Source organism: Lepisma saccharinum, chromosome 16 (genome assembly GCF_977018435.1).
Source record: "Lepisma saccharinum chromosome 16, izLepSacc3.1, whole genome shotgun sequence".
Lineage (NCBI taxonomy): Eukaryota > Metazoa > Arthropoda > Insecta > Zygentoma > Lepismatidae > Lepisma > Lepisma saccharinum.
Window position 1 is genome coordinate 60,798,302 of NC_139244.1, and position 65,988 is coordinate 60,864,289.

General features: G+C 38.6%; 1 protein-coding gene across 2 annotated transcripts; it reads left to right on the forward strand.

Annotated features, from left to right (window-relative positions):
- Positions 1–17,935: 17,935 nt before the first annotated feature.
- On the forward strand, positions 17,936–53,547 carry LOC146000113 (uncharacterized). 2 transcript variants are annotated; one of them, XM_083137461.1, is made up of 6 exons: positions 17,936–17,969; positions 31,952–32,183; positions 35,204–35,383; positions 40,305–41,388; positions 45,433–45,610; positions 53,352–53,547. In XM_083137461.1, exons 2-6 carry the CDS (start codon positions 31,962–31,964, stop codon positions 53,431–53,433), a joined length of 1,746 nt encoding a protein of 581 aa, XP_082993587.1. In that variant the 5' UTR covers positions 17,936–17,969; positions 31,952–31,961; the 3' UTR covers positions 53,434–53,547. The 2 variants fall into 2 exon arrangements, with proteins under 2 accessions (XP_082993587.1, XP_082993586.1); XM_083137460.1 differs by having other exon boundaries at positions 17,946–18,073.
- Positions 53,548–65,988: the final 12,441 nt, after the last annotated feature.

Here is a 65,988-nt window from a genome sequence, read left to right on the forward strand (position 1 = left end):
AAGGTGCGAGATAGCCCGAAAGTGAACGTTTGGTGTGGCCTCATGTGCAACAAGATCAATGGACCGTTCTTCTTTGCTGAGGAGACTGTCACAGGAACGACGTACCTAGACATGCTGGAGTTGTTTTGTTTTCCCCAGGTTGAAGACCTGCAACAAAACCTTTAGCAAGATGGTGTTCCACCTCACTGGTCGCTGGATGTTCGGAAAACTCTGAATGAAACATTTCCAGGACGCTGGATTGGACGAGATGGACCAGTGCATTGGCCTCCACGTTCTCCGGACATCACACCATTAGATTTTTTTTCTCTGGGGCTACGTAAAGGACAGGTGTTCGCCACTGCAGTGCGCGACCTTGAAGATCTCCGTACTCGGATTTTGGAAGTGATTGGTACCATCCCTCCGGACATGTTGCAGCGGACCTGGATGGAAGTTGAATATAGACTAGGCATTCTTCGTGTCACAGCAGGGGATCACGTGGAAGTGTTTTGATTTGTTGTTGTAATTTTTTAAAAAAAACTTAACTTGACATACAACTTATTTTTGTGAAAAAAAAAATAATTAATTTCATTTCATTTTGTATATGGAGCAAATTGAAAATAGGGTATTTCGGTGTAGACACCCTGTATTGTAGTGATGGGTTATGGCCGTTCCTTTTCGGTAGTCAGTTCACCGGAGCTCGCTCACAGCAAGGAATCGTTCAAAGGAACGATGCAGCTCCTTTTTCGAGGCAGTTCACTGGAGCTTGCTTACTGAGGGAGTCGTTCAAAGGAACGACGGACAACGCTCGCCGTTTTTTTTTCGTGGAGTTGAGCGAAAGGGGTGGGGAGGATTGTTGCTGGAGTTATTCTAAGTGAAAAGGATTAGGGAGGGAGGGAACTTCGCTACTGAAGATGAAAAGAAGGGGAAGAGAACATACACAGCAAGAAGGAAACAATGTACCGGTCAAGATGCGAAATAATTTAAGACTGATGGGGAGGGGGAGGAAGATCTTAATGTATTTCAACTTATATATTTTTTTTTATGTTAGATAAGTTTGTCAGATTCTGCGTCTTCTTTGTTGGATTCAGGTACGGGGAGCGGCTCGGAAGGCTGAAATCCTACAAATGTGTAATTTAAATAGTGTATTATGGCAATTAATTTTACTCCCTTAGCAAGATTAAACATCTTGCACAATAACTTGTAATATAATGAGAAATTCATCTTCAGAGCTTCTACACCCTTTTTTCTCCTTTAGATGGCGGCTGCTGATAAGATATGAGCCTCTCCCCGAAATGAAATTTCTGGCTACGGGTCTCGTTGGATTCGTTGCTTACGTTTTCGTACCGTTAGATTAACTGGCAATTAAACATGAACGTACGCAGTATTCTTTTTCTGGAGGGAAGCAAACGAGTCATATTCCATGTAATAATGGGACAATCCTTCAGTTTGAAATTGTCATATTCCTTCTACACCATTCTAATAATTAACAAGTTACTGCGACTGAAATAAAATAATATATGTTGAATATATAATTGTGTTCCGCAAATCATTTTTCAGGGTGCCGTCGCCCCCTTGCCCCTCCACTTACGGAGGTCCATGCAATTGGATAAACGGCCAAACAAATACCCATAAGAGAATGGAGGAGACAACGCTAATACTTGGATTGCAAATAATAGCACTTTAATTCACACGCTCTCCCCAGTCCTTCCGCCCCCGCGTTTTCTTTACGATAGTAGTTCTGCCGATTGAAAGACATTTGAATAAAGAAGAGTACAGAACAGGAACCCTGTGTGTTTCATCGGAGCTTGTTTCCGAAGTTCCTTTTATAGTTATTCTCACGTTGCGAAAACATGTCACAGGAAGTGTTAAAAGTGAATAACCAGCCAATCCCTCCCTCCCTCCCTTTTTGTTCCGCTATTGTATTGTTTTTATAAATAGAGTTGCGCGCATTTCTCTGTGGATAACCGCCGCAACAATACGGCAAGCAGAAACAAAACACGGTCGCTCGTAGGTACTTGGGAGTGAACGACTGCGAGCGGGAACTGCCGGAGCGGCTGGCAACACACGCAAAGCTCACGACTCCGAGGAACGAAGAACGACCACAGAGGAACTGCTCGTTCACCCCGAAGGAGCGGGCAGTTCACAGCTCCCAAGAGGGAGTCGTTCAAAAGGAACGACTCGTTCACGAACGACCCATCACTATTATATTGGTGTAAGGATAGCAAAAATCTATGAGTGCCATCTCAAAGTGGCTAACAGAAATGGCGGACTCTCCAAGATGGTGGATGTTCACTTTTTGCTTTTTTAAAAAAATAAACAACTATATCTCTGTAACCAATGCTCCAACTTCAATGATCTTTCTATTTTTAAACAAAAATAATGATTAAGATGTGGGTGGTCTACATTTAAGGTTACCTTAGGCTATTCGATCACGGATTAGTGAAAAATGTTCGTACATTTTACTAACAATGTTATGTTTATCATTAATTTACTATTGATTGATTGATTGATTTGTAGTTTTAAGTCCACTTTATGCAAGAGTAAGGCTAATCGGGACTGGACCTATAGTTTAAAGTGTCATCCGAACCACTATATGCCTCCACCGGGTCTTGAACCCGGGACCCCTTGATTACAAGGCGACGACATTAATTTACTAATAACCTAGACATTTGAGGAGAAGTGGTCGAAACAAATATTGTAGCGCAAACGCTTATCTTTAATTTTACATATTGCAATTGTTGTTTTGGATCTCAAAATTCATATAAAATGAATGAATTATCTAGAGTGTGCAGCGATTTCCTCTAGCAGGATGTATCCTTAGTCTTATTTAATTACACATATTGTAACTGGTATTGATATATTATTGTTAATAATAATAATAGTTTATTTTAAAGTACTGAGAACAGTTAAAAAACACCTTATGCAGCACTGTCACAAAGAGTAATATCAAACTATTAATACATATGGGTTTTACAGTAAATCTCATCCTATACCTACCTATATATAATATCTTATAGGAAATCATAGTTAAAATCATCAATTAATATTCTTATAAATTCACCACGATTTTTCAATTTTACTGATACTATTGAATTTTTTCTTGTTTTGTATTTTGGAACATTATATAGTATTGTATTTATAATGTATTCACTATCAGTTATATTTGACAAAATGTTTTGTATCAATACATTAATTTCATATTTCCTTCTTGACCTCAAGGTTGTTAAATTAAGTATCTCCAGTCAATCCATATAATTTAGTGATACTTGTCTTCATTTTCATACACTGTAACATAATTATAACAATAATTAGTAGTAGTTTGTTTGAGTTGGTGTTCTAAGTCCACTTTATCCACGTAAGGCTATTCGGGACTGGGCCTACAGTTTAAAGTGAGATCCGAACCACCTTGTGCCTGCACCAGGTATCGAACCTGGGACACCTTGATTACAAGGCGACGACGCAACCACTGCGCCATCGGGGGAGGGCTAGTAGTAGTAGTAGTAGTAGTAGTAGTAGTAGCAGCAGCAGCAGCAGCAGCTAGAACTTTATATTTGGGTGTGCACAAAGAAAACAAAATGAGGTCTTGTACCTTTTTAATAGCATTTCTTGCAACACATTCACTTGGCTCTTTAACTGCACTGATATTTGTAAAGGAATATAAATTCAATAAATGACAGTGTTGAAAATTACATACACACACAATGTTCATAAATGTTGCAAACAAATACATCAAAATACACGTCATCCATAACAAGAGACGTCTGTCAAAGGGTACAATGTTCTTAAACTCATCAATAACTTCATTTACATCAATAGACGAAGCTTTTTCCTGTTCCACAAATAGCAAGAGCAGTGCTTCCAATCTATCCTGCTTCTGAGTTGCTCTTAATTTAGTCTTAACTTGGGTAAGCTTGGAGAAAGCTCTCTCTCACACTTGCAGCTTGTGACAGGCATAGAAGAAAAGCGCTGTAGTACAGAGTAGAATGCAGTAAATATCTTCTTTCTCCAATGACATCAAAAAATCGAAAAACTACAGACACTCGTTTCATCAACGATAATGCACACGTTTGTACCAAGTAATGACATTTTCAACTTCTTACAAACTGCCGCTTATTTACTCTCTTATTGAAATATCTGTCTTAAATTCTCTTTGATAAAGCAGACCATTAGGGTGTGCCTAGGCACACGCGACACACCCCGTAGTTACGCCTATGGTAGTAGTAGTAGTAACAACTAACCATCAATTTCGTGCATTTGCTACCGGTGACAATGGAAGAACGTTATTGATCAATTGAAATTAATATTTTGGGTGCGTCAGCACATACTATATGCACCCTTCACATTATACGGAGCCAAGCACCTTACTAAAGATAGAATATCAACATGTGTCTCTGGGAACTACAATCTCCTTACCCAGGTTGAAAACTGAGGCTGTAAAGGGGAGGGGCACTCAGCACATAAAGGACAAGACACAGGACAACACACTTGCTGCAGGTTCGGACGGCAGAGACTCGTTAGCCTACAAGACTGCAGTTTTGGGGTTTAGTGAGGTTAACATTTGGTAGTGTTCAGAAATGGTCACCTTACACCCCGGAAGAGCATTAGAACATACTCGTAGTGTTTATTAGTTATATTACATCCAAAATGTCTGCTTTCAAGAAGCATAAAAACAGAAGACGACCCAGAGAAGTATATTTATTATACGAGGGTTACAGCAAAAGTCATGGCAACAGTTTTTTTTCGCGAGAATGCGGGACCAGCACGAAAATCCTAAATATACAAATGGAAGGGAGCAGTGTATGGTATTGTGGAATGTATGAACAGTGCAGTGTAGGTGTAGGATAGGGAAGCCAGAAAACGTCCTTAAAGATAGCATCGTGCCACGTGTTTACAAGTCTGAAAGCACAGTAACATTACAGGAACAAAAGAGGCACATACTACGGTATGACACTGTTCTCCTACAGTTTCCACCACCTTCCTGTGGCATTTTCTGCAGTAGCGGATCGTGCCTAAAATAACAAGTGAAGAAGTACATTTATAGGCAATGAATAAACAAAAAAAACAAAAAAATGAAAAAACTTTGAATTGTAACTTACACTTTAACTGTTCCACCGAATCATTGTGTTTATGGAGAGAACGCGTTATATTGACAAAATCGTTATACCCTTCTTTATTCCACACATTGTATTTGTTGCTAAACAGTAAACAAGGCCAGCAGAATAACGATTGCAAATATCGACTACTACAAAACCAAGGAAAGTCGACAAACCAGGAACTTTTAAATTTAATGTTGTACGATTTCCCTGCCTTTTTGTTCTCTCGCTTAACTGATATTTGAAGAATGTCGGTGGGCAGCCCACAATGTAAAACGTCTTTTTTGTCTTCATCCGCCCATCTGGAAAATGGTGTCTGTAACAAATTACACACTAAGTCATTTACTGGGTTCAAACCACAGCTCAACACATGCACACAACACACGATAGGAAACGCGAAACACACACGCGGAACAAGATCTCGCGAGAACGCAACGATTTTGCCACAACCACTGGATGCAATGTTTTCTGTCGACGAGAGAACTGCTGCACCTACAAGGCGACACCCGTTCAAGGCCAACGCTAGGTGACGTCACCGTTGCCATGAGAACCGGCTAAGTCTTCCGCAACCTGGCGGCGTTTGCCCTTGGTTCCCTTACGCTAGGACGAACTCTTCACGTGCGTAGCGTCGAGCGGCGTATTATTTGAGTATTATCGTGTGCGTTCTGATGGGAAATAGTTTAATTTAACAACCAAATGAAAAATGTAAATATTCATTTGAAAATTTGGTGAAAACATCTGCACTTGTTGCACTTGGCCAGCCACCACTGATTTTCTGGCATTTGAGAAGAAACGAGCTACGAACATAGATATGTCGAGACTGCTTCACAGGTTCAACAACATGAAGAATCGCCGACTACAACTTTTTTAAAGGCAGAGGTATGTACTCTAGTCACTATTATTGAATATTGTGCATTTTTCATATGGGATACAAATATTTGTGTAATCAAAAGTGTATGAAGTGTTTAGTAAGGAATGAGGTCAGTAGCATTCAATTAACACTTCGAGAATGGCCTTGTTTTAGAAGATATTGAAAAAGAGGGTATTATTTGTATTATATTTCTATTTCTTTAATGTTTTATATTAACTTAATGACCCCTTAACACACACAAAATAGCTTACCTTTATTTAATGTGAAACGTCTTTTTAAAAGTCACTCATTTTATAAAGCCCCTCCCCCTGATAAACTGTGAGCCCCCCCTGACAAACCCTGAGCCCCCCCCCCCCTAGAGATCAATTCTAGCTACGGGCCTGCCCCGATGGCGCAGTGGTCACGTCATCGCCTCGTAATCAAGGGGTCCCTGGTTTGATACCCGTTGGAGACACATAGTGCTTCGGATCCCACTTTAAACTGTAGGTCCAGTCCCGATTTGCCTTTCTGTGCATATTCGGAAACAGTTATTTTCAAATCTTTCTCCACGGACCGTCATTATTCTGGACCAACAGCTGCAAGAATGAACAGCTTCCCACCAAGTCATGCATTCTTGTATGTTCCTGGTCAAAGCAAAACTATTGTAGGTGCCAGAACCCCTGTTGTGACCCCACGCTTTTGATGGGCAATTGTTCTCCCATACTTAAATATAAGGGGAATTTGATGCTGAACGTGCTGCTATTACATAAAATTGCAAGTTTAATTTAATCTTAACATCGGAAATTATGTCGGAACATGATAGATGAATAATCAGTGCTGTGGAACTAAGAATTTTAATAAGACGATCGTCAACAACAGAAAGATATCGGAACTAAAAAAAAGCCTTAAAATTTGCACAGCACTTGTTTACGTCACTTTGATTTTTCACAATTTAAATGCTTTATTCTTGTGAATCTGGTAAAGAATAATACATAATAATTCCATGCGACTGCACTTTTATTTTTATAGCTAGTTGTTATTAATATCCGACTCATTTTTTTTACGTGATATCATACTTTTCCTCATGGCTAGTAAATATGGTTCTCTATTTTATACATACACATTTATCGAGAAGAATAGTTATTACAAAAAATATGTTACATTCTGTTTCATATCTCGCAACCTCTAGGGCTTTCTTATTTACAGGAATTATAATTTTAAAGGGACTAAAATACGAGGGGGGAATATCTGCTTGATACAAAGAAAACATATGTTAATATTAAGTTATCGGTTAGGGCATAGTGTATAATAATAAATATTATGCGCTTATCCACTTAATACATTTTCTCTTTGTAATTTGGATAGTTTCCCCGATTGCTACTCCCGCCGTTGAATTGCACATACTCGCAAGTTGCAACAAGAGGAAACATGAAAGCGTAGTGCAAAAATCCATGGCAGCTAGGGACGATCAAAATAACGTCAAGTTTAGTGCTCTTTGTGCATAAATATACTATATTTAGCCCGTCTGAGCTACCCTGTCTTTGCGCTTTAATATATTCATTATTAGGTTCAGGAGAATGTAATTTTCAGAAACTTATGACTTGCTACATAATTCCTAAAGGTTTGCTAAACAATTTTTGTTATCGATTTACACGAGAAATTCTTACCTTCGTTGAAAATAACGTTTGAATAGCCATCCTATCGCGCTCCAATGTAAAGCTTAGGGCAACCAGATGACGAACGAAATTATTAAGGGACACAACAGGGCTGGCGCCTCTAGTGGAAAAGTTTGGCAGTGAACAGCTTTTGTTGCGGCGTGTACTACAGCAGACGCTCGATGTGCGCTGGAGCTTTCTTGTACTGCACACCATGCAGCAACACTGTTGCCATAAGCACCATACTAGACGCTGTAACCATACTGAACTCTTAAGTTGGGCTCACCACGGTCGTGGTTGCAGCGTAAAATTCAGGGACGTCGTTAGGGGGGGGGGGCACTGGCCCCCGAAACGTTCACGTGGCCCCGGCAAACTGTTCTATATTTGCTGAAAATTTTACTTTCATGACAAATATTGCAAAATAGTTTTTCAGTATTTTTTTCTTTCAGTTAGAAATACTGTTCTTAATTTGAGTGGCACGAGCCCAAAACCACATTTCTTTCTCGTTTTCCTGGTTCTAGCTATAGTGGATGTCAGTGTAGGAACCTAGAACTTCGTTGTTTCTCGAAATTTTGAGGGAGCGGTCTTTCCACCCCTAGCAGTCGCAGGTCAACAGCAGGCAGGGTTGGGCGTTTAGTGTTGCCGTTGCGTCCAAACAATGTTTTGAGCTTGGTAGATTGTGCAGCGGTAAACCACATATATGCAAACGGTTACAAGTGGTCCCGAATCAGAGCGCAATACACGCTAAATAAGTGGTAGGATACCTCATATCTCCGGGTAAGTAGTATTATTCGCACTAAATATCTATTCTACTATTGAAACAGTCTAAAACACGCAACGTGTTAAAAGTAATTATCACCACAAACAGTACGATTTCTCGAGTCGCATATTTTTCTCGATATCGTGAAGACCGATTTTGAGAATCATCCCTAACAAACGATGCCTCCCCGATTGCGCAGTGATAGCGTTGTTGCCTTGTAATCGGGGGTCCCGGGTTCGATACATGGGTGGAGGTACACAGTGGTCCGGATCTTACTTTAAACTGTAGGTCCAGTCCCGATTAGCCTTACTGTGCATAAATTGGACTAAAAACACAAACTCATCTCAACTCCTTAACAAACTTTTCGAAGAATCGAAAATTTAAACAAGAAGAAGTAAATACATTTTTGTAATTTTGAAGTAAATTATTATTATTATTGTTATTATTTTGGGTATTTTTGGTTCGTATGAATCTGCCTCACATAGTAAGCTTATTTTGTTGAGTCAAGTACAATAAAAACCCTTGCAATAAGTCACTGGAAACACATGTGAGGTTGCACATATATTTAAGCATCTATAAATATACAGGGATGTTATTGCAGCATGACACCGCAAGAGCGTCGGCCGCTTGCCGGCCCAGTCATGCAACAGGTGCCGGCAAATTGCGTAACAGATAGCCCGTTACACAAACCGCTTGTTTTGTAATGTTTCCACTTTTCACAATTATAGTTACAATTACAACTTAAATAAGCACGTACCTTGTCGTAAGGATGCTGGAAAAGGTGTCCTCTAAAATACAAATATTTCTGGCACTTTATTTTTGACATGTAATCTTTCTTAGACACCGCGAGAGCGTCGGCCGCTTACCGGCCTTGTCATGCATCAGGTGCCGCCAAATTGCGTAACAGATAGTCCGTAACAGAAACAGCATCGCGGCGCATAAAGCAAACCGAAAGTGTAAAATTATATTTAAAACTAATAATAATGATGATCACTAACCTTCTGTGTTATAAATGATGTTGAAAATGACCTCCTTCAACACCAATACATTTCCGGCATCTGCGTATGAAATTCCTCTGAACATCCATAAGCTCCTCAGGTGTGATTCTGGCAATTTCTCTTCTTATATTTTCTTTTAAATCCTCTATTGTACGCGGGTTATTCTGATACACTTTGTTTTTTAATGTTCCCCATAAATAATAATCACAAGGAGTAAGATCGGGGCTACGAGAGGGCCACAACTCAGTACTGATAATTCTGTCCTCAAAAATCTCGGCAATAAAATTAAGTGATTCATAAGCAGTGTGAGCAGTAGCAGAGTCCTGCTGAAAAAATGACTGCTGGCATTCAATGTCCGTTAATTGTTCAAAAAAAGGTTGTAGTATGTCTCTTCGATACCTTTCACCATTGATAGTACCTTCATAAAAAATAGGCCCTATTATTCTGTGGGCATTCAAACCACACCACACACCAATTTTTGCAGGATGGAGCGGAACTTCATGCACAAGGTCAGATTTTTCTGCGCTCCAATAGCGATTGTTTTGTGAAATAACTCGGCCATTCAATTCGAACCAAGCTTCGTCTGAAAATATGATTAATTCTGGATTTACTCTGCCAGCAACAATATTATCCAGCATCCAGTTACAGAATCGAACTCTAGTCGCGTGATCGCGCGGTTGCAATTCATGAACCACTGTAATTTTGTAGGGTTTTAATCTAAGTAATTTAGTGGCATTTCGTGCTGAGGATTTTGAAATGCCTGTTTCCTGAGCAAGCCGACGGAGGGATTTTTTTGGAGTATGTTCAAGTCGTTCACCAATTTCGTCTAGCTTTTCTTCCGTAAGAACACGTCGTCTGGAAACACGTTTCTTAGGTTCAAGAGATCCTGTCTCTCGTAATCTTTTAACGAGGTTGTAAACAGTATGTCTGTCCGGAACAGGATTGCCAGGAAATTTTCTTGCGAATCGCCTGACTACTTTTCTGCAAGAGTTCGTTTTCACGTAAGTATCGTACATAAAAACTCTTTGTTCAAGACTATATTTGTTTGGCGGCATAACTAATGAATGAATAACAATTAACACACGATAAAGCACTAGCACTGAACAACACGAGTACTGATAAACGCAAACCGAAGTGAACACGTCTAAACAACTGGTAGCCGACAGCTGTCGCATTCGCGTAGTATCGAGAGGCTTCTCGCGGCTTACCACTACTCCGATAAGCCGCTGACGCTCTTGCGACATCTGAGGAATTTCGCTTCTAGCGTCGGCTCTATAGACACTGGATGGACCAAATTTTTAGGGAAGCACAACAAAAGACTACTCTATGAGGATATGTAATGCTCCTGCCGCAACTTTGAAAAAAAAAAAAAATATGGAAATTACGACGTTCAGAAATTTTGCGTAATTACGGGGAAAATAGAACTTTGGGATTTGGCCCCCGTTTCCCCCTGGACTCACAATTGTCGGAATTTACATAAAATGTTGCTTTTTGTTCATTCTTACATTTAGAATTTAAATTTCTTAAAAAGATGCAGTTGTTGAGCAGTTATAGCCTTTTATATTCAGTTTATCCCATAGTAGCAAAAGGGGAAAAGTGCTTATTTCAAATGGCGCTCTCAGAAAGAAAAACGCACACAATGTATGATCGCTACTTTACTTCAAAAATATTCACACGTTAAAATTAAGTGACACTGTTAAATAATTCGTTTATCTGCGCTTTCGTTTTGCATAATAATGTATACGTAACCTCCCCCCTCGAAAATCTTGGGCACGCCACTGACTCTAGTGTTCAAAAGGATTAATCTTGTGTTATCTGCAAAATAAGAGTCACGGTTTTGTTTATTCGAAGGCAAGACAAGAATGAAAAATTGAATCCTTTATGTTGGATGAGTCATTGCTGTCAGAAGCGATATGGGCAGAAATAAAGTGCCAGAAATATTTGTATTTTAGAGGACACCTTTTCCAGCATCCTTGCGGCAAGGTACGTGCTTATTTAAGTTGTAATTGTAACTATAATTGTGAAAAGTGGAAACATTACAAAACAAGCGGTTTGTGTAACGGGCTATCTGTTACGCAATTTGCCGGCACCTGTTGCATGACTGGGCCGGCAAGCGGCCGACGCTCTTGCGGTGTCATGCTGCAATAACCTCCCTGTATAATAACCCGTGGTTCAACAGCCCTGGAAGGGCCTTGGTCTATCTCCCGACTGCCAGTCCTTCCCACAATCCTACCAAAAATTTTAGAGGTGTGGAGATCTTTAACCAGTAATGGGGTGACGTGGGGTCAGCACGTCGAACCCTCAACCGTTATAGGGGATATCCGTAAAGAATAATTATATTCTTGTGGTAAGGAGTCGTTGTCATTTAACAAACTTTATTAATTTTTTCCATCAGCATTATTTAAAATGTAGTGACATACTGAACTTACCAACTTAACAAAGGCACATTGATTGCTAAATGAGGCATTTTCCTTGTGTTGCAGAGCAGGTTCAGTTTTTGGAGTATTGCAATGTTTTACACAGTCCGTTCGAAGAATTTTTAGAATATTGATGTTTTGTCAAAGGGACCACCCCCGAATAAATATCTGTGGATGTTTTGCAGGTTTCATCGTATTTAAGAAGGTAATTTTTCCGGTGCAACTTTCCTCCGTACAACATGTCTTTTGCCACTCAAGCTGAAGAGCCGATTCATAGGTGCAACGACCTTGGCAGAAAGAAACTCTGATTGGCACCATGTTGACAAAAGACTCAAGAAGCCCCGCAACCAACAGAACTAGAAGCACTCGGATCCTACGGTGACATATACACTTTGGTTGAACAAAAACGGATGCATTGGTAGGAAACGCAGTGATTTTATGGGTCGTCCCTTTCTGGGAAGTCAGGGACCTTTTGAAAACACGCTTTCGCTTCATGCACACCAGGGGGCCTAAGCCAGGTCACCCCTTCCCACAAAATCTTCTCTTCATCTGGCTCTGGTTATCGGCCGCGCCGAAACGCACTGCAGGTAGCTAGGACTTTCTGGGTTAATTACTTTATGGTTCACCATGGACATATGCTTTTCAAATTGCAGCAGACAAAATTCTACTGTTTGTCCTTTTTCTGGCGGGAGATGAATGACAAAGATGTCGCGGTTCCTTCAGGTTCCCACACTCAACCCTTGTGCTCATAACCTGCAATGAAGGGAAAGGCCATAATAAGCCTTTGTAATGTACCAATTTTATATCCTTCCTTGGTAACTTTCCACTCATTTTCAAGAAACATCTGCTTCTTTTTGCCCTCCTGTGTTGATTGGTCGACAATTGATGACTGTCAGCTAGTTCGAAGAACAGTTTGATCCAAGCAGTTGTTACGTAGTTTCTGTTAACGTGAGATTCCGGTAGGATCACGGAATGCTTGAGATCTCATTTTCATGCATTGCGAGTGAAATTTCGATCGATTTGGATCATTTTACTTCGCTCTTCTGCCACATTTGGCTAATTGCGAAGATGGGGATGAGTGATGATATGATTAAATTGATCAATGGGCACAACAAACACCCATGCTCAGTCCGGAATTGGAACCCGGCACACGTGGCATCGTAGCACCATGTGCTAACCACTCCGCCACGGGGGTAGGCGAAGTGCAATTTCGAGTGTGAAGCTGCCAGCTTGTTTTCCTCTCGAGAAAGGTGAAGTAGGATCGACTGATCAACCAAATGTCCAACACATTAACTTTCTAAATTGGTGTCCGACTACCACACAGGAGACCGCGTTTGACTCCCAGGGCGGTTGATCTCACATGTGATGAAGAATAAGTCACATTTCAATTAAGGAAGGAAACGAGGTATGTAGTCAACATTTTATAGTAGTGTGCATGCTCTAGAAATAATACGTTTCAAAATTCTGCATATTTTGTGATTTTTCTTTATTTAGCCTCCACCAGGGTTGTCAAAGGTCCATCTACCCATACCTTCTATGGGTTTTATTTGGTTCCGTTGCAGGACCGGAACCTTTTTTCTCGCACAATTTAAATTCGGTCCTAGTAGTGTATTGTTCCATTAAAAAAAGTTACTGGATCGTATTTAAATTCATCCGGAAAAAAAATACTGCACCGAATTTTAATTGATCGTGGAAAAAAGGTTCCTGCACCGTATTTAAATTCATACGGAAAAAATGTTCCTGGACCGAATTGAGGCCTAGAACCCATTTACACTTGCTGATTTTCTCTCCCGGATGTGAAATGAATTTATTTACAATACCTGGACCATTAACAACACTGGGATTGTTAAAGATTAGGGAACGCATACATTCTAATCCCATTATAGGACCGGGGAACCTATTCTCTCGCACAATCTAAATTCGTACCAAGTTGCGAATTGTTTCATTTCAATACGGAACTTTGACCCTATTTAAACTGATCCGGAAAAAATGTTCCTTGACCGTATTTAAATTCATCAAGAAATAAGGTTCCTGGACCGAATTGAAAAATTTACAAATGAAAAGGTTCATTACGGTCCAGAACCCATTTACGCTTGCTGATTTTCTCTCCTGGATGGAATTGAATTTATTTAAAATTCCTGGACCTTTAACAACCCTGGCCTCCACCCGCAAATGCAGACGCTGTGGCTGCTGCTTAGGCGGAAAAGTTGACTAGACATACAAATAAAAGTTATCCAAAGGTATATAGCGAATAATAGTTGCTTACATAATAATATCATGAAATACGGAGAGTCAAATTACTTATCAAGCATTTTCTGTTATTTGCCTATCCTAGTGGGAGCGAAAATCATTTGCCCTTGCTGGTGAACTCGGTTCCTGCAAATTCAAGACGGCATTTTCTAATTCTCATTTTTATTTGGGCCGACAACTCCGTGGTGGAGGGGTTAGCAGGTTCCACTACGAAGCAGAATGTCCCGTGTTCGAATCCCGGCCTGAGAATGTGTCTTCTTTGTGATGGTCCTTTCATCAAGTTAATCTTAACTCATTCTCATCTTCACGATTAGCCAAAAAGTGTCAGAAAAGTGAAGTAAAATGAACCAAGTCAATCAATAATGTCTATTTCGTTATTTTACGCCTCTTTTCTACCTCTTGTGTTAAATGCGACGATGAGACTGAATGATGATCCGAAGGAATAGCGCTGCGAGACATGATGCATCCACACCTGTCCAAGGTCCGAACCTTGGACCTCTGGTTTCGTGGTGTGTCATGCTCATGCTTCGGGAGTGGAATCCTTTGAATTAAAAACTATAAAAGTAGGGCAGAGGCGAAGATATAGTACAAGCAATGCAAGCACTGCTTGCATAATTCGAATATCATTTAATGTACTTAATGTTCTAACCGTATTTAGTTTCCATCGCACTCGATTTCGCGAAAAAATGCGGCCGCAAACTCCCCCAGCAGCTCTGTAGCAAGCACCAGCCTCAATGCTTGCAGCCGTTCTGCGGGAAAATAAGGCCTCCGAAGGAGTCACATGGCGAAGCGTGAAATTCTGGTGGAACCCGTCCACAAAGCTTCTACAAAAAGCTGTGCTTTCCGAGCTTGCGTGATTCCCGAAAATAGCCGAGTTCAACCGAAAGCAGAAGGATTCATCTATGGGTACGTTGGCAGCAAAAACTAGTAACGAATATTTGTCTTCATGAACACGTAAACAAGATCGCAAATATAATAATAATTGTTAGTCATAAAATAACTAAAAGAAGTTATTATCACTGTTCTAAATTCCATATATATCATATTATATTACAAATTATTTTAGATTTCGCGAAATGTAAAACGCGTAAAAAAAGTTGACATTGGGAGTTGGGGCAGTGGAATTTCTGCACCCCCGTGAAGAGTTTTCTCAGGGAGGGAGGGAAGATTGGACGGACCTTGGTCCTGCACCCTGCTTCCTGGTTGGTCCAGCTCAAATTACGCCAGAAGTGTTGACCGCTACCAGTGTTTGCAACTGCCAAATTATTTACGCAGTAATTCAAGTGAGCTCTTTCACAAATTTTACAATCAATAAATTGACTGCTTTTGAATAAAACTTGGGGTGAAAATAAAGCTATCTGAGAAAGAACTATCTACTGATATTTGTACATGGCATAGAAGTAAATCGTATACATTCTGCATATTATGAGCACAAGAATATGTTTTAATGATTGATTGATTGATTTGTTGTTTTAAGTCCACTTTATGCACAGTAAGGCTAATCGGGACTGGACCTACAGTTTAAAATGGGATCTGAAACACTTGTACCTCCACCGGGTATCGAACCCGGAACCCCTTGATTACAAGGCGACGACACTACCACTGCGCCATCGGGGAGGCCCGAATATGTTTTAAGTTCTATTATTATGACGCAAGTGGTGTTCCCAGGGTCTTTTTACGGTCCCCATTTTGTCATCTTTTCCTTCCTTTGACGTTTTATCTTAGATATACTGGGCCAAAAGGGGGTTATGTCTACCATCCACCCCCCCCCTTCGCCCCGGGCACGCCATTGAATGACACTTTATTACTTAAATATTAATGTACATACTCGTTCTGCTGAAATGATTCTGATTCCTCCGCGTAATTTTTATCTCCAAACTGATATATCTTTCCTTTGTGACGGATAAAATTAAGGAAATAGGTTGGTATCACTTTCTGTTGTTTCAGAGATTTTCAAAGTGATCTTGTGTGGATGCTTGCAATTTGCAGTTGTGGAAAGCGCGTGGGATAGTGTGAGTGTTTGTTGCTTCGTGTTTTGTGCTGTGAATTTATCGGAATGAACGCGTATTTAGGAACGGTTGATGTGAAGTGCGGGTGTATTATTGAGCAATTGAAAATTGCTTCGTTTAGCTCGAGAGAGATAAGTGTTAAAATGAAAATCGTGGAAGGGGGTCGACCAACACCAAGAGTTTGAAATTTATTGTGGTGAGTACATCGTCTATGCATGTGTTTCTTTGCTTTGAAATGAATTTTTTATTGTTTGTGTTTAACTTTTTATTTAGTGTTTAAGTTACTCCAATGCGGTTTTTAGGGTGCCCAAAAATACTAAATTACATCATGCAGCGTAAAATAAACAAATGATTCCCATTTTTTTTTATCTAAATCGGTTTGGTCACCGTTTGACCATATTAAATAATAATGAACAAATAAAGGTACTAATAAGTAAGTAAGAAATTCCGTCTCCCTTTAGTCGTATGCGGAAAGTTCGCATATGCAAAACGTTTAATATCATATGAATAACGTTACCTGGATTTTTTTTAAAAAGTAAATGTGACGTTTGCGGATCATATGGTTTATTTTTAGTACAGTCACTTTATTACGATATTTTGACAAATCCAGTGACTGGGTAAATGAGGCTATAAACCTTGAATCTTTCCCCTCGGCATGTCGTTGTACTACATGTTTTGTTGTACTGAAACATTGCTTGCCTCCTTCGTAAGACTACGCTTCGCTACTGAAGTAGGGTGAAAGAAAACAACGTTGTACTGTGCAAAAAAGCCATATTTAGGTCCTCTAAAGAAAAGTACAGTTATTCAGTAAAATTAATTTTGAAGGACAAAGCCTCCGAAGTCTTTTTCCATTCGGTGACGCGTGGTCATCGCATTGAGTCCCATCTAGCTTTGAGAGTGGAATTCGCTTACATATTGATTTCAAGTAGCTTCTCAATTGTCCTCACGATGTTAGGCCATCACAGAAATTTTGGAGTTTCTACCAGGGATCGAACCTTGAAAGACTAAAGCGCAATAATTTGAGCGCACGAGAATTTTGTTGTTTCTATTGCCATCATATATTCAGTTTTGCACGCACAAAGATGATTACTTTTAAGAAACTAGATGTGAGCATAAAATTTCGTATATATCGTCATCATTCTCCAATGTGAACAGTACGACGCCACAAAAGACTCGGGCATGTCTCATAGAATAGTGGTTAAGGGTGTCGCCTTGCAATAAAGGACGCCGGATTCGATTCTGGTATAAACAATATACATGGGATGCCTATCTTGAACTCATTACACAAACATTTCATTTTCGCACCGTTGTCATAATTGTACACCTGATTCCAGCACCCTTTTATATCTAAACCCACGGAAGAGAGTTTTCTCTACTTCTCAATTTTCTTCGAGCAAATTTTGCAAATCTAAGGAGTAACGACTAATGCCATTGTTCTTGGTATCTCAAATCTGACATACGAGAAAATACATGGATTTTAAAAGACTGTCTAGATGCCATTAAGTTAATGCGTTCATTGTGCATTTAGATTCCCGAATAATGGCCGTGGATTTCGCGAGTCTATATTCGCAAATTTTAGGGGGCTACAGGAGAATATAATGTTATCTTTCAACAATATATATATATATATATATAAAGCACACACACATACTGTACATATATGTAGGCCTATGTGGTATATTAATAGTTTATTAGTTTTTAATGGTTTGACAGAAAAAAAATCTTAAGTTTTGGGCCCCCCCCCCCCCCCGAACTGATGAACCTAGCTACGTCCCTGGTAAAAATGAAATAGCGTCCACGTGAAGCGCATTGCTTCCGGTGTTGCTATGGTAACCACAGTAGTGCGGGAGTGATGCCGGTGGCGGCAGCACAAACTCTACTTCTTCCTGATTGGCCAATTTCGTTCAAATTTGTCATTCCGGATTGACCGTCAGCTGATGAAAAGTTTGTATTGTGTTGTGAGTAAAGGAACTTATTTATGTCTTGTAATCCTATTCTATTTGATATTCATATTGCATTTACACTGATTTACACAATCGTAAACTTTTGATGAGAAAACTTTGTAAGTTCACGAAAAAAAGACGTTCGTATTGTTATTCTAATTCCTTCTTAACCCAGGTATACATTTTTTTGGAGCTGAGAGGTCTTCCCCGATGGCGTAGTGGTAGCGTCTTCGCCTTGTAATCAAGGGGTCCAGGGTTTGATACCCGGTGGAGACACTAGTAGTTCGTATCACGCTTTATATTGTAGGTTATCCCGATTAACCTTACTGTGCATAAAGTGGACTTAAAACACCAAATCAATCAATCAGTTTTGGTTGGAGCTGAGCTGCAGTAACTATTAGCCAAATGATTTTCATTTTAATATTTAAAATGCATAAAGAAGATATTATAATGACCTGTTCTTGTGGAAGGTTAATTGTTAAGCTGGAAATGTGGGTTGGACTTGACGAATAGGTTAATGTTTGTATCTGAACGTGTACATCGTTCAATAACCGCGGTGGCCCATGATCCGGTTGTTTAATTACGATTTCATCATGGCACATACAATTTTTACATTTTTCATTTCTGTTACTGCCTGTTAATACATGCGTAGGAGTTTTGTTAACGGGTCAGATTGTTTTATGATTTTTTTCAAATTCCCCTAGCAGAAAGACTAATTATCGCAGAATTTTGGAAATTATTGTGACACAAAATTTGAACCGGTAACGGTTCAGATTGTGGGTCGGGTACCCTATTCTACACCCTCGAATTTTGAATTTTTTTTTTCATTATGAACATTATTTGATCCTATTTATGAATAAAAAAAATTGGAGCGCGGAAAGAAGTATTTACGACTGTACAGCCGGTTAAATTTGAAATTTTGTCGTTTGAAATGGTTCGCAATGATTTCCAATTTCTAGATCGTGATACTAACACGACACCAAATTTTTACTTCTGTTTGCCTAACCTAACCATGTGCCAATGGTTCGTGAGGCTAGCGTCAATGGTTTGCAATTATTTGCAGTTTCTAGATCCTGATACTACCACGACACCAAATTTTAACTATGTTTGCCTAACCTAACCGAAACTAACCTAACCACGCGCCAATGGTTAGTGGGGCTAGCGTCAATGGTTTGCAATTTCTAGACGATTCCGACAAATTTTAACTTAAGATTCGTGATTAGGAGGCCTCAATTAGTGAGTATGTCAAATATGAAGAAAATCTGAGAGGGGTCCGGTTATCTCAAGTCATACCATAAATATATTGTGAGGCCAAATGTAAATGATAGTACAAATAATTTATGAAAATACAGCACTTTTTCAGTCACATGGTATCATTGTTTTGAAGGCAGGAATAAGTTCTAGTGATAGCACAAAACTTTCTAGAGTTTAAGGAAGTCGTTTGTACATGACTGTAACTTCTACCAGTGTCAATAAGTCCATTATTTCAAATATTGTTTAATAGTATGTGTAAAATAGAAGAAAAATTGTCCTGTAGTCAATGCTTAGCACTTGTAGATAAGTTACTAGCAAGTGTCAACAAGTCCATTATTTGTAATGTGTTCTTCAAATGCTTCATAATGGAGCACTTGGGAATTCTTCTGCAAGACAAACTTAAATTGCATTTTTCACCAAGAAAGAAACATAATTTTAAATTAAGTGTCCATTACGGAAGCAGCGGGTGACAAGAACTTAATTCATTGGTGTCCATTACTAGCTCATTATGTACTTCAGTGCAATATGTTCCCAAACACATAAACAGCCTGGTCACTACCATAATAACTCATATGTTCTTATAGAGCATAGTCTTCTACATCAAGAAATATATAAGAGGTAAGTGAAATGCTAAATAATAATTTCTTATAGATATTACCGGTAACAATAATAATTTTGTCTTCGGTGTCCATTACTAGAGCATTTACCCTAATTGCTAAAACTTCGCAGTATGTGTTAAAAGACGTAAATCAAAATCGAACCATGTAAAAATTGCATTCATAGCATGATGAAATCGCAATCAAACAAAAGGAACTTAGGCTGGAGTTCTAGCGATTACTTACTGTGTTTGTTGGTTTTCTCCATCCATTCATTCCCAGATTCTTCCCTTGCCACCAACCATTTGTTTATTGTTGTCTTGTTACAGCCTGTTGCTGTCATCTAGGTCACGTGTGAGGTGCAAATGGTTTTCGTAGTTAGGGTAGATGAGTCAGTTTTAGGGTGTATTCGGATTCAAAAAATACCCGCAAATGCTTTTGTGGTTAGGTTAGGCAGGCTAGGTTTAGGGCTTTTGCATTACAATAATTTCTGTAAATGCTTTCAATATCTCATAATGTTGGAACTAGTTTCAAGCACAACAGTGCTTTGAGCCTCGTGTCGGCAGTAACCTATGGAATGCCTTTCGAATGGAAAGTGATAATATTTGGATAACATATCTTTTAATTTTCTTTTTGCCCATAAATTGGACTTTTCGGAACTGCAAATTGTCATACTTACTCTCAGAAAGAATGCCTTGTCAATGGAAAGAGCAGATGCTTGCAGAAGGTAAATTTTACATATATTTTTCACTGATAAATTGCACTTCTCGGAGTTATAAACGTTTACTTATAATTGCTTTTAGCAAGGTTAAACTTTACTGTAACACCCATGCCTGCAGTTCTGCAAAACTTTGACTTTTTCCTCTGAAACTTTGAAAAATCATGAAACATTCGGAACTGTTACCTTTTACAAATAAAATTGGTTCCATATGCATGGAAAACACAAGTAGCAGTGATATATGATCACAAAGTTGAGCCTTCGTAAGTAAAGAACCCGCCATCTCTCAGTATTTTTGCCGCTTTTTATTAGTAAACATTGTTTATATGGACACTTAAATAGTTAAGAAACGCATACAAAAGATCACCATCAAAGAAACTTAGAAGAAAAACATCTAAAATTGCCATCAGCCCCAAATGTAACAGTCCCAGCCTAAGGACGTAAAATTATAAGCACCAATATATCGAACACTCCTAACGATAATTTCACTTCTATTTTGGTTTCATAATTTTTCAGTCCTTGGTGTGTGATTTACTTTATTTTATAACACATTTATAAAACGGTAGGCAACGTTCAATCTGCTGCTGTTGTAGATTTTTGTGTTGAGTGCTTTATTCACTTGCGAGAAGCTTTCGTGCTAACAACAACTGAAAACGTAAAGAACATAATCTTCATTGAGCATTGAAAATATTTCATTTCCTTGAGGGGATACAAAGGGTGAAATGTACTGCAAAAATTATCACAAGATGAGAATGTGGCCCAAGTTTTGGTTATTTAATTCCAAATTATCATGGTAAACAAAATTTTGTTGCATGTTTAGGTTACTATTTGTGTCTGTTAACACATAATTCAAAGACTTAATGGTTACTTGATGTGTGTTTTCTTGAAAATTATTTTTCCCATCTCTATAGTCTATTATGGTTCATTGTTTGCAAGCAACTATTTGTTTCCTGTTGTCTTGGTTAAAGACAGCTGCTGCCATATTTGTTACATTTGGGGGGAGGGTGTTGTTGATGGTGTTTTCTTCTTTGGGACCTGTTACCACTCGATGAGAAATTCTTTCATTGCTAGGCAAGGTGGATTCATTTAAATCAAGATTTAAATCAGGTGATTTTCTTGACAAAAATCACTGAATTAATTAACTGTAAATAAATAATTTATTGAATAATGTACATAATGAGTTTGTAGATATCATTGAATGGTGTTTATTAGGCTCAAAGAAAGGAAACGAAATAAATGTAATGATAGGGTGAAGCACACACTAAAAGAAATGTAATATATAAACTGCAAACACACTTATATTTCTCTTGATTTAAAATTCAATAATTTTTATAGGCAGAAACAGCAAATATTTTGTGTACGTAGAATAATATATAAGATCTAATTTTAAACCGTAAATAGTGTAATTATCATTAAACTGTAAACAAACATGGCAGCTAATGTTTTGCAAACTGTCAATCAAAAAATTTCCAAACTTCAGCTAAAAAAGACTAAGAATATTTTTTAAGTTACGATTATATAGTACAGGGGTGGCCAACGCGTCAACCGCGGTCTACCAGTCGACCAGCATACCGCGAGAGGTAGCCCACGGTGCTCTGTCATATTATATGGATTTTATTATGTATAGTCACAAAACATTTTATTACTTACTTCTCAGTATTTTCAACTGTTGTATTAGGAAAAAAGCTTTGTTGTAACAGTCAATTTCTTTCTTTGTTGAATCGACTTGCAACATGATAAACTCATTGACGGAATGCAGTGTCAAGTGTTTGGAAACAGGTGAACTGCTGAAAAGTACAAAATAGTTGTATATTTTTTTTACTGATGTCCAGCAACAAGTGAAATACTTTTGTTAAAATGAGTGTTTATGAAAGAATAAAATTGTAGTAATTATGGTTAGGTATGTAAAAAAAAAAAAAGAAAGTTTTTTATCTTCTCATTAAAAGGATGAAAAGATGCTAATGACATGATGGCTACTCGAATTCCGGGAATTATGCGTGAATTATTGGTTTCGTGAATTATGTGTGAATTCTACTTGAATTTTTCTCCGTAGATGTGAAGAATTACAACTTTTATTAATCCAAATCCTATTCACATTTTATGCAAGTAAAAATCATTTTCATAAAATGTTCTTGCTCGATACGCTTACAATTCCTGCTTTTCTTAGTCTTATCAAGTTTATAACTTTATAACCGCTAGGGGTGGTGGGAGTCGGCCCTGGGTGCCGAACTATCTAAATGGGAAAAAGTTGTAAAATTGATTGATTGATTTGTGGTTTTAAGTCCATTTTACGCACAGAAAGGCTAATTGGGACTGAACCTACAGTTTAAAGTGGGTTCCGAACCACTGTGCCATGTGCTTCCATTGGGGAGGCACAAAAGTCCCCTGAAATTATTTGCACCCTATTAAATCAATATTGATTTCAGCCTGCAAAAAATTAGATCTAAAAATTTTCTTGCTCGTTTCGCTCGCATTATTTCATTGTTCTCCGTAATGCATTGTATTGTAAATTGCAATGGGGACACACAGTTTTTTGCACATGACACATATATTTGGTGTCTAATGTAAAATGTACGCTAAATTCAAATATGCACTCAGAATTTTTCTATCACTCACAGTTTTTGTACAGTGACATTTTTTAAGTATTGCTTGTTATGAATTTTAGGTATTTTTTCTTTGATAAGTAATGTATGTAAAACAGTTTTTAAATGATTTCGAACAGAATTGGGGCACAAACAATTTAACCTGTACGAATGCACAATGATGCATGCAGGGTTTTATTTCGGGGGAGGGCTGAATTGCATTGAAAGGGGGGGACAAACCTCGTAGATGATGCGACTTCAGTGGTAATGGAATGGTGTGGCTTGAACCACGAGATCATTCATCGGACTGTGATTTCTGTATTACAAAGATAAAAGGAATAACTAGTAAATTCAATTATACAGTCAAGTACACAAATTTGACATCGGCTATGAGGCCAGTACTTGTACCACACCCCCTGCATATCTAACTGTAGAGATGAATGGGAACATGAGGCAGCTACCGAAGTTCAAAATGAGGAGCAAGATCATTCTACTTTTGAGGCCTCTTCTTGTGAACCTCATCTGTTAACACAAAGTAAATTATACAGCCTTGTTCAGGATTTGAAGTTGGGAAAGAAAACAGGCCGAACTTTTCGATTTAAAAGTAATTGCATTGTTAAAGGGTTTGCAGCTTGGCTATACTAAATTTTGCTGTTTCGTGTGCGAATGGGACAGCAAGGACAAGAATAATCATTACATCAATAATGACTAAAGCGTGAATCACATATGCCTGGACAGAAAAATTTTGTGATTCTTGTTCCTCCACTTCATATCAAGTTAGGGAGGGCTTTTGAAAAACTTCATTAAGACGATGAACATAAATTGTGTTGATTTCATTATTTAAGGGAAAAATTTCCATGTGTAAGTCCACTAGAATAAGGGAAGGGATTTTTTGTGTGACCCAAATTAGAACTTTGATAACGAATAAAAAATTTGAAGGTCTGTTAGGCGAAATTGAAAGATCAGCGTGGAGTTAATTTAAAACCGTTCTGTATAATCGTATTATGAAACCAAAAAGCTTGGAAATATCATGAGACTGCGGGTGAACTGTGTGTAATATGTCCCTCAAAGTATATCTCTTGGAATCTCACCTGGATTTCTTCCCTGACAACCTTGGTGCCGTTTGTGACACATTGGGAGCGTTTCCACCAAGACATCTCTGTCATGGAAAATAGGTACCAGGGACAGTGGAGTGCAAGAATGTTTTCTCATTACTGTTGGATGCTGGAGAGAGATGTTCCAGATGCACAATACTGAAGGGATCAACAATGCCCACATTTTAATTAAGTTGAATAGCACCATGTATGTATGTATGCACAAAAATGTTTCACACTTAACTTAGGCTTCACAAAAAACTGTGGGTGATGGAGAAAACTACTTACATATTTGAATTCAGCGTGAAAAGTTCTATTAAGATCAGCTATTTTTCCTCGTGTGCCAAAAAAAAAGTTCAATTTTGTTCCCCAGTGTTATCAGACAGAGAAATAACACTTGTCTTAATTGATTTTGTTTTAAATGCACGAACAACTGTTTTGAGGAAAGGGAGCCTGCACATTTCAGAGACAATTTATGTAATTTTTGCTGTTGGCTTATTGTGAGATGGATGAATTGGTTCTGTAATATATTTAAGTAATGTATGTTGTTTATAATATGTATTAAAGAAACTTTGAATACGCACACAATTTAGTGTTCACGTCGCTCCATGTTGCATATATGTGAAACATATATCGTGTATGAAAGTGATACATGTTAATGTAAAAAAATAATTATATTTGGAATGCATATATCAAGCATTTTCTGTCTCAAAAATAGTTTGTGTGCTTGTTTTCCATTATTGATGTGAAATTGAACGTGTTAAAAAAATAATTCAGAACGTTTGTTCGAACACAAATGCTTTAGCACCAACTTCAACCCCCTTTTTAGCATAATTTACGAGGATAATAACATCTTTGATACTACTACTACTACTAATAATAATAACAACAACAGTGTTGGTACCAGCGGGTTTGAATCCTGGCTTGGGTATGGATGTTTGTGACTGTTCATTCATCAATTTCATCATATCACTCATCCCCATCTTCACAAATTAGCCAAACGTGGCTCAAGAAGCGAAGTAAAATAAAACAAATCAAAATGTTATAATAATAACATTATTATTAACACTATTATTATTAGTACGTTTATTCTGGCACTTTCTCCTTGGCCACCGAGTCAAAAATTCATGGTTGCACCTCTGATTGTAAATAGAAACTCAGCACCTTAAATTAAATATTTTAATTATATTACGTATACCGTTTAATTGAATTATAATTTTTGGATGTTGGAATCACATAGTCCCTTTATATTATTAAGATATTTGTGTCTGGATGTTGAGAGGCGGCAATACGTAAGGTTGAAATAGAGAAAACATCTGCTTGAATTTTTGGAAAGTTCGCCTTGAAAACCGGGAATTATACTTGAATTTTATCATGGTCCTAGATTAGCCACCCTATAATGATGAACTGGAGAGATACAGCCTAAAACAGGTGCCAGGCCCACAGTACTGAAGCCAGAACTTATTTAATAAATAAATAAATACATAAAATAAAATAATGTCAATTTTATGGTATTGGCCCTTTGCTTCCTTTTTTAGGCTCTCGTTGTTAGATCTAATGAGATAAGTAGACCGCCAGTGATTCTTGAAATGTGAATTAGCCTTTAAACCAAAAAAGGTCACCGCTGATATAGTACATACAGAATGTTATATTTTCACTACAATAGAAAATTTTCTTCATGGGCTAGGTCTTCTTCAACACAATATACACAACACAAGGAAGGACAAAAACCATGGTTACATTCTCTCCTCCTTTGAAAACTGTGAGGTCAGACCCTTGTTGAATCTCGTTCAGTCAGACTAGGAGTCGCTTTGTGCTTCCTCCAGGCATAAGACTCCGTGTGGAAGAAAACACCATGGGACATTGACCTTTTCAGTTGGAATCTGCTTTCCGAAGGGACCGTGACCGAGGCTGTTGAACTGTTTACAGATGTGATTCACACCTTAATTCAGGACTATGTGCCATAAAACAATAAAATGTAAGTTCCCTCCTTGGTTTGATAAAGAGTTGCAGCATCTATTACACAACAAAAAGAGAGCATGGCAACTGCGGAAAAGTTTCGCCAATACCCACACACAACATTTTCAAACCACTTCGTAAGTATAATAAAGACCTTATGAAACAGAAATACACTGAATATGTAAACACAGTCACAATCAAACTCCTTACTAATTCAAAGAGATTCTGAACATTAATAAATTCACGGACACAAGCCAAATGCATCCCTTTAGAAGTAACACACAATGACATTTCAGTTGTTGGTGAACTATTCAATCTAACATTTCAAAATAATTTTGTTTCAAATGATGTTTTAGATCACCGCCTATCAAATCTATCTGCCCTCACTCTCTTTCTACCATCTTTACAAAACCAGGTGGTCTTGCCCTTCCTTATGTCCTTTTCTTCTCATCTAGCATCTGGACCAGACAATATTCCTACTATTTTCCTTCAAATAACAGCTCACTCACTAGCTGCTACTCTAGCAATGTTATACAATAGGTGCTTCTCTGAAGGCTGCTTCCCCACTCAATGGAAGAAAGCAAATATCATTCCTATTTTTAAATCTGGCAATGCAAACGATACTACATGTTACAGGCCCATTTCTCTCCTTTCTGCACTTGCTATTATCTGTGAAAAAATTCTAAAAGATAGACTTCTGAAATTCACTTCCCCTTACATTAACCCAGCACAACACAGCTTTCTTACAAATTCTTCATGCCTTACCAATCTGTCTTCTATGCAATCCTATGCCATAAATGCAATTACTAATCGTAATCAGTTAGATGTTGTTTACTTTGATCTGTCCAAAGCTTTTGATTCAGTGGATCACCATTGTTTACTACATAAATTATCTAACAGATTTAACATCACTGGAAACACGTTAAAATTAGTGAAAGATTATCTAAGAAATAGATATTAACGCGTTATACTTCCTGAAACTCTTTCTAACTGGCTTCCTGTTATATCTGGTGTGTCGCAAGGAAGCATTCTTGGCCCTCTGATATTTGTATTATATCTGTATGATCTCACAGACCTCTTTAATTCCCCAATCTCAAGCACAATTCTAATGTTCGCTGATGATTGCAAGATTATGAGAGAAATAAAACAGCCATCAGACATGCAACTTCTCCAAAATGGCATAAACAGATTCTCTGAATGGTGTAAATGATGGAAACTGTCCACAAACCCTTCTAAATGCTCATACATAACAATTTCATTAAAACAAAACATTCTTGAAAGTAATTATACACTCACCGACCTCCCTCTAACAAAAGGAGCACAACACCGAGATCTAGGTATCCTCATATATTCAAAACTAAATTTCGATAATCACGTATCAACCATCATAAAGAAGGCAATGCGTATGCTAGGCCTACTTTAGAGATTCACCGAAATCAATAACCCGAAAACACTTTCCATTTACTTCAAAACATTTGTGTCTCCCATTCTAGAATACTGTTCACCAATCTGGAACATGACTGCTCATTCTCATACCTTCAAGATCGACAGTGTTCTCAGCTTTTTCCTCCATCGTTCGATATAGAGTGCCTGCCCTGAGACAACTACCTAAGAGAGATCTTCTTTGTAAATCTGAACATTAATACTCCAGAACCTTGTAGATACATTGCAGATATCAAATTGCTATACAATTATGGAAACTTAAGATGCAGCATCCCACTCCGCGAACTCTCGCTCAGATTGCCTAGACATAAAACATGGAGCATGGACACTTTCCACACTAAACTCCCAGGCTCTCACTCATACAACGTTTACTATTCCTTAGGCTACTTGGGCCTTCCCCGATGGCGCAGTGGTAGCATCGTTGCCTTGTAATCAAGGGGTCCTGGGTATGATACCCGGTGGAGGGACATATAGTGGTTCGGATCCCACTTTAAACTGTAGGTCCAGTCCCAATTAGCCTTACTGTGCATAAAGTGGACTTAAAACACCAAATCAATCAATCAATCAAATCCATAGACTACCAAATCAGTTCAATATCATCTCAAACCAAATAGATATATTCAGTTCATATTCATCTTTTATCATCAACATAGAAAAATTGTAGGCCTACATAAGTAATGATTTTGTGAAAGTGATCTGTTTACCTTAATACTGTTTTGGTTTGTTTATTTTATGTTATCCTTTTTTTGTGGTTTTTAATCTTAGTCTGGCTTCTGCTGTACTGGAAATTTTAATCTTCTATATATATAAAAATGGATGTATTTGTGGGTATGTAAATTTGTTTGTTCCGGCATAACTCTCGAATGCCTGAAGCAATTCAACCAAACTTGGTACACGTATCACTTGCAATCTGGATAGAATACTCTTTGGGGTAAGATACCCCTGGCACCCCTAGGGGTGGGGTGGGAAGGGGTGACATGTAAAAATAATCCAAACCGATATTAAATTCTGCCCAAACAGACATCCGTGACTCTATGCAATCCCGCACAATGATAGTGTTCCTCGGGTTGTCTAACATTCAGGCTGTGTTGCGAAAATGACCGATATTAGTGTGGAATCCATAGTTTTTGTGACACTCCCAATGTGGTTCAACTTCAAGTTCATCACCTATCGGCATGGGGGTGAGAGGGGGTGAAAAATAAAATGCCACAAATGACCTAGATTAGTGTTAAATCCATAGTTTTCGAAGTCTCTAAGCTAATTGGAGTCATTCACGATCACATTTAAAATTAGATACATTTTACACTATAGTTAGAATTCATTATTTTCCTGTCTAATACAAGATTGGGATAAATAAATAATTAGGCAATGCCGGGTAATCAGCTAGTAAATAAATAAACAAGGAAAATTACTGAAATTATTATAGTTTCAACAAACATTTCCATAGTAAATTCATGTATACAGTATCAGAAACAGAAAAATGTATTGAACTCTGATAAACTTACTTTTCATTTTTCCGCGTAAATTTCTTTCGCGATCGATTTCGCCACCCGTCTGGTGGCTTCCATAGGCGTGTTTATCAGAGTTAATTACCTATCTCCGCGAAACCGCCAAACAGATATCTTTAGATACAATGAGAAAAATGTATATTTACAGGTAGTTTTTTTTTATTTGCCTTAATCAAACTGTTCAAATATTTTACAGGGCCGTTAATCAGAAAAAAGAAACCTTTCTATAGAAAAGATGTACGATAGGTCACACTAAAAGTTTTTAGACACGCGCAAGTAAAACACTGGAGACCAAAAGTATGAATGCTATAATTTTTCAAAGTATTCTCCATGACAGTTGATACACTTGTTCATCCGCTCAAACCAAGTGTGAAAGCACTGGGACCACACATCTGAAGGCACCTCTTGAATGCACTGAACGAAGGCGGTGACTGCCTCCTCGGGAGTAGGAAATGAAGAACCTCGTAACGTATCCTTGATTTTAGGGAACAGGAAGAAATTACAAGGGGCGAGGTCGGGACTGTAAGGAGGATGAGTCATTTCTTCGATGTTGGAGGCTTTGAAGAATTCAATTGTTCGTACTGCTGTATGGCTGCACGCATTGTCTTGATGCACAATAATGCGACTTCGTGGGCATTTTTCATGAACTTTCCGTACGATCTCCGGTAAACAAACTGTAGTGTACCATTCAGCATTAATGGTCCGACGTCCCTGTAGCGGCACTGTTGCAATATGGCCCGTCCGATTGAAGAAAGTGGCAACCATTTGTTTGCCAACACTTCGTCCCTACCTGACTTTTGTTGGTGGGTCTTCATCTGGGAAGATCCACTGCGTCGACTGTCGTTTGCTCTCAGGTTCATAACAGTACACCCAAGTTTTGTCACCTGTTACGATGTCATACAGTGCATTTGATTGTCCTTGGTTAAATTTGTCCAGCATTTTCATGCATCATGTGACCCGTGCCTGCTTTTGCTCCTGAGTAAGATGGTGTGGGATCCATCTGGCACAGAGCTTCCTGACACCAAGGCGGTCATGCAGGATCGTTTGAACCTGACTCATACCAATACCCAGTGTTGCACTAATAACTGCATATGTCACCCGGTTATCCTCCTCTATCATGCGACGCACTCTGTCGACGTTTTCTTGAGAAGTTGCTGTCATAGGACGACCATCACGTAATTCATCACTGAGTTTCTGACGTCCACGTCGAAATTCTAAAACCCAATTAAACACAGTCACACGGCATGGGGCTTCCTCCTGAAATGCATTTCGGAGCCTTTCATAACATTGCTGCTGTGTTAAACCTGCTCGAAAATCGTAAAAAATCATTGCTCTGAAGTGCTCCCGTGTTAAATCCATTTTACTGTACACACACGACAATAATTGACTAATTTCTGGCACACAACAATTGACAACTATAAATTCTGCAGCATTATCACACTTCACAGACTACTAACTTCAACATATCCTAGAGACAATGTATTGCTGCAATCAGTGTTGCCGCATCTAAAAACTTTTAGTGTCACCCGTATGGTGCCAAAAAACATACAAGCAATTTTAAGCATGTATGTTTTTTTTTAAAAAAAATTGATTTAAATAAAAATATCATCAAAAATGATTTTCTTAATAAAAATCATGATTCTTATCCACCCTGTTGCTAGGTTAGGCAGTCCAGGTTTGAGCCTCTTAGCAGGAGGTTCTTTTAAATGCTTTCGTACATAGTCTCAGGCATGACATTTTTGAACATGAGGCTGCATGAAAACATGGCAGTAGTTTGTGTCCAAGATGACCTCAGTTCAATTAATGGAAAGTGGCGATGATTGCATAAGCTATACTTTTTATATCTTATTTCTCACCAATAAAGAAAAGAAAAAAAACTTGCACAACTCTTTAATTGAAGGCATACCTTGTAATTACTTGTATTAGTTTATTGACATTTATTAGGAAAAGGCCATATTTTGAAAAGTCCTACTATATCTCTTTAATACATGGAATGAAATTAATGAGAAATGTACCTTGTATTATAAGTTGCAGATTTTATCATATTTCATCAAAATCTTAGATCATGGGTTCCACCCCACCCTCCCTTTTATGATTGAATTGACATCCCTTAGTGGATTGTAACATACATGTCACGTGTGAGTAAATACATCAGTTGTAAGAGAATTCTATTTTCAGCAATTTTCATTAATCTCCATCAGGAGTATAAATAAGTCTTCATTGGCAGCAATATTAAGAAAACACAAGCAGTAAAATTATCTCCATAAATAACTTTCCTCTGTCTTATCAGTATCAACCGATACAGGCATGTCAGTTTCTTTGAAAATTAACTCACCAATAAACTTACTGATCCTATTTTTTTATAATTTATTGCATTTTTCAGTTTTTTTTTCATGCATATAAAAGTTTAAATTGTATAGCCTGGTTTCATAAAGTAAATGTCTAAATATGGAATATCCTTTTCTACTGTTAAATAAATTAAGTACAGAAGTGAATGAACCATTCAGATTCTCCATGAAACATTTGAACATCAGATTGGGAAGATATTGGTTGTATGTATCAGTAAATTTTATATTATTACTTCATCAGTTTTGTCAAACATTTCTTATCTGCCAATTTCTATATTATATTATTCTGAATAAGTTCTCTTATTCTTATTTTGTTACTGATTTGTCCTAAACCATTTGTAGTTATTTTTCACAGAATAAATTTTACTGTGACCAATTTCTGCACATAAACAAGATGGTAAAAATCTAATTTAACTTATAGTTCAGTACTGTTTTTTACACTTTCCTCTAAGATTGTGGAGATTTTTGTAAAACTATATCCATATTTTGTTTCAGTTTCTGAGTCATGGATTCTGTGAATTTGTCAGAACTTCTTGGCCTTGGAAATAAACCACAAGAGTTCCTGATGCTGTGGCAGGATCATCTCCTCGACCTCTCAGCTAGCCTGCGGGAATCTCTGGCTAGGGAGGATTTCAAGGATGTGACATTGGCCTGTGATGGTCAGTACATGCAGGCTCACAAACTGGTTCTTTCTATGTGCAGTCCGTACCTAAGGACTTTGTTCAAGGCGAGTAAGGTTTTTGCATTGAAGTAGAACCCAATTAATACTATTTTATGCTTACAGAATGTCGATCCTTGTATATGTGTCCGATTTTGAACCGTCACCCCTGCACACAGAATCGACCTATCCAAGCAGTTAAAAGCACGGGAGGACTGTTAGAACCTGTAGTATCGTGGCACTATCACGAGTGTGTGTTGTGTGCATCATGGCTCCTAAGGTGAACCGTTTTTGGGAAGGCTACATAGTTGCACGTTTCCGTGCCAAATATTCGGTGTCGAAAATTCAGAAACAGTACGAAGAACATGGATGCACCTTGGTTTCAACGACTATCAATCGCCATAAAAACTATGAGGTTCCAACTATTCAGTCGCTCACAAGGGGCCCTGAAGACGGAGGCAGATTCAGCCTCCGAAACGTAGGTAAATCTCTTTTAAAAAATAACAGTGGTTAAAAGTCCAAAAAACTAGAATTTGTTATTCTTGTTGCATTCTTAACTTCCGATTCTGTGACTTCACTGTAACCCACACTCAACTATATTATCACTCATCCTCATCTTCACAATTAGCAGAAATGTGAAGTAAAATAAACCAATAGAATCAAATCCAATTTATATTGCAACATTTTTTATTACTGGCTCCATGAAACACGTGAAGGTATAAATGATTTATTCATGTCAACATGATTTATTTTAAGTAGAGTAAGGTGAGCCACAAAAATAACATAATTTGACTTCTGAGTATTACACCTCTGATAAGACTAGCACGTATATCGCGTTTGTCACAACCTGTTAGGTTTCCCATACCAGCGATCGTTCGACAGTTCTGGTGCCAATGGGAAACGAGGAAAACATCGTGTGCTGAGCAGCGAGGAGCGAATGGAAGCCATAAGAGATGCACTTTTGCAATTGCTGTTGCCACATTGTAGTCTAACTCCGACGTGTTTTGTTTGTCTTTGTGCAAGAAGTTTGCTTTGTGAACATGGTGCTGATTAGTCTGGTGTTGAATTTGTGAATTCTCTCGTCCCAATGTGGGGTTCACTCTATCTACAGCGGCAATGCCACATGGTTCCTGCTAGAAATGTCAGCGACCGGCAAGTGCAGGAAACTGGACAGGATCTACCAAACGTGGTATAACTAAAACTAGGAAGTTGACATATCATCTATTTTTTTCTGAGCTCTTAAAACTTTGATGAACCTTATATCAGTCCGTTTTTTTCAGTTAGAACAAGAAACATTGTTTTTTTTTTAAATTTAAATTTTCCAGCCACTTTTGCTTTTAGGTCATTTTTCAGTATTTTTTGATGTTTTTTATTGCATTTTTCTTCATTTTTGAGGTTTATTTTTTCTTCCACCATTTAAATGCATTTGCTGACACAACTTACATATTTAAATTTCCTGGCATATCCCAGCCTGGGCATTGATGTTTGTGTGTCCATTTATCATTCTCATCATCACATCCCTCGTACCCATCTTCACAAATTAGCCAAAATTGAGACAAAAAGCAAAGTAAAATAATGCAAATCAATCAATCTTTTTAGCAAGTTTGCCATTAATAGAAAATATGGTCAGTGCAAAAGCTCAATATTATTTGTAACTAAAATGTTTTGCCTTGGAAAAAATAATTAATTATGGTTAATTTATTTTCTTCCACCAAACTTAGAATACTTTGGGTGAAGCTTACTATGAGGTTCCCTTGCTATTATCGCTTTCATCTGTGGTTTTAAAGTAAAATTAGTCACAATATAAACAAATTATTATCTGATGTACGCAAGACACAACTATATTTTCAGATGCTGACCAACTACTGTATGGTGCAAGGCCCACTCTGAAAGGAGGTGAATGACTTATGCAGAAAAACCTTGTGTTGTACTTTCAAGTAAAAATAGAAAACTTCATTAGCTCTTAATTGCTTTTCCACCTTTCTTCAGGAGTTGGAAATACCAAACAACGGGATTTATCGAATTATTATTCTATTACTCTTGTAATTTATGAAAAAATCAACCTTTGATTTTAAGAGCAAAAATTATTTGAAGGTCATTTTATAGGCTATTTTTGGACTTTTTTTGGGATATCGACTTCCGAGTCCTACACCTAACTAACTCACTTTCTATATCTCGCATATATAATGTGCAGTACAATTCAGGTTCAAGAAATGGCTTTCTTAGTTGTCAGTCGTAAAGCTGTTGCTATGCCTGTTGCTATGCTCTAGATAGGCCCTATCTAGAGCAAATGACACCATAGCACCTGCTGCTACGTAGACCAAGAGGAGAATATTGTCTTGTGTACACAATGAGTCACCAACCCATGCTCCCTCCACTGCGTTTAGAATCCGAAAGCTTTTCCTTCCGTAACCACTTGTTTATTCTGTAGTAGAAGAAAGTGAAATCAAAATTATGTTATGGATTTGCAGCACTCGGGGAGTTATTTTATCTTACTTCTCACCCAACAAATACCGCTGATACATATTCCGTGTGATGGGAGCTGCATGCTCGAATTCTGTGCTTTTCTCAGTGTGGCAAAACGTTCCGTTATAAAGTGAAAAATCTTGGGAATGTCCATTTCACTTTTATAGTGTTTTTTATTATTATTATTACTAAAGAAAGCTACCCCGAGGCCCACCCAGCATCGAATGACATGGGTACCTGGGGGAAACCCTGGGGGGTAAAGGCGGTCAGGGGTATGGTGCTGATTGCATCACCCCCACTTATGACCGGATCAAGAAAGTGTGGGGCATTACCCCCACACACCCTATACACCTTCATGGCGTGGTGCTAAGCACCGGGGAGCACTTTATCTTTTTTTTTTTACCTTTACTAAAGAAATCTAGCCTGATAATTTTTATTTGTGCCTCTTGATATATACATCTATGCAGCAACATAGTGAAAATATGCGTGGTTTCATGTTGGCTGTCCAAATTATTCTGTACAGCACAGTTTTGTGGGTCAAAAATTTTGGAAAAAGTGCATATTATACATGAGTAAGTATGGTAATTTGTGGATAATGACCTTTTCCAATTTATTGTTCTTAGGTGAATCCTTGCCAGCATCCTATCATCATGTTGAAGAATGTTCGCTACAAGGACTTGATGGCTATCCTCCAATTCATGTATCAAGGTGAAGTGAATCTGCAGCCAGAAGACTTGCATGGCTTTTTTGAGACTGCAGAGATGTTGCAGATTCCCAGCTTGTCACGACAAGATACAAGCAAAGTAAGTACAATTAATATAGACTTACTTCATTCAACACTATATAGTTTTGCCTACCTAATTTCAAAAACTAGACCATGGGCGTAGATCAAGTTATGAGGATGGATGGAATATGACACACTGGGAAATAATAATAATAATAATGATGTATAAGAGCACCAGTGTTGCCAGCTTAGAGAAACAATTTCCGGAATTTTGACTTTTAGCTTTGGTCTTATGGACGCTGGATGGACTAAATTTGGAAGATAGTGTGATGAAAGACTACTCTTTGAGGATATGTAGTGCCCAATCCCAAATTAATTTAAAAAAAAAACAACTGAAATTTTGCTATCATAATATAGTATTTGGGCAATTTTGAAAATTGTGTTTTTGCCCCTGGACTGCTTATAATTTCAGGCTTCGTTTCATGTGAAAATGTAAATTTGATGGTAGTGCTTCATCTGATAAAAATACATGCTGTAAAATCAACTAATCTCATTTGCTGTTCAAGTGCTATGATGCAACATAAAAAAATTGTGGACTTCGAAATGTTCTGAGATGCTCAGATACTTGGGAGAAGTGTACTCAGAGGTGACCACTGGACAGTATTCATATCACAAGATTATTAGGTATATTTGAGAGGAAAGTGCCGAGATAATATTTGGAGCAATGCAGGATAGTGGAATATGGTGAAAGACATAATCATGAACTGTAGGACCTATGTGATGTACCTGATATTGTTAAGATCAGAATTGATCATTGAGATGGACTGAATTGTATGTGAAAAGTATGGTTTGATTGACTGATTTGGTTTATTTTACTTTGCTTTTCTGTCACTTTTGACTAATTACAAAGATGAGGATGAGAAATGGGATGATGAAATTGGTCAAGGGACACTCACAAAGAACACCCATGCCCAGGCTGGGATTCGAACCCGGGACCCTTAGCATGATGGTGTGTTGTGCTTACCACTCTGCAAAAGGGACTGGCTTTTAATCTATTGCAGAATTTTTGAGGAAGTGTATGCCGTGAAAGCCATAGGAAGGATGAAAATTTGAAAATGAGATGGGAAGACAGCATCTTACAGAATCTGTTACTGCCAGAATTTAAGAACTGGAAAAGCACAGCAATGAATAGGGAGAACTGACAGGAACTTCTGAGTAAAAACAAGGCCCATGTGGGACGGTCAAGCAATGAATAATGATTTTGTACAAATGGGGTAAACAATGCTTTCAGCAGTAGTGGGCAGTCATCTCCCTAGGGTTACCAGAAGTCATCTTTTACCTGGACATGCCCTCTTTTTCGGGTCCTAAAGATTGTCCGGATGGGGTTTTACGAAAATGAGGAAATGTTCTCTTCTTTTAGGGTATAGATAACTGCTACAACTTCAAGATTCATCACAGTCTGCCCTGGTGGCAGATTGGTTAGTTAGCATATTGTGCTATGATGCCAGGAATCCTGGGTTAGAATCCCGGCATGGGCATGGATGCTTGTGGTGAGTGTCCATTCATCAATTTCATCATACCTTCACTCGTCACAATCTTCGAAAATAAGCAAAAAATTGGCACAAAAAGCAAAGTAAATAATGCAAATCAATCAATTCAAGATTCATAACAAAATTTTATATTTATAAATACTTGTTAATATTGTTTCTATGGTTCGGATCCCACTTTAAACTGTAGGTCCAGTCCCAATTATCCTTACTGTGCATAAAGTGGACTTAAAACAACAATTCAATCAATCAATGAAAGTAAAGAAATACAATATTCAGTTGCAAGCGCAGAGACAACAAACTTTTCTTCCAACAAAGAAAAATTGTTGGACATTTGTGTCTTCTTCTGTTGTCACCACCGCACCACAGAGATTTTGATTTCAAAGCATTTGCGACATCTGCTGAGGCTCGCAGCTTTCTTTGATTTCAGTTTTATGACATCAGAATTCAGAAATAAGCAGTAATTTTTAACTGCTCTGCTCTTAGTTGTTACATGATAGTGGAGAAGTTAAGTTGTGTCCATAAGCGATCTGAACCCTGCCAAAACACAAATGTGTTTTTAGTGATGACTTACAAAAATAGTTTCCCGACTTTAGGCCTGGAAGAAACAACTTTGAGGCAGAATGTCTTATCAGACCACCAATCACATCCATTTCATCTTTTGTGAAATCTAAAAGTCCTCTTTTTAAAAGTTTGCCATCTGGTAACCCTACGTCTGCTTCCAGTGTGTGACATTTGGTTTGCAGGCTGTATTTCACACAGGCAGAAGCAAATTATTACTATTGGTGATCTCAAGTAAGGCTACAGTGTTGCTGCATGGTGTGCAGCAGAAGGATACACTACACATTGAACATCTGCTTTAGTACGCACTGAAACAAAAGTTAGTGAACTACCATTGCCGTTTAATAATAACAATAATAATAACCCATTATGCAATAGCCCATGAGGGTCACGACCTACCTACTGCCTGCTGGCTTGACTCTCACCTGCTGAGGTGAAGAAATCATTCAACCAGTTACGGGATGACGTGTGGTGAGCACGTTGAACCCCCTGTCATTATTGTAGGTTTCCATGACTGGGTTACGCTACTCATTTGTAGCTTCTCAAATTCCTCACGATGGTGGGTGGCCACCGGTCCCATACATAGGCAGAATTCTCAGGAGAAAGGTTGTTAGTTTCCCCCAGGAGACTCGGAAGCTGTGCACGTCTCTTAGCCGAAGCCCAATGCATGACACCTTAGACTGCATGGCCACAGTGTGGGGCATTGGCATTTAATACAAGAGCAAAAGTTTAATGACATCCATGTTACTAGCAAGGGAGGTTATCTAAGTGTCCCACTCCGATTTCCATTAAACTTGGCAGGTGTATAGAGGGGCCCAAAAGAAGAAATATGTGTTTTTGTATTTCAGCTAAATAACTGTTTTAGGGGGGCAACCCCCCCTCTCAAATGTCAAGATGAGGAGAAATTGAAGTGGGGATCTGACCTCGAAACCACGTAAATATGGAATAGGAAGAACACACACATATAATTGGAACACACACAGCACAGAGCTTTGTTTGCCAGTGATGTGCCTTTATATCTCAAGTGTCCCACTTGTGTATCTGGCAGTACTCTTAGCTCAGAACTTCAACTGCCTACGTCCTTCACGATAGCACTTGCATTTTGTACCGACAATCCTACAGTTCTCTGCTGTGTGTGTTCCAATTATATGTGTGTTTTCTTCCTATGCCAGATTTATGTGGTTTCGAGATCAGATTCCCACTTCAATTTCTCCTCATTTTGAGAGGGGGTTTTGCCCCCTAAAACTGTTTTTTGGCTGAAACACAAAAACACGTATTTCTTCATTTGGGCCCGTCTATACACCTGCCAAGTTTCATGGAAATCTGAGGGGGACACAGGGGTCAGATTCCCACTTCAATTTCTCCTCATCTTGACATTTGCAGGGGGGGTTTTGCCCCCTAAAACCATTTTTTGACTGAAACACAAAACACGTATTTCTACCTTTGGGCCCCTCTATACACCTGCGAAGTTTCATGGAAATCGGAGGGGGACACTCAGATAACCTCCCTTGTAAGAGACACTATGTTAAAACATAAGAGGAATTAGTACAATATTCACATGTACAATTCCATTAAATTCTCATTTCAAAGGAACACCACCATCCATTGCCTTTTCACCAACACCCCAGAGTTAAAACTTATCTCTCTGGAATGGAAGCCATCGAGTTACCCAGTCAGAAAAAAAGAAGTTCATGGTTGCTGCATTTGACATGCCACGTTTTATGTCAATCTTTGACATGCAGGGTCATGTGCTACCAGTAACTACCATTCACATTCTCATCGTAAGCAGCAACTGGGTCAAAGGAGAAGCATGTTTATCATGTCTTCCTTGGAGAGGATACACATTTATGGGAAGTCATTTCCTTCCTTCCTAACTGTGCAGTCAGAACTTTGGAAAATGTGTATCTTTTATTGCCTTTTTCCTTATTTTTTGATTTGTATTTTCACATTAGCCTCTATCAACGTAACAGATGAATGCATTTTCTTTTTTTTTTCTTTTTTAAGGAACTGATAAAATGTTATTCAGGAAATATGCCAAAATTATTATTATAAATATATAATTATATATCTAAAATCAAACAAGGAGAAAGGAAACACTCACCAGACTGGAATTTTCGCTAGCTTAATCGTAGCATCCTCAGAGTAGGAAGAAAGAGACGGAACCCGTGAGTGTTTCCTTTCTCCTTCTTTGATTTTTATTTAGCCCTTTTGGCCCTCCTTGCTTTTATCCATAATTATATATATAAATTTATATACAGGGTGGAGCATTTTCGACTACCTATTTTATAATGAAGACAGATGATTTGCTGATTACATTTACTTTTATTTTTCATTTCTAGAACAAACATTTCATCTTTGGATTACAGAAAATATATACATGAATAATGTGCACACAATTATTTCTTGAAAATAACATCTTTCAAATAATGTCCCTTGCCGAACGCCGAGCACTGTGAACCAGAGCAACGTGCACACGTTCAATGTTCTCTGGTGTTCTGACTGTTCTTTTTCTCCCATGCGGTTTATTTTGAACACTTCCAACTTCATGCCATTGTTTCCACCATTCATTTATTGTTTTCCTGTTAGGAACTCGTCCACGGCATTGTTGATCACCATACTCCCTACAGAATGCACGCTGCACCGCTACAAGTGACTTCGTCAACACTTACTACTACACACAAAACATACGTTGCTGTAGAGGCCAACGCTCCATTTCTACTGAAATCCAAAGTCACAGTGTACACAAGCCAGGAGGAAACCGCCCTCCCAATTCATTACTTTTGCAGTGTTGCCAACCTCAAACTGTGTAGTCGAAAATGCTCCACCCTGTATAAATATATAAATTACGTTCAAACCATTATGCAAGTTGTTAATGCTGAATTTTTCTTTCAGGGTTCAAAAATCCAAGCATCACCTATAAAGCATGAACAAAGCAGTCACACAGTTAAAGAGGATAAATCTGTGACACCACAAACACCTCAAGCATCACCTTCAGTCACGCCATGCAAGAAAATGCGCACAGATAACCTACAGGAGTCTGAAGTGGATGAAAAGCAATTCACCAATGAGAATGTAGCAAGAGAATTTGCAATGCCTGTGGTAGTGGAACCTGTAGAAGATCTGCCTATATTAAGTGGTGAAAAGAAATTATTTGCTGTAAAGTATCCTTCAAGAGAATTCTCTGAAATTGAAGATACAGATGGGAACTCGGGGCTTCCCGAAACTCCAGTTCACAGAAAATTACCAAAGTTAGGTTCAGGTAATACACCACAGCTGCCTGCTGGTGGAACATTAAGCGTTGAAGGATTACCAGATTCAGATGAACATGGTATGGCTGGCATTTTTACAGCAGCAACTAGCAAAACTTCTCTCATGCAATCCAAATCTTACACAGTACCAAAAGTACCTGCTCAGAATTCTACAGCTAAAAATGATTCTTTGGATGAATCAGATGTGGAAAAAGGACGAAAGCTTGGAATTCCTGTAATTTCACGTGTGGTAAAACGAAATAAACCTCATACCCACTCCCTCTCCTCCGGCATGGAGCACAACAAGAAATCTTCAAAGCATGTCAATCAAGCTCCAAGTGCAGAAAATGACAGAGTCACAGAATCACGTGTATTGTCAGATTCACCCATCATCACTAATGCGGAAGACACACAATACACGACACCTCAACCATCTTCAGCAACTGTTGGTAAAAAAGCAACCTTATCAAAGAAGAGGCATGCCAACCATAGATTTCCTGGAGTGTACTCTTCAGTGTCTAGTGATCCAACAATAAAGAATGGGAATGAGGTAACAAAGCCACGTTGCATATCGGCTGCTGTGATGAAAGAATCAGAGGGCCCAGATGCAGAAAATATATCAAGGAATCAGCCTTCATCGATTGATCATTCAGATAACGTGTATAGTTTTCCTTCATATGCTTTAAGAAACAAGGAAGGCAGTAAACATCAAATAGAATTCTATGTAGGTATGTATATCACTGGAAGGGTGACAATACTTAATTGCAGAGCTAATATACAAGGGCTGGATAAGAAGTAGTGTTAACTATAATTTTTACCAGGCTTTATTGACAGAGGAAACACCAGTTACATTGCTTCAATGTACTGTAATCGCCCCATCACTTGTTCATACACCATCAATGTGCTTATATGTTGGTGTCCTGTAGTAACAACCCTATGGCACAGATGATGTTTTCTCTTGTGTCATAATTAGGGTGCGGATTTATAGGCACTAAAAACCCCACAAATAGACAACAATTATCATAATAGGCACTATAAAATAAGAGAAGGCAGTAAAATGTGCATTTAAAAGGAACCCTGAAATTTAAAAAATACATTGAAATAGACATTGAACATCCCTTGAGACCCTCAAATTTGACGAATTCCAGATTTCAGTCAGTTCAACATAAACAAAAAATTACAATTTTCAATGTAGAGAAAGCCAATGCAAGAAAGGTTAAGTAAGGAAAAATTACATAATAGGCATGTAGGCACGATGAAGCAAAATATGTGCTAACCCTCAAAATAGGCATTTATGGGCACTATAAAGATGCATTTTCAGACTAGAAACAACATGAAACGAACCTTAAACATCAAAGCCTACATTTTATTACAAAGGAAGCGAATAGATCACAATTCATATCAGGTGAATATGTAGGATGTCCCATCGCAAGTTATGCAGATCTCACAGCATTAGCAGTGTGACATCTTCCATCATCATGCAGGATCATGATGGGAATCTTTGGCAGCAAGTGCTGTCACTTACTTCTGAGTGCAGGACGAAGGTGGTGTTCCAAGAAATTTTAGTAGACTGCATCAACCGTCTGTCTGTGAGGTACAGCTAGGTGCACTATGACCCCAAGGATATCATACACCATAATGAACATCACCTTCACACCACCACCTTGTGCAGGGTGCACTTTGTTTGGTTGAGATAATCCCTGATGCTTCCATTCATTGGATTGCCGCTTCTAGCATTGTTCACAGACTCGCGACTCGTATGTGACAACAGTGTTGCCACTACTTTTATGCAGCCCTTGTATCTGAGGAATTTGCAAAGTGGTCCTGTTAACACTAAATGTTTCGAAGTAATGAAAGATGTCTTTAAAAGTAACTACTCCTTTATTCATGTTTCCACATCTAAAAAGTAAACTAAAGTACTTCCTTGGGCTTTGTGCCATGCCATGAAGGCAAATAGGGGGGGTGTGGAGTTAAGGCCCAATACTTTCTTGATCATGGCCTAAGGGGCTGCCTTTTACCCCCCCCCCATCCTCGAGTTTCCTCCAGGTACTCACTTTATATGATGCTGGGTGTGCGCCAGAGCTGCTTCAACAGGTTGGAAAAAATCCCTGTTCTCCACCGCCGGGGAACGAACCCAGGTCTCTTGTATGGTACTCAAGACACCCTAAGGACTGAGCTACTGTGGCTCATATGTTTTCACATCTTGATTTTCAATTTACAATCAATGTTGTTTCCTTTTTATATATCTACTTCATGTTTGTACTGACTTAGTATGGGTGCGAATGGACTATAAAGTTGAAAAATGGCGTCACTAGTGACGAAGATTCTCCATGCCTGGGTCCAGCATTCACAGCAGTCACAGAAGACAACGTTGCAGCCATGCAGAACGTGATACGGGAAAACCGGCATGTCACAGCCAAGGAAGTGGCATTACTCTTGGACATTAATGTTGGATCACCCCATGTTATCATTCAAGATGACTAAAAGTTCTGAAAAGTGTGGGCGTCTCCTCCACAACATGTAAGATCACGTACTGCCAGAGCAACATTGTCGACTATTGAAGAGCTGCAGTTTGAGTGCATTCCACACTCTCCATCCTCACCCAACCTCATGCTAAATTTCCTCGTCTTCAGTCCACTGAAGGATGTGCTGAATGGAAAGTATTTCTGAGATGATGATAAGAGCCCATCCACTGTGCATAACTGGCTTCGCACCTGTCCGAAATAATTCTTTTCCCGCATAGATGTATTGAGCTAGAAGGAGACTGTTGAACAGCAATAATAACAAAACGGGCCTCCCCGATGGCGCAGTGGTAGTGTAATCACCTTGTAATGAAGGGATCCCAGGTTTGATACCCGGTGGAGGCGCATAGTTGTTCGGATCCCACTCAGGCTTGGTTGTTTGTGAATGTCCATTCATCCATTTCACCACACCCCATCTTCGCAAATTAGCCAAGAGGCACAAAACGTGAAGTAAAATGAACTAAATCAATCAATCAACCATTAAATGCACCTTGTAAAAAATAATAACTGAGTACCTGATACTTGCTTAAGGAGGGGGAGAAAAAAACCTTTATCATGTAGGACTTGAGAATTTGAAGAGCCTTAGTAGTCCAGTCAGTAGGGTGTCTGACACTCATTTGGGAGATCCAGGTACAATACCTGGGATAGGTGATTTAAGATGGCAATTTTTCTAGACATGTCCCTTCAGAAAGTGACTGGATTTCACCCATCCTCTGATGAAATGATTACCTTGGAGAGTGACAGGAGCGTGACTAAGTATTATTATTGAAAACACTGTTTCAATTGATGCATTTGTACCAGGAAAATAGGCAAACTAAACTCTACAGTTATACATAAATTTTTAACAGAAGTTTTCTTTCTTGGAAATGTTTAACAATTTTCACCAATCTTAAATCTAATCTTGGCAGTAAACTTTCATTCGTCAATTTAATGGGTGGTCGTACGTGGGTTGGAGATTATTTAATAGTGGCAACACTGCTGTATAAACGCCATGAAATGGAACCGGGGCTTCTCACTTATACCACATGTCAGTTTGATACCTAACCTACCTCCCAATAAATGGACTCTTCCTTCCAACACTAGGTGCATGCACAGTGATGAGAGGAATAGAGTATTGTTGGAGTTAACGGTAAAGTTGTGTAGTCAGAACCCCACTAATGTGACAGTTCTGGTGATTCTATCCGTACCTCCAGGACAGACCGTCAATGTGCAGTATTACTGTTCATTTTTGGAACGTAACCTGTGATCTGTATTGCAGAAGAAGAGGGGACACTTTCTGCTGAATCCTCACATCATTGTGCAGGACAATGCTTACGCGCATGTAGCGCAACCTGTGGCTGATTTGTTAGTTCCATGGGGCTGGCAGATGCTCCACGAGCCCCAGTGACTTTGATTTTATCCCTAAGATGAAGGAGATTCGCTTCCGAACTGTTCCAGAGATTCTTCAGGCAGTAGACTGTTCCATTCAAACCATCAACAGAACAGGCACTGCTACAGGTATACTACAACTTTCACATTGCTGGCAACAAGTTGTACACAAAGCTGGTACACATAGTACACCCAATTGTCAAACTCACTTCCACATAGTACACCCTAGACTGCATTTCCAGACGAACGAGGTTCTGGCATCTGAACCTATGGCCAGTATAATCTTTGTAGGACTGTGTATGTGTTGTCCTGTGTCTTATCCTTACGTGTGCTGAGTGTGTCTTTACAGCCTCAGCTTTTAACTGAAGTCAGAATATTTTAATATTTTAGTTACGACATGACATTACAGTTATGTTGTTTGAGTTCTGGCAAGGGGCTGAACCCCGTATAGAGTGACGAGTGCAAAATAGCCGAAGTGCTGATGAACCCATAATTTTAAATTCAAATTCAAATTTAAACAAAGCTGGTGACTACATCGAAGGGCTGTAAAAGTTTCACAGAGGTATCTTTTTTGTATGATTTATAAATAAATAGTTGCCACAATTAAATCTCCAACCCACGTATGTGCCTAACGTCATCGAAATGATCCCTGTTAAATATTTTGTCTTCATTAGCAGCATGTTTTGCAGGGCATTTCACAAGACAGTCTTTAAGGAAAGAGCATATTTTGGCATTTTATAGCAGACCTCAAGACTTGACCCATGAAGAAATGAAATTGCCTTGTTAAAATCAGAATGCCTGGTCACCATAAGTCAAATGTAAACAGAAAACACCTAAACATAAGGCATATATATAATTCCTGGAAATCTATTCATTTTGCAGGTCCTCAAGCTGTAACTACTTTTTCGTGTGAGAAATGTGACCGAGTTTACACCAAACGGAAGACTCTTCAAACACATTTTAGAGAGTCTCATACTGGCCCTTACAAATGTACTTTTTGTGGATGCATCATGCAGAGACAAGGGAATTTTACATACCACTTAAAAATAAAACATAATGTGTAAGTATTTTTTTTCATATTCATGTTTTTTAATTATAATTTTATACAAAAGCTGCTATCAATATACTGTCATACAGTAAATACTGACACACATATTCAGTGACCCACCACTTGCGGAAACAAAATACGAGGGATAGTGGGAAAAAAGTTTCCGTAGTCTGCCATCTGCAGAAAGTTTTATTCTGGGAAAGAAACATGACATGAGCAGAAATAGGCTTCATTACACTATTTTTCTACATAGTTTCCAGCGACATTGAGGCGCTTCTCATACCACTTCACAAGTTTCAAGAAACCCTGTTTGTATAACTGTGTGCCCTCTATACGGATGAAGTTGCATGCAGCAACTTCCACTTCTGCTGTTGTGGTGAAATGATTCCCTCCCAGTACCTTCTTCAGAACAGGGGAAAGGTTAAAGTCAATGCATGCAAGGTCAGGACTGTAGGGCAGATGGTTCATGTTCTCCCAAACGATTGTGGCAAGAAGGTTGATCGTTGCTACCACCGTGTGGGGTGTCGCATTGTCGTCCAATAGGAGAACTCCTGGTGTCTGAAGGTTATGAATTTCCGTACCGGAAGTCCCATGTGCCCATGTCATGTTGAACAACAGTTCACTCACACTTCATCCTTTGTTTACGGTTGGAACACACTTCTGTTCTCCATGCTGGCCGAGCACACATTTCTCAACTCTCCCTGTCTTCAACACAGCAGCACACTATAGCCCTTTGCAAGTAAAGGTCGTGCATCAGACAACAAAAGATGAATGATGCCAGTAAAACAACCAGTATGCCAGTATTACCAACCCAAAATCTCCACGCTATCTGGAAATACACATGTGGTAAACTTTTTTTCTGACTATCCCTTGTAGATGGAAATTACCTTGATCCATCATCTCTGTGTAGAAAAACACATCTGACAAGGAGACACACTTCAAACAGCATTTTCATGGAAAGTTAATCTACGCTAAACAAATTTTCGTAAAAAAAAAAAAAAAAAATGAATCAAGTTTAAGCAATCTCTGGAAAACATTTTGTAATGATTACTAATGTTATCACTGTTGTAGAAAAAAATAAAACAAGGCTGGCAAGAAAATTATGAAACCAGGAACTTGTAATATTTCGGGTTGCTATGAAACCATGGTCTGCTTCCAGGAACTTTGTAATGTGGTTACTTGAGTTAAGGGTATATAAGGGAGGAAGCTAATGCTGAAGGCCATGGATCAAATCTGACCCCCCAAACTAACCACTTACAAGTCTCTAAGTTGACGGCTAATGCCACACTGTAGTATGGAGCCTTAAAACTCATTCGAGAATCAGCATAAAAGCAAGGTGACTAACTGAGTCTAACCCGAGGGTGGATTTAGCCAACCAATCATTCATAAAAATAATATAAGGCGATTAACCGTAAATGAGATATTTCTTCAAATGGGCGTCCAATGCTGTTCCAGAAGATGCAACCTTGTAACAAAAGTACAGTTACCTAAATATATCTAATTACACTTCTAAACTCTAGTAATCTGCAAACGAACTATTTTTATATGTTCAACCATTTGACAATTGACGTTCAAGAAAAAGGCACAATATATTGTCAAGTTTTAGTAATGTATTTTTATAATTATCTAGCAAATGATAACGAAGAGCTACGATTGAATAGAACAATGTTTATTATTCAGATGCTTTCATATAATTCACAAATCATCAACTATTTTGAGTAACAGACTGTTATTCTCCACAACAATTAAGAAATAGTATCTGGTACGAGATATTCAAACATGAACTCTTTTTGGCATTTCTACATTAATAATTCTTTAAAACATGTCCTTTATGTTCAACAATTAACTACCACACTATTATTGAGCGAATTACAGTTATAAATCAACTTTGAAATTTGGTGGTGTATAACAGGGGTTTTACTACTACTCATTAACCCAACTATTTCTACTAATATTTCATTTACTTTATTTGTGAACTATAGACATTACTGAAATTGTATGTGGGGAACATTTAATTTTACTGACTCTGATTAGGAGGAAAAACCATGTTTTAGTCGCACTTCGCCGTGCGCTAGCGATCTACTATCTGTCGACGAACGTACACTATGTTGCCATTCGTCACCGGACACCCCTCAAAAAGTGCTCGGGATTGTCTGTACACGTCATACAACCTATAAAAGGCGTTGCTGGTTGAGACAGACAGACAGACGATGCGAACTGAGTGAGGCGGAAAGAGGGATGATCATTGGAGCCCACAGATTTGGGCATTCGACCCGTGAGATTTCCAACAAATTTCAGCTACCCTGGTCGACAGTGAGTGATGTTATCGTGAAGTGGAAGCGAAAGGGGGTCATGACATGCCGACCCAGACCCAGTAAACCAAAAATATTAACAGATCGTGGCCATGGATGCTTGAAACGTGTGGCGAGTCAAACCAGAAGGTGTCATTACAGATGGTGGCACAGGAGTTCCGATCGGCTTCCAGTAGTGCTGCAAGTGATCATACTGTCTGCCGGGAGATCGTCACACTTGGTTTTCATGGTTGCGCAGCAGTTCACAAGCCGCATATCACAGCCCGCAATGCGACCCGTTGGTTACAGTGGTGCAAGGAACGCCGCCATTGGACTCTCGAACAATGGAAATTCATCCTATGGAGTGATGAATTGCGCTACCAGATGTGGCAGTCCGATGGACGTGTGTGGGTGTGGCGTATGCACGTTGAACGCTGTTTACAGGACTGTATCGTACCCACAGTGAAATTTGGCAGAGGTGACATCATGGTGTGGTCCTGCTTTTCGTGGTATGGTCCTCTTGTTTTAGTTCGGGGAAACATAAATGCTGATGCGTACCAAAAAGTTCTGGACAATTCTGCGCTACCGACATTGTGGAAACAATTCGGTATTGACCTATACCTGTTTGAGCACGACAATGCTCCATGTCATACGGCAGGCATTATCAACACGTGGTTCGAGGACATGAGTGTGCAAGAACTTGATTGGCCAGCCCAAAGTCCAGATATGAACCCCATTGAACAAATTTGGGACAAGTTGGAGCGCCGCTTGAGAGCCAGGCCATGCCGCCCAAAAAACACCACTGAGCTGTTTGCCGCTTTGCAGGAGGAATGGGGCAAGATTCCCGTCGACACGTATCGCAAATTGCTGGATAGTCTTCCTCAAAGGGTTGCAGACGTCATTGCGGCAAAAGGTTGCCCTACACGATACTGATGTGGTGCTGCGATCGGATTAACGTACTGGTATGGGGTGTCCGGTGACAAATGGCAACATAGTGTATATGGACACTGCTTACAAAAAGGTAACTTTGACCGATGTTAATTTCTACACGTGTCCGAAATGGTTCACATGCAATGTATTTGAAACTCGATTTCTCCACTAATTTAACACTACATACCTTAAGGTAAATTTGTGACCTTCGGATTGGAACAATGGAACCTCGTGGCAACTTCAGCATGCCACATCACAGTTTCTTTGCCTAACTTGTGTGCCCACAAGCATACTAGTACATTCTGAATTGTTCCATAACTACAATTCAGCCTCCACAATTCCAGTACTTGGACAGGTAGGAATATCCCTCCACCCGGGACATACTCGTGACATAACAAGTTCAGGAACATGCACAATGAGCAACCATGCCCACACGACGATTCTCACTCAGTCAAAAAAGGCATGCATTTGATGCATCAAACTTCGTTTGCATTTTTGAATGCCCTATTCTTACAAATTCTTTAGTGTCGGCAAAACACAAACTTCACAAGTTTATTCATGAATCTTAAGTTCCACAAAACCTGCAAGAATTAATATGTGTTCTATGTATTCTGCAAGTTTTTACACTGGCAAATTCTACATGTTAATTTGCATGTATTCTCGTTTCACTATGAGCACAAAACTTTCCTGAATCCATATGCTGTCACGCTTATACGAAAGCAACCAAAACTTCCTCGCAATTATATTGCAACGTGGTGAAGTACATGTCACACCAGACACCTATTTCACTGCATACATTAAGAGAGAAGCGAAGAGAGAAACCGTTGCCGTATTACTGGAGAACTCGCAGCGAAGTGTGTGACGCATAAGGCGGGGAAAACAGCGAAGAGAAAACTAGTGTTTCCCTCTAGCGGAGGAAAGAGTAACTCCCTCAATTACTTCACAAAGCGTCTGCAGCGCGCTGATGCGAAGCAAGAATTTGTAACTTATTTTCACTCGTAATTTTGCGCTCAGAAAATATGCTACAAAGTCATAGAGAACTTTGTACCACACTTGTTCTCCCAGGTAGAAATCAGCTAGTACTGTCATCGATCGCATTGACTACCCCAGCATAACCTTGTCGACCATGGGAATATTAAAACTGTGAAAGGCTGATGACGTTGACTACCAGGTACAAAAATCAAATTGAAAAGTCACACGGTGCTATTCCCCATGCCTCTGATGTTTCGTTACTTCTCTGACTACAGATAAACCATGTGGAAAGGTGGATTGCACATTATGTTTTGCAGAGCAGTCAATGACAACAATGTTCTGATGCGATACAGCACTGAACGGACAGAATATCAATCCCCGGCATTTTGTCTGAAACTGCAAAGTGTGTCATTAATTCCATGGAGTTGTGCATCCCTGGGTAGAGTACAAATCCAATTATGCTCTCAAGTAGAAGTCTGACATACTGAAAAATCTGCAAGTGGGCATCCAGTTTTACACCTACCAGTGCATGCCGAAACCATCATCGGGCAACAACTTTAAATTTGATGTGACCACGCAGTTCAACACCATACAATATGACATGCCTGAATTTGTAGCCGCACTCTTTCAGACGGGAGGGATAACGACCAAGAGAAAGATTCCATCCAATTCAATGACTGCAAAATCAAAAATGGTCAGAATGAAATCTTTTCATGTGAGAATTACCAGCTGAGCATCACAGAACACAGCCATCTGTGTATGCAGTGAAGCATTCACTGCATTAAAGAGGGCGATGGTCGGGAACATTAACATGTACTGCACTCGAAATGAGTTTATGATACACCGACCAATGTTTATAATCAACACCTCGAAGAAAAAACAAGTTGTCATCAACAACAGAACAAACATAAGATTGTCTGTGAAATTTCACGATGCCCTGCCTGATAAAGCAATATGTAGCATCATCTTGATAACAGAGAAAACATTTGTGCATGATGAAAAAATTGAACGTGTGCCTCAGCAGTTTTATAAAGCAGTTTTATAATTTTTTTTCTTCGCACTGTTTTAAAAAAATGTGTATATATTAATGATTACAATACAAGCTAAAATTTGAGGGTAATATTTGCATTATGATTTCATAAATAGAATGAGCTCATAAATAAATAGCCCATGCCACTGAAGAGAAGGGGGGTCAAAAAGACCCCACCCTCACCCTCCAGCTATCTCCAAGGCTCAGGCAAACATTCCTCTTCCACTTGCTAAGCATTTTTTTTCACTTTGAGCACTGGGGATAAGGTTAGCCTATGCCATCAAAGGATGTCATAAAGACCCAAACCCATTCTTGGTGCCGAGTTGGAGAATGCTCAAAACAAATATCCCTCACTTGCAGGGGGCCGACTTGTCAAAATTATTGGGGGGCTCTAACTCATTCCCTCCCTTTTTTAAAAATAAAAATTACGTCTTGGTATAGGAGTTTTTAAGCAGCTATTATATTCCTCATGCAAATGAAATGTAACATGAAAATTGTTTAGAAAATTTTTCAAAGTCTCTTTATGTTATTTGTGTCTGCTCATTTGTTTTTTAGATAATTATCATTTTTATTGAAAAGTATGTATTTACATTACCCCATTGTAGATCTCAAATATGTCTTTAGTTGGCGAATAGCACTGAATGACCTTTCGGCTGTGGCTGTCATCACTGGCACAGTGCGGAGGACCATCATGAATTTGGCAACTTCAGGCAGAAGCTCCTGGAGGGTGGTATCTTGCAAAAGAAACTTCCTTATGTTACGCATGGTAGTTAGAACCACTTTCTTCTGTTTGGCGATATCACCAAGCATGGACATGTGTAAGGAGAGCCTATCGGCATCCAAATCTTGGCGAAAGAATTCTCGCGTTTGCTGAAAGTTTGTTGTGCAACTGTTCACAGCTGAGATGCATTATTTGTCTACGGCTGTTACTTTTTGTAGTCCTGTAGATTCATGTCCTTGTTTAACACATGATTTTGCTGTGTCACAGACGTCAGTGTATATTGATTTATAATGCTATTTTGGAGTGTAGAACTTGTGAGTTTTGGCAGCATCAAGATTTTCAAGTCTCTTAGGGACGTGACGTTGCCGGGGCAATTCTGGCTCATCAACGAGGCTGGGTTTGCCCTTTGTGCATTTCTGCCAGAGCTGTTCAAAACCCATTCGCTTTTCTTGAAAAATGTCAGTCAAGTATTTTAGTTTTGATTCCACTTCTTTAGCACCAATGCGTAAAAACTGAATCTTACAGTTTACCTCTTCTATTGGACCCATCACATGGCAGTAGAGGGACAGAAAGGAAAGTGTCTTCAAGTGAGGTATTGTCTCCAGGTATCCAGCACATTTTGATGCTGCGTCAGTAGAATCTTCTTCAGAAAATTTCTTTAAAAAATTGAGAAGGTTTTCATAGTTCCTTAAGATCTGTTGCATTCTGGAGGCTCTCAACGTCCACCGACGAGGGTAAAGTGGTTGCAGTTCAGTATGGCCAGCCTTCTCATTCACATGAAAAATATTCCTAAATATTTGCATTCTCTTAGGGGATTCCCAAACAGTCTTTAACAAGTCGTTGGCTAAATTCATTATGTGTCTGATTAATATATGTATACTAGTAAATAATAATTATATATTTAGTATATAGTAATAAGTCATGTGTTTTGCTGTCTCCGGTCATAGCCCCCAAAGTTGATGGTTTAGCGGTCTCAGCCTCCCAACGTTGATGGTCTAGAACATTTCAAATGTGTATTTAAAGTTAAGTTCATGTGTCACAATTCAGAGTAAACTTTACAAGAGAAGCAAAATAATACATTAGATCCTTTTAAGCAAAATTATTTGGGGGGCTCTGCCCCCACATCGTTAACATTGGGGTGGGGGAGGGCTCAAGCCCCCCCAAGCCCCATGGAGTCGGTGCCTATGCTCACTTGGATATGCCCCAATTCCATTTGCTTGGGGTTGACCCTCTTTTGCAAGGATAAATAGTGCTGGTATTTGCATAAAATGCATTGCATTGTCTTGGTTGTAAAAAATGGAAGCAAAAGCAATCAAGCACCACGGTAAAAGGAAACAACATACAACATTTATCTTGTAAAAGATTGTGAAGTGGTCGTCATGACCTCAGAACAAGTGAGAGGGTACTGAAAATTGTGCCGATTAGCAGGAAAAAGGGTCGATTTCACAGGAAAATTGCACCCCGCAGGGAGAAATAGCTATGTTTTTGAGCTAGAATTACAGGATTCGGCTAGGTCAAATTTGGACCTGTTGCAGCTTCAGCTCCTGTACTTCTAAGTTAAAAACCAACTCAAACAAAACAAATGGACAATTAGCCATATTATATACTTTATTTAATACAATATGTACTCTCAACCCCATTTGGTCTGATGGTATGATGAGTTTGTGAAACATCACCTTCAGTATAACGAAAAAATGTGTGTTTGTTCATATTAATAGTAATGAATGAAATTTATTACAGAAGTTAAAACTATAAGAAAATATATCTAGGTAATGAGTCATCAGTAACATAGTTCTGCTTCTTTTTCAGGAAAGAATGTTTTTATAAACATCTGAATGAAGCAAAAGCTTTTGCAGCACAGGATGAAAATGCCCAGGAACAAGAATTTTGAGGAATGTCTGTAAATTGTTTTATTTTATCTGACAAACAAGAATTTTGCAACGTACATTTGTAAAATCAAAGGTTGTGAATCAATCGAGTAATATGAATTAATATCTGCTTGTGAATAAAGATGCAATTAGTATTTTTATTAATTTTATTTCATGATTTTGTAAGAGTAGAAAAATGTCAATATTTTCTTCCTGTTCAAAATTTGTGTCAAAAGTAAGAAGTCAAGTGAGGCACGTAATCAGTTCGTTGCAAGTTCAAAGCCCATAGCTTTTCATACTTGCAAGTTTTGGTTTTCTCTTGTTTCTCCAGACAAAATCTATGATGTGACCTCAAACACACTGGCACCTTCTATTTCCTTCCCTTTTGTTCATTGTTGTTTCACCTTGCATGTTGTAATTAACTTGATGATACATGTTATCATGTTTAGCATCTTGTATTTTACACATAACCACATTGCTGTAGTCTTCAACTTCTATTTGCAGCTTTCATCTTCAGTATTCAATTTCTCTTTCCATCATATCACCCAAAAATGGTTTCTTAACTTTCTCTTTGTTTTTACTTCACAAATACATCAATTACCATTCTCAGTATTTCTTATTTCTCTCTCAAAACATGTTCTATCTGGTACTTTTACCCTTCCCTACCAGATCCAATTTTTGCATCTGCTTGTCTGTCCTATCCTCCTTCCACATTGCTCATATATATATAATCTATACCTGGGGCATATATTCTAGATTATCTGGCCCGGGCTTAGAGACCAAAATACAGAAGAAAAATTGATCAGAAAATGTGCATAAAATTGTTTGTTTTGATAAGATTATGGTGGTGCCTCAACAGTTGGCAACCTGAATTCTTAGGATTTGGCAACCTTGCTTCAGTGCATGGGAGGGGCAAATGCATTGAATGGAACCAGTGTCTTCAACAGAAAAATCTTGATCAGTGTTGCAAACTCATTGTTCCCAGGAATTTTCACAGGATCAGGTAATTTTGGAGCAAACTATTATAGGAAAGGGAAAAAGGATTGCATATGACAAGGAAATATTCTCTCTAGGACAAGGACATCACTGTTCCAATGAACACTTGTAGATAAGTAGTGAATGAAGTCCTTCACCTCTTCAAACAGAGTAGATTACTGATCATGGTAAGGAGAAATTTTAGATTTTAAGTTTGGGAGACTTGATGGTTTATGACTGCAGCTAAATATAACAAAAGTGACAAAGTCTAGGACTTCTCTCTGAGAATGCCCTTCCTTAGTGTGATTTTTTTTAAAAAAGTAGGTCATGTGCGTAGTGATTGAGTGAATTATTTTTTTGTGACATGTTTGAAAGAATTTTCTATAGAGCTACCACAAACAAGAAAACCTTTGGCTAAAATCCTTCCCGCACCTTCCCCTCGATCTGTTCAGCTTGGGCCATAAGGAAGCATGCTCCACTCTGCCCTCCTCTCGTGGGAGTGCAGTGCACAGGAGTTGTGGGCCTGTGCAGGTTTATTTGCTGATGGTTCCAGTATAATAGGATTATATCACATCTCAGCAGTAGCATGCACTGAGGAGAGGTATAAATTTTCCCAAAGTTTTTGTAGAACTGTTAATGTACTTGTTGCTTTCTACATGCTTTGTGGAAAAATTTAGCATTTTCAAAATCTGAATCCATGGTTCCACCTTACTTAGAATGTTTGCATGCTCCCTTTTTTGACTTCGCTGGTTCTCCATCCAAGAAAAATTATATTTTCTGTTCATGTTTGCCCCTTGTCTATGCAAGCATAGACACCACCTTGTTGTTTTTCCGTATTTCGCCTGGTAACTTTTACACATAACTGGCCAGCTGCAAGTGGCAGAGAAATCGCTTTTACCTTCCCGACTGTGACTGGCCTCAAGAGTAGTTTATTTATCTTACTCGTTCATGGACACATTTTATTTTTGTTATTTAGCATCACTTTTCTGCCACTTTTGGCTAATTGCAATGATGAGGATGAGTGATGGATGATATGATGAAATTGATGAAGGGATACTCACAAAGAATATCCGTTTTCAGGCTGAGATTCGAACCTGGAACTCTTAACATTGTAGAGTGCTCTACTAACCACTCAACCATGAAGTTGGTATTCTGCCATGGTAGTGTAAGTAGATTTTGCTTTTCTTTTTTTTGGGTAACAAATAAAGCCGTGTATGTTGTTTTTTTACTTCCAGTGACAGGGCCTTACAGTATGCAACACTGTAGCAGGGTAGGGAGATCAGGAGTAGAACTGTTGCCTTGCACTGAATTTTGCTCACATAAATATAAAATACTGGCTATAATACTTAATAAAAGCTGATGGAGATCACTTAATGCAATTTTGGTGAATATCAAATTGGATCCAAGCCAGTATGTCAACTACAGATAATATACACTAATGTCCAAAATTAAAGCAACGAACAGAAATCCTTTCCTCGTGTGATTTTTTTTGTTGATAAATTTGCCAAGTTTAACCTGTTGCTATCGTGATTTTTTTGTTGATAAATCCTATATGTAAAAATTTTTGCACCTTAAATGCACCATATTTAATCCACTAGATGAAGAAATGAAAGGGTTTAGGGCATTATCGAAAGGGGGTGGGGGTATCGAACACCTATATATTAGGCCTTAATTGACACGTGGTTTCTGAGGGGGATTCTGAATTAAACTTTGGGGGGGGGGGACAGTATCCAACTCTAGGTCTTAGATTATGGCGAGCATTAGTTGGAGGGGGATTGAGCATTAAATTGAAGGGATATCCAATTATTGTGTATTACTATTGTCTTAGACTGTTGCGGAAATTGTGGTGTGGAGACTGAGAATTAATTTTTTGGAGGAGGCAATATCTACTCTTTAATATTAACAGTAAGTCTAAAATTGGCATGGAAATTTTGGTGGTAGTATTGAGCATGAAATTTAAAGGGGGAGATAGAAAGCTCTTGATAAAGTGTTAAATCTTAGATTGTCAAGGGATTTCTGTAGTGGAGAGAGAGTTCGAACATTACAGTTTGGAGACTGTATTTAGCGATAAGGCATCCACACGTTTTCGACCCGGAATGTGCCAAAGCAAAAGACTAAATATCTCGAGATCTTAAGAAAGTATTGACACCCCATTAAATTAATATTCTTCAAAACCTGCCAAAAAATGGATGTAAAACTTTTCTTGCTCGCTTCGCTCGCAATCATTTGTTGCTACGGTGTGTGTTTGGTGCTTTAATGAGATGAATACGAAGTTTTTATACTAAAGCTGCATTACAAAACAAGCAATATTCTCGATTAATTGATTTGTTTTTTTAAGTCCACTTTATGCACTCTAAGGCTAATTGGGACTGAACCTACAGTTTAAAGTGGGATCCTTAAGTGATGGTCTTGAGTCTTGAGTGATGGGCCCCCTGTTTAGGGAGGAGGGGCAGATCAATTATAATGTTCAGTAAAGCTAAGGAAAAGTTACTTTCGGTGGACACGCTGTCGTAATTAAATATTTTGTGGGGATTACGATATGGTTTAAGGGCGGGAATGATATGATTTGGGGGAAGAGCATGACATGATTTTGGGGGGGAAGCGCCATTCGCCTTGAGGGGGATGGGCAGCCCTGAATCCTGGCACATTAAGATTAGTTTATTTTCTATCTTAAACCAGTTGTCTATGACATCATAAATATTACTATCACCTGATTGTATTATGTGGTCAAATGGACACACGGGAAAGAATTTCCGTTTGTTGCTTTAATTTTGGACATTAGTATATTTATAGTAAGGCAAATCTTTGAGAAAACTTATGAATATACATCGTCAAAAAAAAATCCAGAGTTTCAAACACGAGTATATTATTTTTCTTGCACCACACAGTGGTGGTGATTGTGTTCCAAGACTGGGGGGTCAAAGTGCCAAAACTAGGGGGCAAACTAGGGGACTTTCCCTCAGCAGATATGGTTTAGCATAGTGTGGGAGCAAAAGTTGTGAAAAGTTCGGGGGCAACTGCCCCCCTAATTGCCGCCACTGGCACCACACAATGATGTTTTGAGCATAATCTTGAAGCAAAAACAAGCCAGTTTTACTTTGCATATTCCTCACCAGATTGCAGCTAAGGTGTTCATAAAAGCTGTGCAACCGATTCCAAGGAATTTGGATAACCAAAGCAAATCCCATTCCATTCCTTGGCCATTGCGAAGTCTCAATTTGATGCCAATAGATTGTTTCCTTGTGGTGTTATGTAAAAGACACTGAGTATCATGAAAAATCCAGTCACGTGACACCTGTGCTAATAATAACCTCAACAATAGTAATTCTGCAAGATGAATGCAGTGGGTGACCTCTCTTGAAGGAACCCAAAATTTTTAAGAAAGTGGAGTCTGTTATGCTCGCACACCATTGCAGCCATCGTAAGGGAGGTGAACATTAGTTAGAGGTGAGTATTTGACATAATACATAACATAATGCTAATGAAAGTAGTGCAGCTTCTCCAGACAAAGCCCCTCCAATTCTGTTCAGGAGACTGTGACTCATGCAGTCTCTTTGGGTTTCAAAATTCTCCCTCACCCTCTGTATTCCCCGATCCTCATACCCAGCAACATCCTACTCTTTCCAGAAATAAAGAAGCCCCTGCATGGGAGGCATTTTGATCACGATGATGATGTCATATCTGTGGTGAATGACAGACAGCCAGACACAGGACTTCAACAACAACAGCGTCCACAATTTGGTACATCAATTGGAGAAGTGTGTCATCTGTGTGGAGTTTATGTGAAGAAAGACTGATTCATTCACAAAAATACATGTGTGTTACTGTATTCTTTCTTGGCAATAATTATTACTTTATTAATGTCCCTCATACATAACATACATTACATACTCTTATGTTTCAGAATTAAATGTAACAATATAATTTGAAATAAAACACACAGTTCTTTCTCTGACATTCTGTGTATTGAACTGTACAACTTGCATGTAGATTTTACTCATAATTTTTGATTCAGTGTACAGGAGCAAAGTAATAGATACTTGAAAATTACATGAAATACCAACTAATTTAATAAGACTAATTACGTTAATCTTAAACAACAATAAAGCAAGTATTAAACACTGATCTTAGTGAAGAGTTTAAATTGGGGTCGAGTCAAACAAGGTGATTCTTGATCTGCAACATTGTTTAATACAGTGATAGAGTATGTATTGAAACAGACGATACTAAGAGGAAATAATGGTCTAGATTAAAATAATGTATCTCTCATGCTGAATATATCATTTAAACAGCAAGAATGAAAACACATTAATGAAACTTTTTAACAACTGAAAAATCATAATTTGGAAATAGGCTTCATAAATAACACACAGAAAATGAAATATCGCAGATGTATAATACTACATTAGATGACAATTGAAGAATAAATAAAAGAGGGAAATTATTTTGGAAAATATAGCATATGTTGCTGATTTATCTTTCTTCGGAAATAAATGAGTATCTTAATCAGCTATTTGATTTTTTTTTGTCTTGCATTTTTGCCACTTTTGGCTAATTGTGAAGATGAGGATGAGTGATGATATGAAATTGATGGAGGGACACTCGCAAGGAATGCCCATACCAGACAAGAGATTAAAACCTGTGACTCCCGGCTTCGTAGCATGCTGTGCTAGCCACTCTGCAATCGAGGTTGACCTAAATCAGCTAAATTGAACCCAACCATGCCCTCTTGTATTAAAAAATTGCAAATAAATAAGGAAATGTAACTTTTCAAATATGTGGCAACACAACTGTTTCTATTTTACTTCACACATATTAACAGTTACAGACAGCTCTCGAAATGAAGGATGTTTGTATCCCCCCTGCTAGCAAAATTTTCGCAAAGCATCCCCCCCCCCCCAGCTGTATCATGGTCACCATGTTAAACCATAAGAGCATTCCCCCAACTAACATCAAGGCTAGACCTTACGCCCCTCTAGCTAAGCTAACATTTTCCACTTCAAGTGCTGTGTATGGATATCGATGCCAATTGCTGAAAGGAAAATATTCAGCATGCGTTCTTCTGCAAAATTCATAAATCTAGGTTGAGTGATGAAACATCTCCAAGATGTGTTACTTATGATTTATGATCACCCACTACATATAACATGTGAGGGGTGATATGGGCATTCAAAGAATTTTGGAACAGAAATGGAGAAATCATTTCGAACCACTCTCGGTTAATATCAGCACTCATGAGGAAAGATGGTTTTCCCTCCAACTAGCAAAATTTTAGCAAAGCAAAAAAGACAAAGGGGGGTTTTTGTCTGGTTTTCGAGTGCTGGCTACTCCGTTTCTTGATAACCAAAAAGTAAAGAGATAACGTGCAGTACATTCATTAATACTTAGGTATTTATGCAAAGGGATGTACATGACATGTTCATCAAAAAGCTTGTTCGGTACGCATTGATTACCATATTTTTTTTGAGCCAATTTCTTGTCCATACTTTTCTTTTGTTCATTTTTAATAAAAGCACAAAGCAGTATTCTTCAAATTGCTCTGCGCAATGAATTATGGGAACAAAAGTCTATCGACAAGTATGGTAACAAAACAACTAACAAGTATCTTGTGATGCGAAAACAAGCAAATTGGTAGCCAGTCCAGCACCAACTAGGGCATTCCTACTGGAAATCCAGTTCAGTGTGATTTGGGTTTTAGATACTGTGCATTGACGTAAACAACATATCTTTCCTGAAGTCAAAGGAGTGAGAAGAATCATGAGACAGGCAACAAGCGGCTTGGAAATGAACACTCAGTAATAAATGCAACCTTCCATAGCGAAGCTACACGACGAGCAGCACGTGTCGCGTGTTGCTCAGACTTGACCATTTTCTAATAGCAATAGTGTATCGTGTCGCTTCTGTCTATTGGTAGCGCATGCACAGGGAATGCCCGCTTATAGACTAAATAAAATTGGGTTGCTTGTCGCTTCGGTGCGATACACCCGTATCGCTTGGGTATTCCACCAATTGAATGCAGAGTTGTGCAGCATCTTGTGCCGTTACAGTATGCAATGTTGCTGTTGATGGGCTCGTTCCCAAGCAGCATGTGTCACTTGTTGCTTGTCACTTCCATGTCAAATCTCCCTTACATGAAATCTTTTGAACCGATGAGACTCAACAAACTGCTCGTGTCGATTGATGCTTGCTTGTTGTACGGATTAGGCCATTTTATGATTATGGTGTGTGTGTAGTGTTCTCTCGGACTGTTGTTTGTGCATGTGTGGTTAAAGTTGCTTATGAACTGAAGAGGCCCGTGTCGCTTGTTGCTTCAGTGTGAAACTACCATGTCTCTTGTCACTTTGCTCTGAACACTCACGTTAAGAGAGCTTGCAGACCAAAGCAACCGGTTCTTGGAAACGAAACTTCAGTAATTGTACCTTCCATACCAAAGCAATACGAAAAGCTGCATGTGTAGCTGAAACTCGGTTGTTTTCTTAACATCATGCCGTGTGCCGCCTTGGTCTGTTGCTGGTGCATATGCTGTGAATACTTACCTATACAGAAGGGGTTCGTTTGTGTCGCTTGTAACTTTGTAAAATTTCAACCCCACCGTGCGAATTGTCTCCTGTCGTGTGTTTCTTCGGTGTAAAAGCTCCCTTAGTGTACGATGGATAAAGAGTGGATGGACATTAGAAATACAAGGCAGATTCCATAAACTATCTAGCTATTGGTAATCAAACAAACTTTATTTTAGACTAAATATTAATGTCTTTGTAGTTAACAAACCTTATTTTTTCTGACTGTACAGTGAACAAAATGTTTTAAAGGTTTAAGCCACTTTAGGGAATAATGTTTTTCCCACTCTTAACTTTTGTTGGCATTATATCCTACATTAATTTTACGAAACGGGATGGGACAAAGCTCGTAGAGACGAGACAGCATTTCCACGAGATGGGACGAGACAGTCCAAAGTCTCATCTTGTCTCGTGGGCAACACTAGTTCTACAATATGCATATATAAATATACATATAAGCATACATACATACATACATACATATAATATATACATATCTTGTTGGAAAGGAACATTTTTTTCTTCTGTAGCCCCCAAAAATCTACGGATATAGACTAGCGAAATCCACGGCCATTATTCAGGAATCTAAATGCAGAATGAACTCATTAACTTAATGGCATCTAGACAGTCTTGAAAAATCCATGTATTCTCTCTTACGTTATATTTGAGACACAAAGAACAATGCCACCATACTGCAGGAGGCCTTAGGAAGAGTGCTTCGCGGCCTAACAGCAGACGTCACTCGCACACTGTTGTCGATACTCTCGTGTCATATGCTCCTCAGCCGAACAAACAGGCAGAGGTAGCAAGAGACAGAGGTCACTCACCCTTCCAGAAGGGTGCAGTGAGCTAGCTGTGGCAACCGGGCTCGCTCATTCCCAGACCTGATTGGTTCTCACAGACATACCCCCCAGTGGCAGAGTGTGACCTTTCCAACAGTGTAAGCCTATCATGATGAAGGTTATTTCCCGTTGTGCTTATTTTTGGGCTGACATAGTTAGTTTTTCAGAACACTTCCCTGGAATTTTTTACCAAATTAAAAATTCTGGATAAATCCCTGGGATTGGTGTTTTCTTTGCTAGGTTGTGTATCTCCTACATTTCAACTGATAATTAAGTCAGTCTTATTCCTATCACAATGACTAACGTAACGATAAAAAATATGAAAAGTTAGATAAAATGAATAATAATAATAATAATAATAATAATAATAATATAGAAACGAAAACAGAAAAGTGCTGAATACTTTTTACAACCGCATAACCAAGTATCAGCTTCGTACCCTGAATCACAAAATCGGGGCACTTTATTTTTCGTTTCTGTTACTATGCCTGCTAGAGAAGCCTACCTACATCCACAAGTTTCTTCTTGGCAGCAAAATCATTTCTGGATAACGGCGTCTTCAACAAGTTATCCACCCCACCGCACAATCACACAAATTTTATTCCATAATGCACTTCACTATCACACCACAGCACAGGGCCGACAGTCCGCTTTCAATAGATGGAATTCGCAAAAGCAATACCTCGACAACAAGAACGGGGAAAGAAAAAGAAACAAGATCCAAAATTGGTCACTGCTCAAAGCGGTGATCTGTCGGACTGTGAGGGGAATATCCCTTTCAGATATAAATAAATTCCCTCTCTTGCCTTAAAATTCCCTATATGTATTTAGTAATATATATATATATATTATATATATATATAATATTAATTATAAAAGAAATGCTCACTAATTGTAGGGACATATTCAGAAATGTCTATCAAAGGACATGTAATTGCTTTCTTAGGATACTGTAAAAGCAAATCTAGCACCTAAAAGATCATAAACAGGCTTTTCGAACGCTGTTCGATGAGTGTTTGAATCACGGACTACGTAATTAATATACATTTGGTTCACATTTGACATGAGATTTGTAAAATTGGTTCAAACTTCAGCTTTCATTAACATTTATTTATTTATTTATTTTTGCACTTTTTAGCTCAATTATTACCAGTTGAGTTCATACATAAACGGAAAACAGAGATCTTAATATTTCTGATGTTTATGCTCTCCTACAAGCTAAAAATAGAAACAAGAATTTAGCACATCAATGTGTATCTAGTTTTGCCGTATCCCGCTCATTTTTAGGTTTCTACTTTTTTATTTAGATTTCTGCTTCAGAATTCCCTGTTCCTGAAAAAAAAAAAGAAAACTCCTTCAAGCACCACCGGCTTAAATTTCCTTTGCAGTCAACCATTCATACCCGACAACGCTGGAGCCCCTCCTCCTCTTGCAGGACCTGTGTCTCGCTGGTGCGTATTCAGTGAAGCCAACCCAAGCCTAATGGTGATAAATCTCACACAAGTTTAAAAAGTCGTTTGTAAGTTGGGGATATAAATAAAACAAGAGGGCCACTTTTCGTTGTGGTTGAATTTTCTCAAACTCTTCACGTATAACGCCGAACCCATGCCATTGGTTGAACCATTCGAATTTATATTTATGTGTTTGTTATAAATTAATATTAATAATATGAAAATCACAGAACAATTTAGTAGTATGTATCATAATTTCGGAGTTTAAACGACACCATGAATGTCCAGAAGGGGCAAGGCAAGGAGACACTTCCTGAAAAATGAATGTCAACCATTTTCACATACAATTTCATTTCAGTCACATCAAATTGTTAATTATTGTAAGGGCTTTGCAGAAAAATGTTAACTTCAAATTGAATTAGTAGTATATTTTGAGAAGGGAAATATATCTAGTTTACCCCAACCCCTGAAAAAAAAATACTTTGCTTAATCCTCCCTGGTGGAAATAAATACTGCGGACGTCCATGAACAACACTTTTTCTAAACATGAGGTTCGCCACACTGCTGTAAGCCTCTGGCCGTAGGTTTACAAACCTAGGGTTTGGCCCGCTCTTCTCCCTATATTCCTTGCTCTTCTCCATCAAGATATGGTAGGCACTGCTCCTTCGTGGTCAGAAATTTGTAAGGCAACATTCAGGCAGCTTACAACTTTCCGCAAGTAGAAGGCGGGAGTTTCCATGTGCCCCCTGGTGCTGAAGTGTTGCAATCTAACAAACAGCATCTCGAAGACTGGTATCGGGCCAAGTTGAACTTTGAAGTTTTTAGAAATTTTGCCATATAATTACATACATTTTACTACCACTAATAAAGTGTAAGCCTGGTATGATTGTGTTCAAAGATATGAGTGTGTCATTTAATAAGCATTTCATATTTAGTGGCTGATGAGATGAAATAGTTTTCCAAATGGAAGAAATTTGGCCATTTCTCACAAAGGTAAGCTATATTTTTAGTCATTGAAACTAAAATTTCAGGAACTAGAGCAATGTGAAAATCTTAAGCATAAGAGGAACAGTAAATATGCACGTAAAAATAAAACCGAATTTTGCCCTAAACCTTGAAAAATAACACCGAATTGCAGTGAAAAAATAACATTGAAATTTAGAGACAAATAAAACGAAAACTTCACGTCCCTATTAAATTTATATTATTGCCAGTTTGTGATGAAATAGAGCTAAACATTTTCTTCATAGCTTTGTTCACACTAATTTTTGCTGTGGATATTTAATGGGTAAGCGAGTTGCTTTCAAAGTTGCTTATAGTATTTGCACCCTCCCCCCAACTAGGTCATAGAGCCTATATTAGTTACCGCCACCTCCTTGTTGACAATGTCAAGCCTATTCCTTGAGTGATCTCCAACCTGACCCAGCCACCTTATCTGAGCCCCAAACTGCTGGCGTCCACAGGTCTCCAAGTGAAAGTGCAGTTCAACATCCACCAGCCCCATCCACCCTGGAAGTTCAGGAATGCAGTACGATCGGCGAAGCAAGTGGTCCTGCAGAAGTGGCCTCCGGCCTCTCTGAAGATGTGTGCAAATGCACTTGAAACTTAAAGCTGGACCTATTGACTATTAACATGTCACATTTCATTAATCTAATTTCAGGAGAAATGTTTGTTTCCATGTATATTTTCAAAGTTCAGATTTATTGATTTTACAAATTGTACCTTTACTTGCATCTATTCGTTATAAGTGCATTAATATGCCCTTACACTTTCTTGATCTTGATGTACCTTTCAATAACATTACATAATAATTACAATTTTGTAGTAAAGTGTTTATATCATGAAAGCACTCGCATATGTACTTTTTCTTTTCGTCTGAAAAACACATGACAACGTGGTGTTAAACTTTTGTTAAGGACTGTAATATACACGGACTTCTCAAAGGCCTTCGACACAGTACACCACGATACTTTAATTCAGAAACTAGCCTACATCTGCCTCTCCCCGCAACTTATAAAACTAGTTGCTTCATATTTACAGAATAGACGAGAATATGTCATGCACCAAGTCCTCCTATTACATAGCCAGCTCCGGTGTCCCACAAGGTTCAAACCTAGGCCCCCTGCTGTACTTGATTTTCATTAATGATTTACTCGACGCACTAAAAAACTCCGAAAAGTAAATCTTTGGTGACGATATCAAAATTTTCAAATGCATTAAAAGCGATCACGACTGCACGAAATTACAAGATGAACTTAACGAAGAACAACAAGATTAATCTCAATCTCAAGAAATGCTAAGTAGCAGAGGCGGGGTGTGCATGTAGCCGGTGTTACCGCAGGTAACAGCAAAATGTAAAGAATTAAAAAGTTGTTTCAATAAAATGACAAGATTGTTAAATACGTTAATGAACCCCGTTGCTGTCGAGTAGATATTGCCTAGGACATTTCTTCTGCAGCCAACAGAAGCGAAGAGGGAGGCCATTCCGCTACCCTGAAGAGGCAACAAAGGAGAAGAGGGCGCCAATGCAAGGAAAGAGCGGTGAAGGACTTTATGGGGTTATTCATATACCTGTTAAGGGGCCCTGTTGCCGTTCAGACCCACCAGAGCAGCCAGTGTTGTCACATCAGATTGGCAGAAAAGAGGTAAATCCCACCTAAATAGGAATACAATTTCTGTGAAGCAACTAGAGGTAGACTGCAGAGCCAAGGCTGGATTGAACTACAACTGAGACCAGTTAGGTAATAGACGAA

Bases quoted from the DNA above. Each gene is read 5' to 3' on its own strand.
- LOC146000113 (XM_083137461.1), top strand. From the start codon at position 31,962: ATGGATTCTGTGAATTTGTCAGAACTTCTTGGCCTTGGAAATAAACCA. The intron at 32,184-35,203 runs GCGAGTAAGGTT...TATTGTTCTTAG, and splicing joins ACCTAAGGACTTTGTTCAAG to GTGAATCCTTGCCAGCATCC. The intron at 41,389-45,432 runs GTATGTATATCA...TTCATTTTGCAG, and splicing joins TCAAATAGAATTCTATGTAG to GTCCTCAAGCTGTAACTACT.